Source organism: Bidens hawaiensis, unplaced genomic scaffold (assembly GCF_021521415.1).
Source record: "Bidens hawaiensis isolate Kalapana, Puna unplaced genomic scaffold, B.hawaiensis_p1.1 tig00007139_1, whole genome shotgun sequence".
Taxonomy (NCBI): Eukaryota; Viridiplantae; Streptophyta; class Magnoliopsida; order Asterales; family Asteraceae; genus Bidens; species Bidens hawaiensis.
In genome coordinates, this window is record NW_027491492.1 from 789,905 (window position 1) to 861,814 (window position 71,910).

At 37.4% G+C, this 71,910-nt stretch overlaps 5 protein-coding genes and 1 pseudogene across 6 annotated transcripts in view; 3 read left to right on the forward strand and 3 right to left on the reverse strand.

The window, feature by feature from the left end:
* Window positions 1-21,909: 21,909 nt before the first annotated feature.
* LOC143634641 (axial regulator YABBY 5-like) lies at window positions 21,910-27,421 on the reverse strand. The gene is made up of 7 exons (XM_077102668.1): window positions 26,761-27,421; window positions 25,583-25,741; window positions 23,196-23,319; window positions 22,980-23,028; window positions 22,782-22,857; window positions 22,561-22,632; window positions 21,910-22,157 (listed from the first exon to the last, which is right to left on the reverse strand). The coding sequence occupies exons 1-6, from the start codon at window positions 26,836-26,838 to the stop codon at window positions 22,576-22,578; spliced, it is 543 nt and encodes a 180-aa protein (XP_076958783.1). The 5' UTR covers window positions 26,839-27,421; the 3' UTR covers window positions 21,910-22,157; window positions 22,561-22,575.
* A 9,927-nt stretch (window positions 27,422-37,348) lies between these two features.
* On the forward strand, window positions 37,349-40,394 carry LOC143634692 (SNF1-related protein kinase catalytic subunit alpha KIN10-like). Its single transcript, XM_077102708.1, has 10 exons — window positions 37,349-37,553; window positions 37,651-37,835; window positions 37,913-38,095; window positions 38,181-38,310; window positions 38,378-38,565; window positions 38,730-38,819; window positions 38,899-38,982; window positions 39,182-39,262; window positions 39,400-39,636; window positions 40,271-40,394. The coding sequence occupies exons 1-10, from the start codon at window positions 37,385-37,387 to the stop codon at window positions 40,313-40,315; spliced, it is 1,392 nt and encodes a 463-aa protein (XP_076958823.1). The 5' UTR covers window positions 37,349-37,384; the 3' UTR covers window positions 40,316-40,394.
* A 2,817-nt stretch (window positions 40,395-43,211) lies between these two features.
* LOC143634671 (SNF1-related protein kinase catalytic subunit alpha KIN10-like) lies at window positions 43,212-45,026 on the forward strand. Its single transcript, XM_077102688.1, has 6 exons — window positions 43,212-43,402; window positions 43,500-43,684; window positions 43,762-43,944; window positions 44,030-44,161; window positions 44,229-44,414; window positions 45,000-45,026. The coding sequence occupies exons 1-6, from the start codon at window positions 43,234-43,236 to the stop codon at window positions 45,024-45,026; spliced, it is 882 nt and encodes a 293-aa protein (XP_076958803.1). The 5' UTR covers window positions 43,212-43,233.
* A 744-nt stretch (window positions 45,027-45,770) lies between these two features.
* Window positions 45,771-58,873, reverse strand: LOC143634693 (thylakoid lumenal 16.5 kDa protein, chloroplastic-like). Its single transcript, XM_077102709.1, has 5 exons — window positions 58,473-58,873; window positions 49,627-49,709; window positions 46,603-46,742; window positions 46,409-46,481; window positions 45,771-46,079 (listed from the first exon to the last, which is right to left on the reverse strand). Exons 1-5 carry the CDS (start codon window positions 58,724-58,726, stop codon window positions 45,970-45,972), a joined length of 660 nt encoding a protein of 219 aa, XP_076958824.1. The 5' UTR covers window positions 58,727-58,873; the 3' UTR covers window positions 45,771-45,969.
* Window positions 58,874-65,029: 6,156 nt separating this feature from the next.
* LOC143634642 (early nodulin-like protein 15) lies at window positions 65,030-67,639 on the forward strand (annotated as a pseudogene). The gene is made up of 2 exons (XR_013153897.1): window positions 65,030-65,473; window positions 66,954-67,639. The product of XR_013153897.1 is annotated as an early nodulin-like protein 15 (transcript).
* A 2,359-nt stretch (window positions 67,640-69,998) lies between these two features.
* Window positions 69,999-71,910, reverse strand: part of LOC143634694 (uncharacterized) — a 2,268-nt gene continuing 356 nt past the window's right edge. Inside the window, exons 1-4 of the mRNA XM_077102710.1 lie at window positions 71,678-71,910; window positions 71,484-71,598; window positions 71,285-71,399; window positions 69,999-70,748 (exon numbers count right to left, since the gene is read on the reverse strand). The exon at window positions 71,678-71,910 is cut by the window's right edge and continues 356 nt beyond it. Of these exons, the coding sequence (XP_076958825.1) occupies window positions 70,039-70,748; window positions 71,285-71,399; window positions 71,484-71,598; window positions 71,678-71,778 (1,041 nt within the window). The 5' untranslated portion in view covers window positions 71,779-71,910 and the 3' untranslated portion in view covers window positions 69,999-70,038. The remainder of the gene's footprint in view (window positions 70,749-71,284; window positions 71,400-71,483; window positions 71,599-71,677) is intronic.

Consider the following 71,910-nt stretch of genomic DNA (forward strand, 5'->3'; position numbering starts at 1 on the left):
CCTATAATAATTGAAACACAATATATATTTGGTCTTCACCACTTTGTTCTTAACATCTATAATAAAAAAAAAAACTATGTATTCGTTGACATGCTACATGTTGTGAACTTTCTTTGAACGGCAAACGAAATACGAATTTACATAAACTGGGCGGCAGGAAGCCAAACCCATGAAAGATACAAAACCACCATCACCGTCAGAATATAAAACCTATAAAAACGCCATAACCAAAACAAAATTACAAACCAATATTACATACATCAAATTTGTTTCAATATTCCCAAGATAAGCTAATTCCTCTCGCCTGGTTCTTAACTCACATAACCGCTCATTGATTTTTAACATTGTAGACCAATTGACCAAGCAAGACAGTTTTTCTTTCAAACACCCAAAGAGTGGTATGGTCCTATGGATAATCGTCTTAACCGCCTTAGCAACCTTCTTTATAGCCCTTAAATACTTAATACCAACACATAATTAAACTCCTAACCATCATTTTATTTTCATCCCTTTGAAATAAACTAACTTAACTAAACTAATTAGTCAAGTTAAAAGAAATCAAGATTGACCCGTAAACACTTCATTACAAGAACATGATTCTATGAGAAGCATACATGATTATTGTTCTAAATGTTCCCCACTAATCGAGTCCCAAACACTTGGAATTTGTGGGAATTTATCCATGTTATCATCATGTTTCACAAAGCCTAAGAGCCTCCAAGCATCCAACTTGATGGGACATTTTCTTTTATCTTTTTGGGACCCAACATTCAACATTGTTTGGTGTTTATGAAAGGGAGAAATTCTTTGATAACATGGGTGTTTGTCTTTTAAGATAAATATCAATCATAAGGTTTCCAAATACTTTTCAAAATTTCGACTTTATATTTTTATTCATTAAAGGTTTATTAAATAACAAAAAAATGCACAAGGATTATACATGATGCAACACAACTTCATGATTCATGACTAAATTCGAACTAATTTGTTCAAAAACGAGTCAACAAGTTAAATATAATTGTATAATTCCTTGTAGATCATATGTAAACTTAATTATTATAAGACCATACCACTAGACCATTACTAAATTATATTCTAGGTAAGCCAATCGTGAGGATGAAACAAGTATTATTTAAATATTGATAGCAAAACTCAATACCAAACATATTCCAAAGGTTCACATTTTTTTCCGGTATAATAGTTCTAACATATTCCATCTAGTTTAAGAAAACGCGCTAGTCGTTGTTGCATTTCCTAAGCGAATAAAGTGCATTCGCATGCCAATATTCAAGTTTAAGTCACATAAAAAGCGGGATTCTACGATTGACGGTGTAAATGTTACTTCATTCGATGCCACATCTAGGTTTCATGATGCGTTACTTGAGTTATATTTATCTTTTTCTTCACTTTGAACAAATACTTTTCTTCATACCAAGGGCGGCCCTACGACCAGCTAACCAGACAAGGCCTGATTGTTTGGAGGCTAAAACTTTTATTTCGTTTATATATATAAAATTATATTGAAACAAAAACCTATGAAATTAAAACCCAACAATAATTTACAACCAAAATTATTGTTTAAACTAATTAACAAACTTAAAGAGATGCTCAAAATTTCATTACAAAAACCAGAGTTCAACTTTAAAAATAAATGTCAAAAACTTTCTTCTGATGCCCCCTCACCCTCAATCCCATCTTCACGCTTATATTATGGAGTAAACGATGAGATTCAAATATTAATAAAAAATTTATATGTGGCTTCAAAATCTCATCGTCACAGAAAAATTGCTCTCAAATGATGAGTTTGAGAGCAATTTCAATGCCACCTCAGCACCTCCAATGACCATCTGAGAATCATCACGGATGGTCTAATATACCCTAAACATAAATGTTAAAGCAGCTCAATATATGCATGTGAATATCAAGTTTAGTATGCATAAACCTACAATATTATAACATGTAAACGGAATATATATGCTTATAAGCTAGGGAACGTGGGGTGGGGGTGTCAATAGAGTCCATTAACCACCCGACCACGAGAATTTGTTAGATTTTCATATATAAAACTGAGATTTTATATATAAAAACATATATTAGACCTTATAGTTGCAATTAATATAGAAGAGAGCCTTAGGGAGGAGGGGTGGTGGATGTGGTGGCATCACTCATCACACACCCCATCCAATCAAATTGTGCCACATCACCAACTTCAAATCCATCACATGTGATGATTTTTTACTAGGGGTGTTGGTGTGTGATGGAATTTTTTTTTTGTAACTTAAAAAATTAAAACAATATTTAATAGAACTTAAAAATAAAAACAATAGTTTACTAGAACATAATTCAACTTAAAAATTAGAATTAAAAAATAAAAGTTGACGAATGGCGGATGTGCATTTTTGAAGCGCCGTAAAACTTCGTTTGCCTCTCGCGTCGTAAGATTCTTGAAACCATTCTTCGTTTGCTTCGACGTTGGCTACAATCTTTAAAAATAAAGATTTCGGCAAACGAAAGCGTTCCCTAAACGTCTCGTCATTGTATTTCGGCTCCTCCACAAAATAGTCGTTCATTAGCACGTCGTGGGCATGTATACGATCACGCTCCACCACTTTTTTCTTTGGACGGCTCGGGCCTTCAAGTTCGTTATATAGCAACGGGAACCATTCGAGAATGTCATCGTCCGAAGACGAAGAGCTATCGGTGTCTAAGGGCATCGAGTGTTTCGGAAATGCCATATTTTTTTGTTGTGAATGAAGGGGAAGTTTGAGAGTGTTTTTGAGTTGGATTTGGTTTATGTTTTTGTTTTGGTTTTATATTGTTTTTTTTTATTTAAAACCCCTCCCCCCTCCCAACGGCTTCTTCCCCAACGGTACAATTTTTTGGAAACCACCCCTCCTCAAGCGTGATGGCTATCACGCAAACCACTCTCCTCAAGTGTGACAAAGGAGCGGCGGCGGTGTGCTAAGAGCCACCACGCGTGATGGCTTCCTCACCACGCTGTACCCCGTCCGCACTTATGATAACCCTTTGATAAAAAAAATCATGATTTCACATTTCCCCAACCAATTATATCACCTTAATCATTGTAAACTTTTCCACAAAAAAATGCCAACCATTCACATTAACAACCCTTTTATATTCATACTTACTACATGACATATTTGCATATTAATATGATTAAAAACACCCTAAGCTAATCATACAACTTTTGGCTACAAATTCTCATTCAAAGAATCATTCACTTATTTGGTTCACTAAACAAAATTGCCTACCAAACCTTGTTTGCATCACCTCTAATAAATAATCTTCGGATCACTTAATGAGCTAAGTTTTTTTTGGCGTTTGGAACACTTAGGACAAGGAACACATAGTATCCAAGAACTTCAATATCTTAAGAACCAAACGTGTTTGAGGCACCTAACACATGCAATTTTACAAAGAAAGAATTAGAACTAATTACACTAACACTATAGTAAAGCGGTTTTCCATGTGAACAGATGAATAATTCTCATTGACACATGAACCAACACTTAATACCCTAATGGGAAGGCACAAACGATGATGTTGCATTTGGTGTTACAGTAGAATGCATAGGCTGTGCCACCATTAATTACTGAATAGCCCAAACCAAGTCTTTTATAAACTACATTAAACAATTTAAATTATGTTGAAATCGAAGGCAAGCGGACAACTAGCTTCGCCGCTAGCCCCAATTGGATTGCAAAATCAAGTGTTTTATAAACATCATTGGTTGATCTTAGAGTCATAACATTGCTATGCTTAACGCATCTTAGGCGTGAGAAACCAAAATTATCAAATGTAAAATGAATAAAAACGTGTTGGTTGCCAATGCACGCTTTCTCATGTTTGGTTTGAGTGTTAATCTTCCTTCCAACGGGTCGATCAAGAAATTCACTAATTCACTGGTGCTTCTTTTTTGTCCGATATTCGGCATGCTTAAATACGATAAAAAGAACATCCCGAGCTAAGTCGTGTCGGTACTTGAGCTTGGGAGCTCTTTATGATGTACTGCATGCTCCCTAAAGGAGTCCAAACAGACCTTGCGACAAACAGAGCATATCTCATAAACCGGGAATATAGAAATCATCAGGCGATACTTAAGGATAGTACAGTACTCTACCGGTGATATATGTTGGCATAGGCTATCTATAGGGTGGTTAGTAGAAAATCTTGAGCATGTTATGCTCGTAAAAACTCAAAAACAAAATTTTGTCAAACTGTTATGTCAAAGTGTACTTTTAAGCCATGAACAATTTTACTAAAAAAGGCACTCGCCTATGCATGTTAGGCTTTTGTGGGGAGGGGGCGTCCTTGTTACTGAAATATCGCTGAAGTCAAAGCTTGGATCCGTATCATGAAAACAAGCCAAAACACCACCATAGTAAAAATATATGTCACATATGCCACTATCTCGCAAGATGTGGTCCTGAAACACCTAGTATCGGGCCCTCGAGGCCACAGAAGCATATGATGAAGTCTCTATTGACGAATACAATCCCGACCCTCAAACTTAATAGGCAATGAGGTGAGTTGCCATTGAAGATCTTGAAAGTAAGGACCTCCATTGACCACCATGTCCTCAATCGTTTAGCGTAATCGTTTGTCAAGCTGCCAAGATTTTCTATTAAATGTTAGATGAAGTATATTCGTTAGAATTTTATGAGGTATAATTGTGTATATGAGGTTTGTTTTTATTTTATTTAGATGTTATAATTCAATTGTATAATTTTCCTTATTGTTAAGGTTATGATTTTCGTTAGTATTAAATTATTTATTTAATACTACGTTCTTTTTTGTTTTGTTTTGAAAGTTACATAATAATTGTGGGGTAAGTATTGACGTGACAAGAAATGAAATGAAATAAATGAAATTGCAGACATGAAATGACATTTCAGATTCTGATGCAGCCGTTCGTTCTGCACACACATTCCACCCATCAATAAAGACAAACATACCCCGAGGGCTATCCTGTAATTTCATTTACATTTATGTACTTAAAATTTAATTTTATATGTTTAGTTTTTTTTAAAAGAAATGAAATGTGATCTTCAAACACCATTCCTATGGTATGGCCGTCCAAATCGCTTGCCGCTCTGTTTAGTCAATTTTATAATTCTATTCAAGTTTTTAAAATAATAAAAGTTTGTTTATATGTGCATTATATCTCACTTCAAACGTTTTTCTCATAAATATTTACAAACCATTAAATGTTTGTATAAAAACTATTAATTTGTTCACAAAATATATTATTTACAGTCTTTATATTGTTTTTTATTGAAAATTTTAAATAAAAAAGAAATAATAATGCTCGAAAATCGCTCGATGCTTGGTCGAAAATGCTCGATTCGATTTTGGCTTGTTTTGATTTTCACTCGGTTCGAATTTTAGCATTTTGGTTGTAAATGAGTCAACTAACGAGCAAGACTTTGCTCAGTTCGGCTTGGCTCATGAACAACCCTAACATGTGGTGACTGTATAAGTCTATACGGATCGTATATGGCTATACGGACCATATATGCCACACATGAATAACAAGTGTATGATAAGGACACAAAAAACAGTATTTTTAGCCTACACGGCCTGTATATCCCTATACGAGGCATATACAAAACAAAATTTTCATCCTATACGAGTCGTATAGCGCTATACAAGCCGTATAGACGAAAAGTGGTGTGTGAAGATCCATGATGGTGTATGAAGATCCTATGCCAAAGAAAAAATGCAAATGAATATTTGCTTAAATGGACCTCTTTATTTGAAATGAATAACTGTACCTATAGCAATGTTGATTGGTCGGGTACGGTATCAGTAGCAACAACTATGTTGCTCAATGAATATCCGTTATGTATTTGATACGGCCCCCAAAAATAAATAAACCGTAATGAGTAAAAACAAAAACCAATTAACGTGTTGAGTAAGGTGGTACGGTACCGGTTCAAACTAATAGTGAAAGATACCGAAACTAACTCATACTAATACCTAAAACAATAAAAATGAACATGCCTGCCATCCCTGCTTAGCAACCTTCCGAACACGCTTAACAACCTATTTCAGTTCCTCATTCTCCATCTAACACCCATGTTAAGCGTACTCAGTCCAAAGACAATATTTATGTCCTAAAAGACCTTTTAGTCTCACTCTCAATGCTATGTCTAAGCTCTCATTTACTCCTTACATATACCTCCACTACCTACAGACAAGTCTATCGTAAACCTGATTGGTAGAAATGTGACTTTGACTCTTGTTCCTCGGCCCTCGTGATATCAACTTTGTTATAGGTAAATGGCTCGTCAAGAAAACTTTCAAGGCCGGTGAGTAACTTAATGTGAAAAGGTTTTTCTCTAGGACACCATCATTTAGGGCATTTATTACACCCGACTCTCAGGCTTTGTGGATCCTACTCGACTAAAACATGCATGTAAGCTCAACAAATATCTTTATGGTATCAAATATGCTACTTGTTAATGCTATCAAAGGTTTTCAACCTACATAACCTAAATTAGTTTAAAGTGTTGACACAATAGCACTTCAAATTCACCTCAAAATTCTACCATTACAATTATTATTCTCTATGTTGATGACATCATCATGACTAGATTCACAAAAGCCCTCATCTCCTCCATCATCTTCTCCCTTAGTGTTGAGTCATTTCCGAGGTTTAATATACTATGTTAGATTTTACAAAATGATGTTTAGAAACCATACTTAATGAATTGCCGTTAGTGTCACTCGATATAACGCTTTTGGCTGTAGTATGTAGACGTAGCATCCAGAGTACAAAACAAAGTAAGTTAATAATGTTCAAATCCCTTTTAAATATATTGTGAAGTTGTTGTTCATTACTCTTATAAAACATACTACAATACAAAAGGCTATTTCTTGACATAATTTAGTTAGATGAAGCCCTAACTAATGACATCAAAAGCGAGATGTATATTTTCATGTTGTTTTCCACATAAGAGTAGATTGGAAAGCCAAATGAGATGGTGATATACCATTTATGGACCACTTAATAACCTTTATTTATCAAAGCTTGAAGCCATTGATTGTTTAGACTGCAAAAGTGGTATGGTGGATGAAGAATCATGAGTTATGAAAGTATGTGGTCCAAACCAAAAAGGGTTCTCTTTTTTCAATGAGCTTAGCTTAGCTTAGATTTTGTGTTGCTCAATATCTTTATGGTCGTCTACATATGTGCATTTGGACACAAACTCTTTTAATAGATAGGTATCTTGAGTATAGACTATAGAGGTTACCTTTTCCCATCAATACATATTGGTGTAGAGTAGGTATATTTAGTGTGAAAATGTGAGTTAGCCGGTTCCTTTTTTTTTTAAAACAACAAGGCTTATATAAAACATAAAACAAATAGTACAAGTTAACAGAAACTAAGCAATAAACTGAGGAACAAGACCAAAGGACCAAAGAAACTAAACCAAAACATCTAATACATCATTCCGTCCAAGTTAAAACCGAACCATAAGCTCCACTCCATTATAGATAGTAATATGTGAGTTAGCCGGTTCTAAATAGTAATATATTAGAGGCAAATTTTCAAACTATACATATATTATTGTCGACCACTTAGCCATTGCTAATTCCATATATTATCATCATATTATAATATAATAACAAAACTTTCAGCAATACGCCATTTTAATGTAGGGAGTTGTAGAATAAGTTCAATTTTGAAATCTCTGAATATATGATTGGTTTTGAAATCATGCAAATACAATTTTTTTCCCACAAGAATCTTAGTTTTAGTTATACGTATTTCAAACATATATAATCTTTTACATTAAAATAGAAGACAAATAGGTAACAAGATGTATCACCGTCAACCCCTTTTCAATTGCAAAACTAAGTCTTTTTATAAACTAAATTTTGAAGTCATAATATTATTATGCACAATATTATATGATTTTAGAAAACGAAAAAGGAATCCAAACCTTATGGATTAAAACTATCAATATCTATTTTCTACACATAACATATTTAAAGAGATATTGCTCGATGAATAATGACACCCATCCTTTGCATAGACCAGTAACACAATATACCTACATTATATAAAGCTAAAAGATTTATTATTTTGTATTTAAATAAATCAAAATAACTGTAATCAAAGAACATGTTAATTAAACATAGCATTAGACCATTAGAGGTTTTATGGAAATTGCAATGACCCGTCGATCGATGCTATATAATAACGAAGTGTAATAATTAAGCAGAACTTTACAAGAATAATATAAATTTATATGTATATCCCTTCAACTATATATAATAAAGTAATACTTTTTAAAGACTTTAAATTACAAACGTGTTAGGGGGCTTGAGTTAAGTCTTCCGGATTATAAAATTCGTGTTTAAAAAAATAATTAGCAAAACACTGTGTATAATTATATTATTATAATTCTTATTTCAATTTAGTTTTAATAATTATATGTGCATGTCCGTACTTAAGACCACGTGTAGTGGATGGAGTCTCTTTATGATGTTGTGCGACATGTGACGTCATGTCAATATATGAGTTTTTTTTTTGGCTAAAATGAGTGTAGTTGATTGAGCCCTTTAAATCATTAACCTATTATTATTTTATTATTATATATTTATTATCAAAATAAAGAAAAAACAAACCCACCAGTCACGTTCCACCCTTTCCCCCCCACATTTCCTCACCTGCCGCTGTGTATGAAGCACACCCACCCCCTCCAAAGCGCCCATAGCGTCCCGCGGGGCAGTTTTCCCATCGTTATGGGGCGTTTTCGAGGTGGATGGCGCTCCACTACGTTGGGCCTTAAGAATAACTTATTCTATATTTATTTAAAGAAGTTCAACAAAATTAGAATTTTTCATTTGAAAGTAAGTTTGTTTGAACTTTTCAAATACATTTAATTTATTAAATTGTTAATGTATAAAATGTATTATTTTATATAATAATATGATTATTTTACAAAATACGATTTAGGATTTTGACCTGATTTTTAACTTTGTTTGAATTTTAATTTAAGTTATTATTTTATATAGCAACTATTCAAATGTTAAATAATAAAATATAAACTTAATAACTTCTAAATAAACCAGTTACGTTGTCCTCACTTTTCCAAACAAAGAAAAAAAAGTCCTTGAATCAACGGCTATGACTTCACATACTAAATATAGCAAGGCCATTTAACATGGGTATTAAGGCAAGTACTCTATGGAAAACTGAAGAAACACTAAGTGACCCGGTACAGATTATAGATAATCTGGGGGTTAAGTAATGTTTCCCACGGATGAGGTCTAGCTGAGAAGGCTGTTCTTCAGGAGACCTGCAAAACAAACACCGTAAGCTCGTCACTGAGAAGGGGGGGGGGGTTCCTCCTTGTGACCACCCTCCGGCGTGAGAATCAGACTAGGTTGCTCTGAATATAAGTGTATATTAAGAGATTGCTAGATAACTGGATAGCAGATGATCTTACCATTCCAAGATGTTGGAGTATTTATAGCCGAAGGTAGGTTTCCAAGCAGGTACAGCCGGCTGAATAGTATTCCTGTTCTACCAACAGTGGACTATGCACAGGCCATACTGGTTGGTGGGTAGGTTACGGCCAACAGTGACAAAGTCGGCTGCACTATTCCACCAACTGTAGATTATGCACGTCCCACCTACTGTGGATTGTACGCAGGCCATGCTGGTTGGTGAAAAGGTTACGGCCAATAGTAACACTATTCCACCAACTGTAGGCTGCGCATGTCCCACAGTAAGGGTTGGTGAGTAGGCAGCGGCTAATAGTGACAAACAGTACTAGAGGGTGCTCCTCCTCGCACTGTTGTCGGTGAGCTGTCACCCTGTGATTGGCTCATGGGTTGTTCTGGTCAGATCGTCTGTCCTATCCATACCTTGGTAGGTATAGTACAAAAGATCTTTCAGAATCATACAGACTGGCTCATTTAGGCGGGATTGTTCCCGCCTTGCTCATTCCTTCATGTGACTACTGAAGTATCTATTGTCTTGTGCGTGTAGCCCTGCTGTCTGCGGGTAGCCTTCCCTGATGGCTTGTATCCGCAACTGCGGGAACAGGCGGGGTACTTCACCATTGGGAGGCTTTCCCTGCGTGTACAGCTTGCGTACTGCGCGTAAGGTTCTATGAGCATGGTGGGTCCTGCGGGAGCAGATGGTCTTTGCGCAGACGTCCCTGTTCAAGGTGAGTCTTGCGGGACCAACTGGGCTCTGCTGGGACCTACCTCTTCAAGTCCCCCCAGTCCAATGTTCTTCTCATGAATGTTCAATAAAGTGAGGTGAACTTTTGGACTTTAAGCAAGGGGTTTTGAAAAGGTTTTTAGTTTTAAGGTTCTCCGTGGGGATTCTTCCCGCAGATTTCCTAATGTCACTTGCAAAAATTCCCGATTTTTTTGCTTGATCTTTGGGTATGATGCGGGTAGGTATGTAACCTTCTCGCAAGTCAGGAGCGTTGAGTCTCACTTGTGTGGATTCTCCTTGAGGTTTTAGTGGTTTTGAACATAGTGATCAATTATGTTTAAACCACCAATTCCATCCTGGAGCCTCAAAACAATGTATTTCTCGACGTTCCCGCTATGCGGGGATGTTATTTCCGTTTCCACAAGCATTGCCCAAAAGATCCTTCTTGGTTTCAATTCCCTGCGGAGCGCTAGGTATGTGAAGGGTTTTGCCTTAACACTGTACCCGCGCTCGTCTTACAGTTACTTTACTTTCAAGGTACCCCTGGCGTCAATTCCCTGCGGGTGCTAGGTATGTGAAGGGTTTTGCCCTAACACTGTACCCGCACCCGCCTTATAGTTACTTTGTTGCCGGGGTTTTCTTGGCTTCAATTCCCTGCGGGTGCTAGGTATGTGAAGGGTTTTGCCTGAACACTGTACCCGCATCCGTCTTATGGTTACTTGGTTGCCAAGGTAAGGGGTATTTTCCCGCTTACTTTTGAATCTTTTTGAATTTTGAATTTTGAAATTCGAAAGGTTGGTAAGGATAAGAACAGTCCAGACATCTGAAACGTCGTGCGACGGTTTCTTCTGACTGTGTCAGGTCGTGCAGGAAGTTATGGTGACGTGACAGAACATGGTCATTCCAGTCGCTTTTTCAGGCGCGTGGGCACGATTTTTCGGGCGCGTGGCCGCGAAATTACTGACACGCGTCCTGTCAACAGCTGTTGCCAGCTTGCTTTTTGCCACGTGTCATAGTTTCATTGCACCTTCGATTTCTCTCTCCTCCGCATTAAATTCACCGCATTAATTGCGATTACTATATAAAGGGGGAGAGGGTTATTTGCAATTCACACTTTTCACTCTTCTCTTCATCTTTAAGGCGATTTCCGGCGAATACTCCTTTATTTAATCGAGCATTCTCTCGAAATCGTTTTCTTCTTCCTCTGCAAGATGTCTTCACGTGATGCTGAAGCTGTGGCCGACGACAGGAGTACTGCTGGCGAGTGCCAGTGTGCTCTGCCCGGCGATCAGTACCGGTATGTTGTCAGGAAGTTCATGCTCGATCCCCTCGAGCCTGAGTTTCCTGAATCCCACCAGACCGTGTACGATGCCCCCAGAGGCAAGATCGGGGTTTATGCTGCATTTTTTGTCTATGGGAATCTTAGATTCCCATTGACAAAATTTGTTTACCGTGTCCTTGAGAGGCACGGTGTTCATTTGACCGAGCTGCACCCTATGGCGGTCGCCAAGATTCGCCACTTCGAGTGGGTGTGCCGGATTCTGGGCATCGAGCCCCATGTGGACCGCCTGATGACCTTCTATACCTGGAGGTGCATCCAGGGGTGGTACACCCTGACAACCCGTATCAAGGGTTTAAAGATTTGTGCGACCGAGCGCAGTCTCCGATCGTGGAAGCGGGAGTTCTTCTACATATCCGTCCGCGCCGTCCCCCTTGCCATGAAGTTTAAAAATGGCCAAGCAATTCCGAGCCTCCACGCCCCCAACTACCAGGAGGCGGAATGGTTCTCGAAGATATCCCTGGTCCAATCTCCGGTTTACCGGTTTGCGGAGTCCGGGATGGTGATGCTGGGGATGAGCCGGGTGTGGAAGGAGGCGTCTCAGGTTCCCATCCTTCTCGAATACGGTTTGAACTCTACTCCTTATGGTATGTCTTGTCTTTCTTGCTGATATGAGTTTGTCTTCTAACTGTTTCTTTTCTCTTAGAGGGGAACAATTTGGAGTCGCTCCTGTACCCGCGGGAAGCTGACGATCCTGTGCGGATGGGTACTCGTGCTCTTGATGAGAACGAGTTGCCCATCCTGGAGCAAACAGCGGATCGGTTTGTGGAGGTTTATCCGCTAGGCCACGAGATCCTGAGCCACCGGCGGCCAGGTAAGGCGTTATTCTCCCCTCCACCCCTCAGTGCTGTACCCGCTGCTGGAATTCCTTACACCCTGTCTTCTTCTGAGGAATCCGCAGATGGTCCTTCGTTAGTGCGGAAGAAGCGGGCTGCCGGCGGGAAAGGGAAGGAGAAGGCGGCCTCCACAGCCGATCCAGTGCTCCTATCTGACACTGAGTCAGATAGTGAAGAGGCGGGGGGGAAGCCCGGTGGTGAGAAGACCACTGTTCCGGAGGCTACGACTGTTACCTCTGGAGAACCAATGACAACCACGGTGACCGGCATCAAGAGACCGGCTCCATCGGGTTCGTCCCCGCCCGTCCGTACGTTCAAGCGGAAGAAACCCTGTAAGTACAACTCTTAGCTTTTATTTTCATAGTTTAATCTTCAAGTCTTTTTAACACTTTTCTTCTTTACGCAGGTGTGGATGTTGGCGCATTCCAGGGTGAGGGGCCGAGTACAACCTCTCCGCCAATGACGGTAGGCTTGGTCAGCCTACCTGAGGCGTCGACCCAGGCGCCTGCGCCTGCTTCCGCTGGTTCAGTTGCTCATTCTGAGCCGACTGTTCCAGCCGAGATGACGTCACCGCCGGCGGTGAGTGCAATTTTTACAGCATCGTTCACCGAGCCGGCGGTTACTGTTGCTGCTGACTCTTCGGCGGCGTCCGCGACGGACACCATGCCTCCGCCATCGACTGCGGCGGAAACCATGCCGCCTCCGCCATCGGCCTCGACGGCTGGACCTTCAGGTACGCGCGGGGCTTCTCGCCGATCTTTGCTACCTTCCCATCTGCCTGACCTTTTGGATGGATTTCCCTTAGGTTCAGGTGATGGGTTCGGTGGCTATCGGCCTGTGATCGACCCTACAGGTGCGTAGGGTTCTTTTGTCCTTTATGTAATTTTTATCATCTTTTCCTAACTGCTTTGTTTCTTTTGCAGTGTCGGATTCCAATGAAGTGTATGTTCCAAGATGGAACATACGCCGAGGAACAACCCTTCGTACACCTGTGGAGTGCGTGGACTGGGCTCGCCACGCTGCTCCCCATGGTGCGTTGGGGGAAGCCATGGTTAGCTACCAGGAGGGTAGGCTAACCAACGAGCTTCGGGTTCTCCTGGCCCGGATGCAGCCACGCGTCGAGCTGCTTTGTCGTGAAAACGACAAGTTGAAAGCAGCTCGTGTTAAAGAAATATCTCAGGCGCGTGCTCTCCGGGAGGAGAACCAAAAACTGACCGCGGTATCTGCGGAGAAGGAGAAGGCCTTCAAGGCCCTCGAGGTTGAGGTTCAAGCGCGACTCGAGGCCCGCTCCAAGGCTGCCCAAGCTGTTAACGAACAGCTTCGGCTAGCTAAGGAGACTGCGAGGAACGCGACCGAGAGGGCCACCAAGGCTGAAGCTGTTGCTGAGCCTCTCCGCCTGGAGAATGAAGAACTTAAAGCTAAGTTAGAGGCTCTTCAACAGGCTCATGATGCCTTGGCTATGGAGGATGCGAAGAAGCTTCAAGAGATCCTGGACCAGAGGGGTGTGCTTGCGCAGACCGAGCGGAAGCTTAAGGGCGTTGAAGAGGCCGCCGCAAAGGATGTGCTTCTCGCCAATCTTAATAAGAACGAAGCTGAACGCGCCTGCACCCAAGCTCTGGCTGCCAAGGAATGGCTTCTTCGAGAAGCGTTGCCTCAGGTATTTTAGCTTTATGTCGTCACGCTTTCCTTTGTAGAATAGTTCTTATACTTGTACATTTTTTGTAGGTTGTGCATCGGGTCTTTTCAGAGACATCTTACGACGATGCTATGAGCGCAGCTCTCAACGCTTCTCATGAGGATGGGGAACGGACCGGCTTCCTGCTTGGTCTAGGGTTTGCTGAGAAAGGCGTCCCGCCTTCCAACTTCCCTCTGTATAATGCGGATACCGAAACTATTTATGACCAAGCGGTGAACCATTATGCTGCCTTCCCGCATCCGGTGGTGGAGAAGGTAAATGAAATTGCTGCTGCTGATGATGGGCTTGCTGTCCTTAGAGCTTTCCTTGAACCGTCACACTCTGCTGATGGTGCGGGTCCAAGTGGGAGTGGTCCTGAAGCATGATCCAAAAGATCCCTTTCCACCACTAGCGTAGATATTTGCTCTTACTTCTTTTGTATGCGGGTATATACCCAGCAATGTTTGTAATATTCAAGTTGAAATAAAGAATGTGTTTGTCCTTTTCTTTATTTAACGCATGTTTACACTTGGCAATTTCTTTAGTACTTAGATAAGTTAACTTTTTGACATGGTAAATTATAAGTTTATTTTTTCTTCCTCTTTCATGATTGTGCGGGTAAGACCGTCACTTGCACTTAGTAGGATGGCTAAACTTACATTTATCCTGCGTGGAAGTTTTCCTTATCTTTTCCTTGAAATTTTCTAAGTGTTCAGAATAAGTTAACCCTTGAACGTGGTAGATGATAGGTTGAAGTTTTGCTTCCTTGTTTGTGATTGTGCGGGTAAGACCGTCACTTGCACTTACAAGGATGACTAAACTTGACTTACATCTGACCTGCGTGTAGGCTTTCCTTATTATTTAGTATAAGTTAACCTTTGAACGTGGTAGATGATAGGTTGAAGTTTTGCTTCCTTGTTCGTGATTGTGCGGGTAAGACCGTCACTTGCACTCACAAGGATGGCTAAACTTAACTTACGTCTGACCTGCGTGTAGGCTTTCCTTATTATTTAGTATAAGTTAACCTTTGAACGTGGTAGATGATAGGTTGAAGTTTTGCTTCCTTGTTCGTGATTGTGCGGGTAAGACCGTCACTTGCACTCACAAGGATGGCTAAACTTAACTTACGTCTGACCTGCGTGTAGGTTTTTCTTAGAACTTTTTAACATTTTTAGCGTTGTGTTTATGCGGGTTTTGTCCACGCATCTCAAGAGTGGGCCAAGAAAGTTACGTCTGTAAAGGATGTCATTGACGAGTTGATAATTCAGTGCTTTACAGCGTAGTTTTCTTGCCTGTGTTTTTGACTCTGGTAGTATTCCTGCTGCAAGGTAATTTATTATTGGTGTCATCCACGTTTCTGTACTGGTTTGGATGACACAAATTTCCTTGTGCGGGACTGATGGTGCTTCGAGGAGTTCAATGCGGATGTCCTTTCCCAAGTGGGTGAAGGCTAGTGATGCAAGCTTGCTTAACGCATCCGCAGATTTGTTTTCGCTGCGCTTGACGTGTATGACTTTACAATCACTAAAATTACGCATAAGGGTTTTTGCCTTGGCGAGGTACAGGGCCATGGTGTCGTTCACAGCCGTGTACGTCCCATTTATTTGGTTGGCCACCAGCATGGAATCCACGTGGGCTTCCAAGTTTTTCACTCCCATCTTACGCGCAATTCTCAAACCGGCCAAGAATGCTTCATATTCGGCTTCATTATTCGTACTTGGAAAATCCAACCAAATAGCGTAAGTATATTCTTGGCCTGCTGGGTTGGTTAATTTTAACCCTGCGCCTGAACCCTCGTTACTGGCTGCTCCATCAGTGTAGAGTCGCCAGACATCATTGACGTCCTGTGCTGGGGAGGGTTGAGCCTCCTCCTGGCACTCTTTTTCCCGCGAAGCGGGGACTTCTGCAATAAAATCGGCCAGGACCTGGCCTTTTATGGCTGGTCTTGGCTTGTACTTAATTGCATATTCTCCCAATTCAATTGCCCATTTGGCTAGACGTCCCGATAATTCGGGTTTGCCTAGAACGTTTGAGAGTTTGAAGTTGGTGAGAATGGTGATTGGGTGGCCCTGGAAATATCGTCTTAACCTGCGTGAAGCGTGTATAAGTGCTAAGACTAATTTTTCGAGGGTAGAGTACTGGGTTTCTACGTCTGTTAGTACACGGCTAACATAATAGATTGGCATCTGGATGCCCTTTCGTTCTACTAGCAGGACTGCCCCGGTTGCTCTATCTGTTCCGGAAAGGTATAGGATTAACTCCTCTCCCGCTTGTGGTGCTGTAAGTGTTGGGAGTTCGATTAGGCGTGACCGAATCTCCTGAAAAGCTGCTTCCGCTTCTGGTGTCCAGCGGAAGTGCGTTTTCTTCAAGCAGTTTCTCAATGTTGACACGAAAGGAAACGACTTATCCGCATGGTTTGCCAAGAAGCGATTAAGTGCGACTAGTCGTCCATTCAGTGTCTGAGCCTGTTTGATGGTGGTAGGTGATTCCATTTTAACAATGGCTTCGACCTTTTCAGGGTTCGCTTTAAAGCCATCTTTAGTAACAATGACTCCTAAGAACTTCCCTTCTTCCATCCCAAATGAACACTTGCTCGGGTTGAGCTTCATGTTTATCTTTCGGAGCGTGTTGAAAGTTTCTTCAATGTCTTTCAACATCGCCTCTGGCTCGAGGCTTTTGATGAACAAATCATCCATATAGACTTCCAAGTTTCTCCCGATTTGGGCATGAAACTCTTTGTCCATTAGTCGTTGGTACGTGGACCCTGCATTCTTAAGTCCGAATGGCATCATTTTATAACAAAATGTACCATCGGGCGTCCGAAATGCGGTTTTGTCCTGGTCATCAATGGCCATGTGGATTTGGTGGTACCCCTTATACGCATCCAAGAAGCATTTAAGGCGAAATGGTGCCAACGAATCCACTTTGAGATCAATTTCTGGTAACGGATAACAATCTTTGGGGCATGCTTTGTTCAAATCTTTGAAATCTATGCACATGCGCCATTGTTTGTCATTCTTCGGTACCATTACGGGATTTGCAACCCATGTTTGATATCTACTAACGCGTACGATGCCTGCGTCAAGGAGTTCCTTAACTTGGGTTCTACACGCGTTAGTTTGTTCAGGCCCCATTACTCTGCGCTTTTGTACGACTGGCGTAACAGCCGGATCGCACTTGAGCTTATGCTCCGCCTTACTTCGGGGTACACCAGTCATGTCAGCTGGTGCCCACGCAAAGATGTCAGCGTTTTTCTGCAGTAAGCGTTTGAGTAAGGTGCGGGTGGGATCAACGATTGTTGGTCCAATGGTAACGACCTGGTCGGGGTATTTGCCATTGAAGGCCCATTTTTCTGGTTCAGTGATGGTTGGTTTAGCCTTTTTCGGTTTGGGTTTAGATGAAACAGATGCAATGCATACCTGGGGAATGCCAGAGATCATCGCTACACCCTCAGCTGTTGGCCATCCCATCATGCCGTGGACTGAAGATACCACGGCGTTGAATCTTGCCATCCCGTCTCTTCCGAATAGGATGTCGTACGTGTGATGTGGCTTTTTCATCACGACAAAATCCACGTCTTCTGTGCGTGAATGATTCCCATCAGTAAGAGTAACGGGGAAAGATAGGATACCCAGGGGTGTTTCTGTACTTCCGTCAAACCCTTCCATTGAAGCGTAGACCGTTTCCAAGCGTTCTTTGTCTTCATCATCCAGCTTATCAAAGAACTGCCTGTACATCACTGTCGACGAAGCGCCGTTGTCAGCAAGAGTGCGTGAAGTGATGTAGTGCCCCAGCTGGCTTCTGATGACGATGGGGCCTTCTTTGCTGGGGCCTCCTGGCACTCGCGGGAAGCGCACCTCAGCTTCCTTCCACGCGCATGGTTCTGCCACCCGTCTTTTTCTTCCTCTGACCTTGCCATGAACCATGTTGATGCTGATATCGACGGGCTTTCGTCCGTTACCTCTGTACCGGTTGTCATTCCTTCCTCCCTTCCTGATCGATGCCACAAGATGTGCAAGTCTTCCATCCTTGACAAATGTCTCAATAATATCCTTCAAGGATGTGCACTCTTCAGTACCATGACCCTTTGTCCCGTGGAAATCACAGGATTTGCTTTGATCCGCATTAGGTTTCTGCCGGATCAATGGGGCTTTAGGCCATGGCAATTTTTCCGTGGCAAATATCTCCGTGACGCTCTTCGTGAGTGGCGTCCACCGGTGTTTTCGGTTTGAAGGGTGTGTGTTGTCCCTTCCGCCAACAAGAGGGCGAGAGCTGGATGAGGTGTCAAAGTTTACCCTTGACTGCCAAATACCTAGCCTCCTCTTTTTGTTCTGCCGGGCGATCCGGACATTGTTCTCTCTGGTCCTCTGCGTGTAGAGGTGTGTACTCTGGGGAAGATCCCTTCCCAGTTGCTTTTCCGTCTCGGCAAAGCGCTTTGCCGCCGTCATGATGGCATCCCAAGTTGATGGCATGCCATCCTTACCCGTCAATGTGCGGATAAGTTCTGGGTATTCGGCGCCTTGGATGAAGGCGGCGCGAACCAGATCCTCACTTATGTTGCCGAGACTAAGCTTTTTGGAATTGAAGCGAGTGATGAAGTCTAGTAAAGATTCATCCTCCTCTCTCACGCAGTTGAGGATCGTCCACTGCTCTTCAGTGTACTTCCTCTGTTGGCTGAAATGCTGGCTGAACTTGTTCTGAAAGTCCGCCCAGTCATATATGTGGTGGATCGGTAAACGATCGAACCATGCCCTGGCCGCTCCGACCAGAGTCATCTGGAACATGTAGCACCACGTGGGTTACGTCCAGTTGCTGACGGTAGCCCCCGCAATGAACCTGTTCAAATGGTCGTCTGGGTCGGATAGACCATCATAAGTGCCAATGTTGGACATTTGTTTGGCACTTCTCGGGGCGATTGCTTCCGCAATGTCCCTTGCGAACTTTGACTTCCCTGCATTTGTAGCAGTTGGTCTAAAGGTTTTGGAAAAGTCACGCGGGTTTCTCTCCGCGATTGGTTTAAAGGCTTCCCCAAAATTCCTTTTTGGTTGGACGTCCGTTTCCTTACGCTTCCCTTTCGCCTTATGGCGAGGGTTCGCGTCGGTGTCGGACTCCAACTCGTCGTCTGAGTACTCGCAGTCACTGCTCATATTGAGGTGTTGGCGAGTACTGGCGAATTCGTCAGCCTGTTGAACTGAACGCAAGCGTTCGTCCAATTCGGCTTGGAATTCTCTTTGCCGTGCTTCGGCCCACGCCTTCACTTGATCTAGTGTTTGGCGAGGGACCTTCGTTCGTTTTTCCAGTTGGGTATCGGAGAATCCCAATGGAATATTTACTCCACTTGCCCCGGCTTGGGTAGTCGGGGTAGTGTTCGTAAGGATTGTATAACCGCCGGTGTTCCCTCCAGTTGCTGGGGTTGTTACCGGGGTTTCTTGGTCGGTTACTGGCCTTTGAACCGGAGTAACGTTAACCATTTCTTCAGAAATTGTGAAAAAACTAAAATAGTTCTAGCTTTTATGCACGGATGGCGCCAATGAAGAAACACTAAGTGACCCGGTACAGATTATAGATAATCTGGGGGTTAAGTAATGTTTCCCACGGATGAGGTCTAGCTGAGAAGGCTGTTCTTCAGGAGACCTGCAAAACAAACACCGTAAGCTCGTCACTGAGAAGGGGGGGGGGTTCCTCCTTGTGACCCCCCTCCGGCGTGAGAATCAGACTAGGTTGTTCTGAATATAAGTGTATATTAAGAGATTGCTAGATAACTGGATAGCAGATGATCTTACCATTCCAAGATGTTGGAGTATTTATAGCCGAAGGTAGGTTTCCAAGCAGGTACAGCCGGCTGAATAGTATTCCTGTTCTACCAACAGTGGACTATGCACAGGCCATACTGGTTGGTGGGTAGGTTACGGCCAACAGTGACAAAGTCGGCTGCACTATTCCACCAACTGTAGATTATGCACGTCCCACCTACTGTGGATTGTACGCAGGCCATGCTGGTTGGTGAAAAGGTTACGGCCAATAGTAACACTATTCCACCAACTGTAGGCTGCGCATGTCCCACAGTAAGGGTTGGTGAGTAGGCAGCGGCTAATAGTGACAAACAGTACTAGAGGGTGCTCCTCCTCGCACTGTTGTCGGTGAGCTGTCACCCTGTGATTGGCTCATGGGTTGTTCTGGTCAGATCGTCTGTCCTATCTATACCTTGGTAGGTATAGTACAAAAGATCTTTCAGAATCATACAGACTGGCTCATTTAGGCGGGATTGTTCCCGCCTTGCTCATTCCTTCATGTGACTACTGAAGTATCTATTGTCTTGTGCGTGTAGCCCTGCTGTCTGCGGGTAGCCTTCCCTGATGGCTTGTATCCGCAACTGCGGGAACAGGCGTGGTACTTCACCATTGGGAGGCTTTCCCTGCGTGTACAGCTTGCGTACTGCGCGTAAGGTTCTATGAGCATGGTGGGTCCTGCGGGAGCAGATGGTCTTTGCGCAGACGTCCCTGTTCAAGGTGAGTCTTGCGGGACCAACTGGGCTCTGCTGGGACCTACCTCTTCAAAAACCTTACAAGAAGTTGACAACTGATATATGAATAAAACAAGTAATTTATACCTTCTAAATTCATACAGGTTAGTGTACTCCCCCCCCCTTTATTCTAAAGGACACATTAAACTTCCATCTATATTTAAAAAAAAATATATAAATGTATACATATAAGTACGTTGGTTGGCTTTTATTAGTTTTTGTCTTGCTACAAGAATATCTTACCAGGAAATTCACATTATCAAGTAAAACGCAATTTGTGCTATTCATATTACCTTAAATATGATAAGAAACCAGTGATACAAAATTCAAATATAAATCTTCTCCTAGAGGAAAATGACATGCTTACAACCACACTACCCATTGAAGGCTACCTATTAACCAAGAGGATAAAGTAAATTGCAGTTTGTGATTGCCGAATTATTTTTAATTCGTGCGAAAATAGCATAGACTTCATTTCAATACGCATTAGCCAGATAAAAATCGAAAACTAAATTAACTTTCTATATGTTTTAGTGTATGAGTAAAGATGCTAACTAGGACACCTAAAATCCAAACTTATAATCCAGCATAGCCTTATATACATGTTTTATTTTTCTTTTATATTTAAAGGACACATGCTTTAGCTCACACATGGAATAACAGACCTCAAATTGAACACCTATGTACTATTTTATGTGTATATGATTCACTTTTCCGATATTATATTTGTTTTACAAAAGTTTCAAAAACAATTTTTCAAATGCAAACACTTTTGAATTTTTGTCTAATGTTCCCTTTATTAATTTATAAATGTCAGTAAAATATAAAAAAAACATATATTCTTTTAAATATATTGTTTATTTGTAATTATGCATACATCAATATTGCCAATTATAGCTCAAATACAAAGTTTGATGTTTATTTTTCAATTACTTATTTTAAACAACTTATGACTTATTAACTTTTAAAAAAGTTAGAATGTGTTTGGTATTGTGTGCTATTATAAGGGGATAAGTTATCAAAAAAGTTATAAGAAGGTAAAATAAAAATCCCAAATACCCCCTTATTAAAAGTGTAAGAAAACCTTACAATTATTACTACTAGTATACTACTACTAGTAGTACGGTTGATGTGATACAAATGGAAAATGAACGGTCTACCGATCACTATCTTGTTTTACGTATTTCTAAAGTTATTTAGTATGTATACGAAAACATACATGTATGTCTTTATTTTTCATTATTGTCATCGATAATTAAGTGATTAGGTACCTACACATGAATACAACTGAATAATTTTTGGATTTTTATAAAGGCAAGCCAACTAGCTTACTTTTTGACAACAAACAAAAGTACACAAATAACATCACTCATATGATTGTAAAATACAATTTGAAATTACCCAAATACTAATTCATATATGTCTTTAAAACATGTTACGGTCACGGCTTTCTTGAGCTCAAAATATAAATATATATGAGGGTTTGCTTTGATTTTCCTCTTTAAATCAAACTTTACTCATTTCTTGAACAAGGCAGCCCTCGATCTTGGTCACTTCTCAGATCCTTGCACGCAACTAAACTGCATACAATATTTCAACAAATTGAAGTTTATGATGAGAACACGCAAACAAAATAAGTCGTTCATTTTTTTCATTTTCAAAAACTTTTAAAACAAAACAAAACGATATAAATGTAATGCTAATTCGTCTCTTCTGAAATTAAGAAAACGTGTGAACAAATTTTGTTTATGTATATAAGTTACACATGTATAGGCAAACTATTACGGAGTAAAATATTAAAAACACATGAAAAAATTGGTTTAGTAGTTTTCAACATTTAAAAAATATGGATTACTAGATAAAATTCTTGTTCTTTTTGTATGAATATACACAAAAGATTTGTTTAAATAAATTCGTTAGAATAATTATGATATATTCAACAATAAGGTAAAACTTTGAGAAATTAAGCATGAATTAACATACCTCATCAAGTTTAGCTTAGTGATTATTTGTTTCCAGCATCAATCCAAAATGAATGTGAGGGAAATGTGCCCACTATATCACAAGAGAATTTACAGACTCAATATAATAAATCAATAGATGGTGTGTACAGTCACAAAACACAACACAAGTACTTGACATTGTGAAAGCCACCAAACAGAGAAAAAGAAAGTATGCAGAAAATTTATGTCATGCCCACTTACATTTTTTGCAGCTGTACTAAAAGCTTCCCTATGGCTAATATCTGGATTATTTGTTTTGATCCTCTGGATTTCCTCTCTACAAATACCCATATCTCATTTAATTGATTTGAATAATAATTAAAAAAAAATGATGAAACTTTTATAAAAGATTTAGGGTAATTTAAACTAAAAGCAAAATTTAAATGTGACTGTTCTTACTTTATGAACTGGTTGTATGCAGACGGAACTCGTTGCCTCTTTTCCGGAGCTGAAAAATGCAAACATATGGTGTTAAACTTGAAGTACCGCGAATCTTGTGATGAAAATTGTTTCCGGATTTTAAAACCAATTTATGTAGGTGTCATTAAATGATCTTAAAGTTATACTAAGCTTTTGTATATTTAATGTAACAAGGATGTATATGAATAAACTTACGATGATTGATCTTTTGATCAGTGGTTATGGAAACCGGAGATGGCCTAACTGGCATCCTGCTATTGTACTTTGAAGAGGAACCCATATCAACCCTATAATTTGGAGGAGTGTGGGTTGGAGCTCTCTGAAATATCAAGAAAATAATGTAGTCTTAGTTAATTATTATGAGTTAATTAATATCAACAATATTGTGTGTGACAAGAAAACTAGTTTTTTTATATTGCAAAATGTATATATTGGTAGATTACTGAATTATCACTTGACAATATTACTATTATTGTGAAAACAATTAACGATTGTATTATGATAACTTATGACAAAAAGAAAAAACAAAATCATATAAAAATAAAGTTATCATTTTGCAGCAAACACTAGAAATAATCATTATATTATGAAGATGGTGAACATTTTGAAATCCTTTACTGTATTTAGAAAATTTATAAAATGTGGCAATGTGCTACACATTGATAGATGTATATTCAAGACAAAAGGATTGTCTAATTACTTATCATCAATTATACTACCATACAAAAGAAACTTTAGATTTAACATGAAAATTTTCTGTGAGCTTTCAACGATAAATAGACGAGTTATTCGTCGATATTTTCACTCGATAAATAAACTTAGTTATTACACTAAAATTAGAAAGTGTTAAACTAAAGATAGACGGTTATCTCCAACTACAAACCCTCCTATTTAAACTGCTACGTTTTTTTTTTAACGGCCAACTTAGTTGATGAAAAATAGAAATCTAGCCAAGCAAGAAGCTAGACTGGTATAATTTCAAGTTCTGGAAGAGAAGAAAGTGAAATAATTTTTTTAAAAGGACAAAAATTATATTAAAACTGGCATGCCAAAAGCATTTTACAAGGAAAGTGAACTAATAACATTGAAGTGACTGAATTAGTTTGAGCTGGTGCAAAAGTAAAAGTAAATAAAAAAAACCTCAGAATTGAATGACACTTGCTGTCAACTGTGTCCCAAACATATCCACCACCTCTTTAATCTCGGAAGGGAGAGAAAGAGGTTGCAGAGGAAAACAACAAAATATTGATGCAAAGAAAATAAAAAGAAACATATAATAAAAAAACACTAATAATAATATAATAATAACACTTTTGACCATAAAACAAGATTAAGAAATATATAATAAGAATAGGGTTTTTTTAAAAAACAATATCATTGAATAAAGAGAGAATCACTGACTCATTTTACACAGATGTTGGCCGCAAAAATGAAACCTATGGAAAACGGCGGTTAGGGTTCTTGAAAGCCATGGTTATTCATACACCCTTTTTGATTATTCACACATCCTTTTAACACACATCTAAACTCTATATACACCCTATAAAGGGTGTATGAATAACACATCCGTTCTTGAATCTATGATGTAACAGCAAAAAAAAAGATGTTGAAAAGAAGAAAAACAGTCTGATTTGTGTGGTCTTTAAGATTATCCTATGTATGACCTAGAGTTACTAGATCCCTATCTACTTATAAATTTCTTCTAAAAGTAACAACATTCAATGATCTGGTTCTGAAAATCTGATACCTAACCCTGCTTAGATTAGGGTTTGCATTTACCAATATGCATTTGAGTTTTTGACTTCTGATAGTCTCATGTCAAATAATTAATGTTATTTTTCCTTCAGGCATATACATATTGTGCTGTCAATGGTGTCTTTTTCAAAGGGTAATCGAAATATTTGTCATTCTTTTTGCTCGAGTTTGAACCCTCTTACTGTGGTGCTATGCATAGTTCAAAGCGTACACATAAGCCGGGATTCAAACATCAAAAACTCTTAGAAAGAAACCCTATGGAAAAACTCCTAACCACCCCACGACCAAAGTTGTGATGACTAAATAATTACTCCTCTCATGTGTACATGTTAGCAAGATAGAGAAAACCATTAGGACATCAAATTTCAGTTTCTTACCCTTGTATTTAACAAAATATTAAAAATAAAAAAGGTATTAAATTGTATACATAAATTGGTTTTACTTTCATTCTCATCTTTATTTTCCTTAAGTTTTGTAGAGAGTTTTATTTTTGTACTTTCCAAAAAAGACAATTCTATTTAACAAAAAGAACTAAGTTTAAATGTTTCGAATTACACATTTAACAAAAATTGGTGTCAATTGGTGTCAATTTTGAAGCGGTCGTTCCATATCTTTTAACACAGAGAAAATGTTTGTCCGTGTCTCACCTACTCAGACTTTATCATGAGAAGAATCTTAGTAAGTTTGTTTGTTATTAGTTTTGAAGTTAAAATTAACAATTTTGAAAAAGAAAGTTGCGATTATATAATGATTATATAAGAAATTGATCAAAATTAACTAGGGTTAATTAAGTACTTATGTTATAATGTAATTAACTTAAAAGTCACCTGATCATGGTGAGGAGAAGTTGAATCTTGGGAGGTGAGATTGGAATTTGGGAGAGTCTGAAAGGCAGGAGCCATACCCATATTCACTGACCACAGATTGGTGCAGTGTCCACATCTTACCGTCACTATGTCATACAAGCTGCTGCATGGTACACTCACCTACATTTTAACAAAACATCAATTATTACCTCCAAATCAAGAACACCCATTTTAGAAGCACAATCAACAGCACAAATTAGACATCCAATTTGGTCATAACTCAGAAAATCTAAAACAACACTTTTAGGGTTCCAAGATCACAACTTTATCATCAAGAACCCTTATTGTAATCATTTATAGTAGGATTGGTTTTGCTATTCAAAATTCAAAAGAGGGTTGCAGCGAAGTTTGTTGTCCGTTTCCCTGCCACTTTATTGTAATCGTTTTATACTTAGTATTCTGTAGAAGTAATATATTAGAACCCTTAAAGATTGAATCTTGAATAATATGAGGTGTGTGTGAACTACTAAATATCAAATTTTTAAGACTAGCTAATTAAAGCCAATTACAAGAGGCAAAACTCTTAGAAACACATAAAGATCAAATAAAGGAACCAAGAAACAATGGAGGAAGAATCTTTAGAGATAAGATCTTAAAATTTTTCTTGAAGATGCATATAATCTTGATTAAGAGCTAGAAAGAAAACCCTAGTCTTTTAAGGAGCACTCACATGCAATGATACTTAAGGATGCTAATTATGAACCTTTTAATTTGGTCAAGATTTGAATCAATTGTATAAGATAATGGAAAATCTCCAAAGGGAAAGAAAAGAATAGAATGGTTTTTCATTTTTGTCCTTGATATTAGCCACTCAAGTACCGTACTCCTTAGTTCTTGTGTGTGTGTATGTATGTGTATGTGTGAGAGAGAGGTAGAGATTTCAGATATTTAAAGTTGAAGAAGACTTGACTGAATAAGTTTGTGTGTGCATCCAAAGTGAAAAATAAAACTTGATTTCATATGGATCAAATTATGCAAGAACTCATCATCATCATGAATCTTTGTTTTATCATTTTAGAGCCCTCAAATTATGCAAGAACTCATCATCATCTTCTTCTTCTTCTTTTTCACAACTCTTTAAACATAACACAAACCATATATAAAAAAAAAAGATTAATATAATATAGATAAGTGTGTACCGCAAGAACAATATTGCAAAAGTTACAAGGTATATAACGGAGTTGCTCAGATACATCTATGCAGCTGCTGCTTGACATCTTTCTAAAACAAACACACACACACTCTTGGATCCAAAGGTTACAAAAGCTTTGTGGGTGAGTGTTGAAGTTGGGTGATGACTACAGTGGTTTCTTGTTTCAAGATGTTTCTATTTATAGATGGAGAAAGAGATGAAGAAACATATATAGATATATAATGTGTATATATATCTTAGGGAGAGAGAAAGGGGAAATTAGTAATAGAGAAAATGGGATAGGATCCAAAGAGCTAAGGGGCAAAGGCATTATAGCAAAAGGTAGGTTCAGATAGTGCCTGCGGGCCCTGATCCATGCACCTAATTAACCGGCACAAACTCTCTAGGCAAGTCATTAACTTGATGAATTTTATATTTACCAACAAACTTACTCAAAATATTATAAAAATGATGCTTCTTGATGGAGTTAAGAGCATCTCCGATGCATCCCACGTGGAGACTGTCTGGATTATGTGGCAAGACTAGGACGAGCCGGAGGCACGAAGCCGCATTGTGGCGTGGTGTCTGGCTCTGTAGACGAGCTTCGTATGAGATTGTGAGGGTGAAGGCGGGAGAGAGCACTCTAAGATGAGTTGTAAAAGTGTTTATGCTCACGTGATTAAAGATTTGATCTAGTCCCGTAATAAACATATGTAGATTAAGTAGTTTCAGAGAGTATGTAAATTGGCGTTTAAAGAAAAAGCTCAAATTCCAAAAAGCCAATTGGTCCAATGCTAGTCCCAGTTGTGAATTTTCTCTTCGATGGGTAGGCCAGGTTATCACATTTTGTTCTTTGGACGGAAGGGTAATATATTGCCAAGTGATTCCGAATGTTCATGTCTTTGCTGTTAAAAAGAAAAAAATAAGCCTAAAAAATATTAAATTTTAAAATTTATTGCAATGGCCATTTGAATAAAAATGTACAATGGATTTACACGGGAAACAACAAACGATACGTCTAATAAATTTTAACGTTTCTCGTTGTTATCTACAACATCACCCATTAATACAAATTCTCCAATTTTTTTCAGAAACAACACACTTGTAATTATACATCCCCCTTATCCCATTTTCAGAAACAAATCTAACATATTAGGATATGTTTGTGAACCAAACATGAAAACTAAAAATCTCACTCTATTATACTCCCCCCTTATCTCTCTACAATTTATTCTCATTCTCCCACCACTTTACCTCTTTGGACAACATCGATAGCAACTAGTTTTTGCCACGCTTCCCTTTTGATAGAGGACCAAATCACCTACTTAACACTAACCCAATAGAACCAGGAAAACATATCTCCAACCAGCCGGTTTGTAGTTGGATTGAATCAACTTCGTCTTCTTTCCAACAATGAATCTTGTTCAAGTTGTGATAAGAGGACGTTTTCAAACCCCCTCATACTCAATAAAGAAAGTCATGCTAATCAATAGTAGTGTCTAAGGGGCTGTTTGGTTCATTCAGATATGAATGAGTCAGATCTGAATGAACCTATGTCCCATTCAGCAACAACAACAAGTCTGAATGATTTAGACTTAATTTTAACCATTCAGATATTTTTTCTGTTTAGAACCAAACAGTCTGAATGAATCAGATGTTTGCATCTGAATGGTTCCATTCAGATGTAAACAAACAGTCCCTAAGCTTGAAATGGGAAATAAAGTATACTTTGTATAATATGAATAATAGCTCTTCCTAACAAATGAGCTTTACATTGTCATGACAATCGACTTGCGGTCTTTCCAAACTTCTCATGAGATAAATAAAGCAATAGAACCGTGTAAAAATAATACTATGAGCAAAGAGTATCAGTCCACCAAGGCTCAAGACTGTTCTCGAGAGACTAAGCTAGGGAATTTGTGTCGTTGATCACCACTTCAAGTTGACATTGATACGGAGCAACAAAAGGTGACTGTGAAGGGTAATGTGCCACCGAATGCTAAAATAATTGCAACTGGATGCAGTTCTACAGACAGTGTTTGAGGAAACAAAACTGAGTTTTAGCCAGCTGAAGGAGTGTAACTCTTGTATCTTCCTAACTAAAATTCCACTCTTCCATATCTTCTATCTTGTATCCCTGAATTCCATCAAGTATTTTACTCGCTCTTTCTATCTAAGTGGCATGTTCTGGTTCAAGTTGAGCTTTGGCTGCTTGTTATTAGTTATGTGACTTGGATCTAGATTATGTGTTTTTATATGGATTTTGTTAATATTGTAAACTTCATTTTAGGTCATTTAGGTATTGTGATTGATTGAATTTTTGAAAGTCAAACTTGCATTTAACAGGAGTTAACGGGTCAACGTATTTGACTAAATTTTGCACAAGGCCATTAGGGAAAAAGTTTAAAAATTGTGGAGTAAGGAAATCTTTTACAAGTAACAAACAGTTGAAGGACCCAAAGATGTGAATACTTTTATCTTAGATTTTATTTGTTTATTACACAGTTTTAGGATAATTATTACACGGAACACATAAATTGTCAAAGATTTGCCAATTTGATTTTGAAAATTTTTTATATATCAATGCCACATAACATTTGGGAAAAGTTATTTATATCTTTTATTTCCAATCTAAACCAGGAGGGCCACTTCAAAGCCTAGCAAAGTAAATGTGAAAACGAGTCTTTAAATGGACGGACCTCATAAGAGAAAATGTTGCAAACATCATCATTATACTCAATATGTTATTTGACGACGAACATTTAGTAAAAGTGTAAAATTGTAAACTACTAAACCCGTAAAACTCATGTAAAATAGTAAACCCAAAAGTAGCGCGGACATGTTTAACACTTGCATCAAAACTATACCGAATACAAATTTTACTATAGCAAAAGTCAGTACAGAACAAGCTACTACTGACCGAATCACAGTTATGTTTCCGCCGCAACGCAGAACAAGCTACTACTGACCGAATCACAGTTGTGTTCCTACCGCAACGCGCAAGCTCATTTATAGTATGCATATATTTGTTTCCACTTCCAAAAGTCCTTGAAAAACAATAATTGAAAGAATCCACCGTTATTAACTTTTCCAAAAGTTAATAAACATTGTATTAATCCATATATAATTTTTCCAACATTAATTATATATTGTCCATCCATAGATCAACAAGGTTTCATAAACCAAAACATTTTGAAGCCTTCTCCATTTATAAATAGGAGAAAACATATAGGAAAAAAGTTTTAGTGATGGTAATACACATTTGACTACACTCAAAAGCCTTGTGAATACTAGGACCGGGTCTTGACTTTGACATATCATATCATCTCATCTCATCACATCACAAACACAACTCCCACTTTATAACCATCATGATGTCCTCGATCTACCTTATGCAGTTTCTCAATTTTGTGGTTGAAGTGGTGATCATGATTGTATAATAGAGAACCAAGTAGAAATAGCTGCCAAAGGCATCAATCATATCTCTAATTGCAAGATGGTTTGAAGAGTTATTATGAAATGTTAGAGATAGATGACGACACGAATTAAGGGAGGCTATCGCAGATTGCTCGCCGACTAAGGGAAAGTGTTCTTGATTGAGATAACCAGAATTTGTAAAATGTTGGTAATCTTGAAAGAGAGTGATATGGAGAGTGGATATGGATATTATATGATTTACGTAGCTAGAGTCTTCATGGTGTGATTCATAAAATAATATATATAAAGAAGATGAGGAAGAGAGTGACATTAGCTAGGGTAGAGAAAGAGCTGGTTGGTAAAAACCCATTATATATGCATAACATATTAAACACTAATAATATTATTGTTATATATGATATTTTGAGTTCAATAGTCATCTCTCTTACGTGTCTCTATGTATAATAACTAGAATTAAAAGCATTATGTAAAAAAGTTACGATATTATTAGTGGCCGGGACCATGTACAGCGTACTAGGGGGCGATATTTTTGTCCATTTCTTACACATTTATAATCTAAAGCTTTAAATATGAACAATAACTTATTAACTTATTAGCATACTTGTGTTTTGGATTATCTTTCACTAAATGCTTTGTATATATGCACATGGGCATAAATATTTGTGTATCATATATGTAATAAATATTTTTACTTGGGGGTATATATATGTCTTTAAGCAACTTAATAGCTTCAATCAGTTTCTTTTTAGCATCCACGACAACAAACTTTCACAAAGCGTCACATCATATTCCAATTTTTTTTTCAAAAACCCTCATTTTAACATTTCATAACAAAAAACCTCTACAAACCTCATTAAAATAACTAAATTTGTATATTTATATATGTGTGTGTAATAGGAGGGACCCACTCTCTCGTCCGCTTTCCTGTCCACATAAGCAGAAGCGGGCTTCACCTCCCCAACAAGGAGGTTGTTTCCTCAAAGTCCACTGCAATGCTACCTTACCCGGACCTAAGGCATTGCACCGCGTTATGGATGCTCTTAACATGATTACCAACTAATATTTAATTTTGTAAAAAGGACGAGCAAATATATAAGACTGACCATCACAATAAATGTCATAAAGTTTGTATAAATATACTATTGCAATAGAACTCCCAAACAACATAACAATAACAAAAAGAGCTGTTTCAGATGCATCACAATAACAAGTAAATGTTTTTTTGCAGTGTGTTGAAGTGAGAAAAAGTAAAATGATAGTTCAAAACTGTGAAAATGACAAAGGTTGTCTAAGGGAAAGGGGTTATTGTTTGGCCCAAGTCCTTTTCAATGTCTCTGGAGTAATAAATGGCTAGTGTTTTTTGGAATTATTGGTGCTTCAGTGACCACATGCACCACCTATCCATGTGATTGTGCTAACTTATTAAGATGGCAAGATTTTTATAAACTGTTCTATATATATTGAACTCCGAATTTAACTCTATATTAAACTCTGATTACAACTCTTACATACTTAGAAATCTTTGATGCTCCTAGTATACTTGAAACCTTAGGGCTGACAATTCGTGTTTTAACATGTTAGAAACGACGCTCTTAACACAATTGACAACCCTATGAAAAAGGAAACCACATTATAACCCCAATTTTCAACTCAGGGGGTCATCTAGGTCTAATACATCTACCAACAAGGATGAACTCATGACCAATCACGATTCACGAACATTTTACCTATAAAACCGAACCCATGATAGAATTTAAAAGAACGGGAAAACTATTGGTAAATAATATTTCCAGTGTATATCCGATAAACTAAAACATCTTTTTATACAGAAAGATTACAATGAAATAATAAACATACTAACTAGCAACTACTCTTTACGATATGAGCCTTACAAGTTTAGTTTCGGGTTCATTAGTACAAAGCAGGAGGATAAACTTGAAATGGGAAACTAAAACTTCAAGATGGTACATATATAGGGTACAATGTTAGACATATAAAATATATGTATGGTCCTCTTTGACGTGTAAATAAAGGACATTTGACTTGTTTATTATGTTTTTGTTTCTTGTAATTATCACATCAATGTCATGTCAAGTTGTTATGGTCACAAGTTGGTTGATTCAAGGTCGAAAAGGAGTGAGAGATATCGGGGCTAAGTGGGGCGAGATCAAAAAGATATGGATGATGGTGATATGAAGACATACTATACAAGTTGCAGGTGTGTGAAGCACTCATGTTGGCCGTTTTTTAGTTAGGTGGATCGACATAAAGAAACGATGACTACATCTAAACAGTGTGCATAAAGCTCATTACAAAACATTAGAAAATTGGTCAATTAGAAGAGCTTAAACTATTAGAAAAGGCCAAAATAGATCTATACTTGAAGTCACTTTTGATTCAAATAGAATATTAAAACATGAACTTTAACACACTCAGTCCTATTTTTGTTCCAGAACAGATAGGGTAATATAAATCATATAAAAATCAACATCAAATGGATGTTGCATAATCATAACAGCAGAGAATACTTCGTACTAGTAAGATGAGAATAATGTCTTTTATCAAAATTTTGATAAAAGAAGTTAGAAAATAATAATAATATGTGACATCTAGTGTATAATTATTCATCCGGTGTGGGACATAATGGTGTAATAATTCATTGGATGGGTTAGTTCACACACAAGCCCTTCAATTCTATGGCACTCTCCAATTGTTATTGATCACTTTTGTTAATCAAATTTGAAAAGAAAAAAAAGTAACAACTTTTGGACATATATTTTTTCTTCAAGTAATTCTTCTTTGGAAAACGTAAACTCTAAATAAATTATATTTAAATAAGTGGCGCAGCTTGTTGCCCGTTTATCTTCTGTATTGATATAAACACTATGTTCCTAAGAAAACTATCTATAGCAATATAGTTTTTTCCTATAGTAACGAGTATTCATTAGTTAGGTTGGAGGAGACATGCATGATTTTCATTTTTGTACCCATAAGAGCTAGATTTCCTAATAGATTGCATCATGTAATTTGCATAAATACTAAATTATATTGCATGTGCCTGAAAGACTCCAAGAGCATCTTTAGCATGATGATATAGAAGAGATTTGAAGAATTTTAGCATGACAAGTATGATATTTGAGGTAATATGGCCTACCAAAAACAATGGGGGAAAGCTACAACAAAGATAGAAAAAGTAGTGGCCAAGGCAATGAACATAATAGTTGGGTCTTTCTAGTAGCACTAATGCCCCATTTCCATTACTTGAAAGCCACCTCAACTATGTTTTCAAACCCATTTTTTTTCTTAAACTTTCTTCATTCTTCATACTTGTTAGTTCAATCATGTTGTCATCTCATAAAACAAAGACTAAATTAGTTGACCTACAAACTAAATAAAAGTTAATGTACAAAACCGCACAAATAATGTCCTTAATTAAATAGTTTAGACCCATCTTTATGATTATGAACAAATCTACCTTTTTGTCTCATCTTTATTCTAAATACCAGCTTAGCATGTCTATTAACACTAATCAAGAAAGTCCTAAATAAATGTTATTGATTATGTCTATTAACACAAATCAAGAAAGTCCAATCAACTTTATTTTATTTAGATTATACAAATGGATACACTACAACACAAGGCTAGCGCGACAGTTGTCGCAACATAACCTATTTGTTGTCTCTAGAGGCTATCTGGACAACATGTCGTGGAGATAGCCTTCGCTGCAACCTTTGTCGTTAAATTGAAAAATGCCTTCGCGGCGGATGGTGTCGCTATTTGCTTGCCCATCTCGACAACATATCTTAAACCCATGTCTTATTAAATGGACGTTGACAAATAAAACTTGATATTTTTCACTAAAATGAATGATTAAAGTATTCCAGATATTTGATACCGGAAATTTATGATGTTCCAATGTGAAAACAAATGTTGTATATGGCGACGACGATAAGCACACCCTAAAATGAATCGACAACTAAGAAGACCAAAACCTACCATGAGAGGCTCTAATCATATTCTATGTGTTTCGTTGAGTAAAAGAAAGATTCGATAGTGAGATTGTTATAGATATACATTATGGTTCTCCATAGTTGTGTAGAAAAATTTAAAAACATAAAATGTCATTTCCATCATAAGTATACTTAAACCAACATTACAAGAAAATCATAGTTTAGACATTAGAAAAAAAGTGTGACTAAAGTTCTTTTTTAAAAAGTTGCAATTGAAAATCATATGGTGACACTCATAGTTTAGTTGACTTCTTTGGTATAAATTTCGTGTGTATATGTGTATATGCTTACGACTTACGAGTGTATGCGTTTGTAAAAGGACAATCATGCCCTTGAAAAAAAAATAGTGTGAAGATGTGAAATGATATAACCTTAAAAGTAAGTGGCCAAGACGAAGAGACATACTCACATGTTAGGTACCTTGTTCCCTTCAAGTAGCCTCTAAAAGTTATTCACATATCTTTGTAATTTTTTATTCAACATTCAATCATGAATCATCTTCCATTCTTGATTATGGAATAGAGGATAAAATAAAACTTTGCATGCACAATTTATAAGGCTACCCGTAACGGGCGATGGAATGATTTTTAAAAGGAACACCTCCACCCCTGGCGACAATAGGGGCGGTGGGGGGAGGGGGGATGAGTTTTTGTTGTCGGCTTGTGCTTTGTTTTTATTATTATTATGTTGTGTGTGAGAGAGAGAGAGTGAGATATATATATACACACACATATGGCTACAACACAATTACACCCTTAAAACAAAAACTTACTATTTGTTGGTTGGACGTCACATGACGCAAAACGCCACATTTTATAGCCCCTCTACTAAACATCGCATAACGAATTGACTACCATTGAATTAATTAGTTCACTTGTTTAGTTCACCTTAGGCTTGATTAGCTCACTTAAGGCTAAAATTTCGCTACACTTATATTTGACTTTTTTTTTTCTTTAAACTAAGTTTTTGTTTCACACGTTTGTTTAGTTTAGATGATATAGTCAGACAAATTAATTAGATGTGGTTCAATAGTAGAGTACTCATTTTACTAGTGAGAGGTACGGGTCCAAACCCACTATCACTATTTTATATGGGAGATATGCGGGAAGACCCTGGCTTGCCAGGGTTCGAGTCCTGATCTTACCCGGTTTTACTGACTCCTCGTTTCCGTACCCTTTGGCGGGCGTGGAGGTCGAGTTTTATTCGGGGAATCTCTCAATAGGTGGACCGCTAAGGGCTCCGTCCGTCCGGACTCGCGGTCGGCTCGGGTTACCTTTAGCCAATGGGGGCTGCACACGGAGCACCTGACGTTACTTAGTTGGTCGTTCAAAAAAAAAGAGATAATATAGTCAGACTCATTTATAAATGTTTGTAATAACTAAAACGCCACACATAAAATTCTAATCTTATTTTAGCGTGTTAGAATTATCGGCAAAACCATGGAAGTGTCCAGAGGGTGCGTATACCCTAAAATAATTTAATATATATATATATCCTACAAATTTATGCACATCTAGAATATGCTCCTCCCATTTGTAAAAACAAATTGTGAAAGTCATGGCGTATAATATCAATATTTCAGCTTCTAACAGAAGACAAATAATATATAACAATAATGGATTATGACAAGTATCTTTTTTCTACATATGGCAAACATCTTTTTATGCGTTATATTTGTAACTTTAATTTAAAAGCATTGTTTGTGTTTTATTTTTATCATTTCGTTTTGTTTAGTAGTGCATCTAATAATATAATGATTTATTTTTCTGTCTAAATAGGGTCTGTTTAATATGGGGTAATGGAATGAACGAGAAAAATGAAATGTGCAAAGGAATGAAATTAACAAAGGAATAAAATGAATCATTACTATACCATTGTCTTGTTTGATTACACATATAAATGAAATGAATGATCACTTTATTATTATTATTTTATTAAATAGTAAACGTAAATCCTAATATTTTTTTGTCAATTAATAAAACGGTAATAAGATAATGCGATATAGTAATAAAAATATAATAACAATTATAATTTAATAATAGTTATACTATAATAAAATAATGGTGAAGATAAAATAACAATAATAAAAGTAGGAGTAATAATAATAATAATAATAATAATAATAATAATTATTATTATTGAACATTTTCCACTTCATTCCTAAAAGGAATGAAAGTAAAACCACATTTTACTAAAAAATGAAAAGTGTTTTATATGAAAGTAATTGTATTCTTTAGGAATGATTAATTTCACTGTGAATGACAACCAAACATGTTTTATTTCATTAATTTGGAATGATCTATTTCATTCCGCTTATCATTATTTCATACCAAAAACTACCTAAACTTCCATCCAATGCTCCATCTAATAGGGGATTTAAACTAAACCCTATACATAATAATAAAAAAAAGAAGGAAATAATATAACAAAATATTTTTCTTTCAATATCTCCTCTTTAAGTTGGAGCGTAAAGGTACCTGTACTTTAACTATCTTTTGAAAGCCGATCGAACAATCACTCGTTCAAGTTTGTGTTTTAAAAGGAAAACCCAAATTGAGCGACTATGGTTGTCTACGATGGTTAAAAAGTAATTTCCTTGTGTAATTGACGGAGTTTGTCATCTTCTCCATGTGTCACGATGCAAGAGTTCAAAGTAATATTTAGTGTTAATAAAACTAATAGAAAAAGGTAATCTAGATTCTAGTGTGTTTAGCTTTGTTACATGAATCACATACTGTTGATATTGCTCAATCTTAAGGCCAGACTAAGTTATAATAATAATAATAATAATAATAATAATAATAATAATAATAATAATAATAATAATAATAATAATAATGGAAACACACAAAAAAAGGACACAAAATAACACAAAATTTTTGTTCCAGTAATAATAATAATAATAATATATATCACACCCTTAAATAAACTTTCATGCAATGGAGGGTTTTTGATGTTGCCTTTTTCAATATTCATACCTCATAATATATAATCAGTCATCTTAAACATCTCATAATAATCTTCTCTTAATTAATTCATACTCTCTGTATCTTCCGACCCACAGGTAACGTTGTTTTATTATTTATTTTACTTTCAATATAGTGAACAATGTATATATATACGACATAAATTTATCAAATATAAACTGTTGTGTTATTATGTAGAAATAACATAATCTAAGCTATGATGGATGAAACTAATGGATTAAGCTTACCACCTCTATCAAATTATAAAGTTGGCGAAACCTTAGGCATTGGAGCTTTTGGTAAAGTTAAAGTGGCTACACATATTTTAACTGGGATCAGAGTTGCCATTAAGATTCTTGTTCGGCAATCGATCGATGAAGAAAAAGGTATCATATATGATTGTTTTTTGTTCATTAACTTGAGTCTTAATATTTATTATTATATCATGCATGCATTCAAATATGTTGGTGATTGTGTTTTCAGCGAGAAGAGAGATCAATATAATGAGGATTTTATCGCATCCGCATATCGTTAGGCTTTTTGAAGTCATAGAGACGGGAAAAAAGTTATATCTGGTTATGGAGTATATGAACGGCGGTGAATTGTTTGATTATATAACCGAGCACTGCTGGCTTGAGGAGGTTCATGCTCGTCGTTTCTTTCAACAAGTGAGTAATTAACATATGTTGCAGCGTTGTACTGTTTTTATGAAAACTGATATGATTGTTGTTGTTACTTTTTGTAGATTATTTCAGGTGTTGAGAGTTGTCATCTTCACAAGGTGGCTCATCGTGATATAAAACCGGAAAACCTGCTTCTAGACTCGAAAGGGAACGTTAAAGTTGCTGATTTTGGTTTGGCTAATGTTATGCGGGACGGGCATCTTTTGAAAACATGGTGTGGTAGCTTTCATTATGCTGCACCAGAGGTAAAGATTTTTAGTCCACGTGACGTGTGTTTACAACTAGGATGCCACGTCAGCAAACCGACTCTTTTTTCTTTTTTTTATGTAGGTCGTCTCAATGCGACCTTATGTTGGTCCTGAAGTTGATGTTTGGAGTTGTGGAGTTGTATTGTATGCTCTTCTGCCCGGTTCTCTTCCTTTTGATCATGGGATGATGCCTGTTTTGCTTGAAAAGATTAAGGTTTTTTTTTTTTTTTTTGATATATGGAAATAAAACTAATATTGAAATGATGTTTGTTACTTGTTAAAATAGAATAATTACGTTTCCAAAATGCTTTTCTCCGGGAGCGTGTGACTTGATCAAACGGATGCTTACTGTTGATCCGGTTAAGCGTATAACTATTCCTGAAATATACAAGCATCCATGGTTTCGAGTAGATCTCCCGCTGTACATTGCAGACCACTCCCTTAATACTTCATGCAATGCAACAAAGGTATTAAAATGATCCAACTCGCAGTTAAAATTATTACAAACGGGCCGGATTGAGTCTGCAAACAGCCTTAGACAAATATTTGTTCTGCCATCATATGCATATGCATAAGTTGTCTATAATAAGTTACAAAATGCACAAAATGATTTGTTTATCTACATTTCGAGGTTGATGTTCGAGTTTCAGTAGAATTGAATAACTTGGGATTTAGCGTTCAAGAAGTGATCGCGTCTTTGAATAACAAGTGGCAAAATCAGGTGTTAAAATTTCTCAACTGTTGAACTTTAGTTAATATCTTAACAGTAAAATTGTGACCGTCTTTTATTTTTCTTTCAGGCAACAGTTTCATACCGTATGTTATTGCATACGCGCTTGAAGAATAACCGTACTTCCCATGAAGCCAATCTTCTAGGATCCTTGGTAACTTGGACCCATTTCTTTTGCAATTATGAATTACAAATTTTAACTAGTTCTTGGAACTGATAAATAAATTTCATGTTCTTTTTTTTATTTTTTTACAAGATTCTCTGTTTTGGTAATTTTATGTATTAATTTCTTAAGTAGTCAAAATTTACTAAACACTGAAACAACTGGATATCTTTCTTTTTTATTCTCTTAGCCATCGGAAGGCACAGATCGTCGAGATATTTATGTAAGACCGGTCATTCCTGATCAAGGCAAGTGGGTACTTGGATTTGAGGTGATTCTCTTCTTTATGCATTTATGAACAATTATGGTGTCAAATATGTTTACGAAAACTAAATCGTGCCATTGATAATCCAACGTCTTGAATACAATATTAGAAGGTTACGATTATACATTGTTACGTGAATGCAGTCTTGTTCTTCGCCACAAGAAACTATGAGAGATATTTTAACCGTCTTCGAGAGATTAAACGTACAATGGAAGAAGATCAGAGCCTACAACTTGGAATGTTTGTGGACGCCATCAGTTCAACGTTATTCTTTGCCAAACGGTATGAATAGTATAACTCTGAGAGAAGACAAGTGTGTGAATGTGGCATTTAAGACTTCAAACAATGAAACATTTGATGCTGTCAAATTTGAAATTCAGGTAAGTAATGGGTCATGATATTGGTACGCCATCTCTAAAAACTCATACACCTTAAATACGATCGCATAGGAGTTTACGATCGTATGGAATCTCACATGATAAAAGTACAACAGAAGTACACTAAGCGTGCAGGTGTACGGAGTTGATAGTATGACTCCCATACGATCTTATGGAAAAAAAACCAAAAACATAATTCATTGAGTTGAGCCGTGTGTGTTAAAAATGTGATAGTATACGGATATAGTTGCTATATGAATTATGATATAATATTCCGTACATGCTTACCCTTGTTTTACGTAACGACACGATACGATATTCCGGGTGTGATATAATATTCAGTGTATTATTTGACACGACACAATGTTCCGGACTTGATATAATATTCTACCGGTTTTAATATATATAAAACTCACAAACCCAAATTTCATACGGTCTTCAAAGTTGCTAGTAAAACAAATCTCATATGATCGTATGGTTGTCATACTATCATATGACAAATTCTGCAGTCGTATACGATCGTATAGAATCCAAGGGTGTGTGGATAACCGGAGCCTAAGTGATAATGTGAATATACACATATACAATCTGACGTGTATATTATTAAAATCTGACGTGTATATTTTGGTTGTATCAGCTTTACAAGGGCAGTGCAGAGTCTTCTTATGTTTTAGATTGGTAGAGAGTTTACGGGGCTCCGTTTCTTTTTATTGAAGTTTGTGCGGCATTTCGTGCTTGTGTGGTTGCATAACCATCATGTTTGCTTTGATTAACATCTACTTGTGACGTGATTAAAGACTTCTTTTGATATAATACATTACAAGATAAGACTTCTTATATAAGACTTTTGGTATAAGACTTCTTATATTAAAGACTTCTTTATGCATTAACACATTACAAGAAAAGAATAATACCATTCGCTCTCGGATATCCTTATGATTAAAAACCAGATCGTCGATGAAGCTAATGTAGATAATCATATGTTTTCACTTTTCATGTTTAGACAAAATAAATAATTTTGAAAAGAAGAGTAAGTTAGCTAGCTACTCTAATAATTCTAGCAAACTATATTAATTTCTACTATAAAAAGTAACTTTTAGTTAGTTTTTGTATATTGAAGTTCTATGTTTAAAGTTGTTTTGTAGGCGTGTATAGATGTTAAACTTCCATTTCATTCTTCATTAAATAAATTGCACGTTTAATAAAAAGCTGTCAGGAACTTATATAATACAAAAAAATAAATTCATGACTATTTGTACAAGAACTAGATCATCCAAACGAGCCCAGGACAACAACAAATCCTCACAACAAAACGTCCGAAATCTCTACATCAAATCAAACCTACAACCGATGGTGCATTGGTGCGCGCGTTTTTATTCAAGCTTCACCACTGCCAACAACTGAACACGAAGAACACGAATCAAGGACAAGAATTTAGCGAAATGCTATGAATAGTTAGCATTTGAGTAAGTGGGGGTTGTCGGGTTGGTGAAATAAAATATAAGTAAACATGTCATAAAATCAAAGAAAATAGATGTGAGTATATCTCATATTTTAAAGTTTAATAAAGAAGATAAAAGTTTAAAGGTTTTGTATGTTGGTTTTCACTATTTGAAAATGCATCATTGGTAAATATCTTTAGTGGGTTTTTGTATAGCCGCACAAATCGGGTTTTCCGAATACTTTGTTTCTGGTATGGAATCGTGTTCGGGTATAACCGGGTATTGGCAATAACCGGAGTCGGATTCGTCCGGGTATTGTCTCAAAAAACCATACCCTATGCATCGGATTCATGTCAGGTATAGAATAGAGTATTCTAAAACCAGGTATTTGAATACCCTATTTTTAGGTATTGAAAAAAACCTATTTTCAGGTTTTTCGGGCTGGTTTCCGAGTATTTTCCGGGTATAGATTGAGTTTTTTTAAAGAGTTGCACTTTTTAGGGGTATTTATGGGTCTTTTTCAGACATTTTTCGTGTATAGATGGGTATTTGACAAACCCGGTTCCGGTTTTTGGGTATTACCGGGTACAAATCGGTTCCGGTTCCGGGTCCGGGTTTTGGTACTAAAATGCATACCCTATCTGTACCCTAGGGGTATGGTCGGGTTCGGGTATTAAAAACCCGGGAATAAAAAAACCGGTTCCAGGTTTTTTTCGATTCCAGTTCCGTGTTCGGTTTTTTTTTTTTGCACCTCTAGGTATTTGTCTATTTGGATAAACAAATATAAGATTGAATGGGCTGGGCCCTTCTATCAAGATTTAGAAAACAAATTAAAAGGCTGAATGGGCCTTTTGAAAGAATGGTCTGTGCAGGGTCAAATAAGTGGATACTCGGATTGAATGGCTATATTCATTTATGGGCTTAACATGATTTATAGTTTAAGTCCAACAAGCACACTTTTTTGTTTTGTTTTTTCTTTAACGTTATAAAACCGCGAAAACAACTAAGAACTAACCCGCTTCGATTGATTCTTATTTGAAGTTTTTCCTTTTCACTCTTTCCATAAGCCCGTTAATACTTAAAAAGGTGACGCTTTCAGTGATTTTTAAACGTACAATTTTGTGAATAAATTGGCTCCAACCATCAAAAACGAACCATTTTGGCTGGTTTCGCCAACCTAGCCAACCTTGCGGGTTTAGTTTAGTTTCTCCAAAACATTTATTCAAGATCATACTTCTGAAAAGTTGATATCTGGAAAACATTTTTGTACTCTTTGAGCCCAAAACCAACTCATGCACGCCCCTATTATATTAGTATACTCATGTGCGAAAACATGTTAGGACGATTATCCTATTGACAAAATGAGTTGGTATAATTTTTTGTTCTTAATTTATATCGTTTTTCTGTTTCTACACAAGTTTATGTTATGTATAAAAGTTGTTAATATGCATGTTTGTCATTGTTTAACTGAACCAAATCTCAAAACCATTTTCTTATCGGTTAAATCAGTTTAAAAACACATGACATTAAACTTATAAAAAAAAAATAAGACAAGACACCATCCTAATATTTAATCAAGACGCTAAATAAACTTAATAAATTAAAAAAATTTAATTACACGGATGGTTCCTATCATCCAAATTTGAGAATTACAATCTTGGACCAACTGTTTGAGCGAATGTAACACCATTGATCTCTAAAATGGATGGATGTTAACTTTTTCGTTAAGAGCACTTAGAAATAATAATAATATATCACACCCTTAATAATAATAATAATAATAATAATAATAATAATAATAATGGAAACGACACACACACACAAAAAAGGAAACAAAATAACAAAATATTTTTGTTCCAATAATAATATATCACACCCTTAAATAAACTTTCATGCAATGGAGGGTTTTTGATGCTGCTTTTGTTAATAATAAATATTACCTTAATACTTCATAACCATCATCTTAAATATCTTATATATTGATAATAATCTTCTCTTAACTAATTCATACTCTCTGTATCTTCTGACCACCACAGGTAACGTTGTTTTATTATTTACTTTACTTTCAATATAGTGAACAATGTATATATATATACGACATGCAAATTTATCAAATTAAACTGTTGTGTTATTATGTAGAAATAACATAATCTAAGCTATGATGGATGAAACTAATGGATTAAGCTTACCACCTCTATCAAATTATAAAGTTGGCGAAACCTTAGGCATTGGAGCTTTTGGTAAAGTTAAAGTGGCTACACATATTTTAACTGGGATCAGAGTTGCCATTAAGATTCTTGTTCGGCAATCGATCGATGAAGAAAAAGGTATCATATATGATTGTTTTTTGTTCATTAACTTGAGTCTTAATATTTATTATTATATCATGCATGCATTCAAATATGTTGGTGATTGTGTTTTCAGCGAGAAGAGAGATCAATATAATGAGGATTTTATCGCATCCGCATATCGTTAGGCTTTTTGAAGTCATAGAGACGGGAAAAAAGTTATATCTGGTTATGGAGTATATGAACGGCGGTGAATTGTTTGATTATATAACCGAGCACTGCTGGCTTGAGGAGGTTCATGCTCGTCGTTTCTTTCAACAAGTGAGTAATTAACATATGTTGCAGCGTTGTACTGTTTTTATGAAAACTGATATGATTGTTGTTGTTACTATTTGTAGATTATTTCAGGTGTTGAGAGTTGTCATCTTCACAAGGTGGTTCATCGTGATATAAAACCGGAAAACCTGCTTCTAGACTCGAAAGGGAACGTTAAAGTTGCTGACTTTGGTTTGGCTAATGTTATGCGGGACGGGCATCTTTTGAAAACATGGTGTGGTAGCCTTCATTATGCTGCACCAGAGGTAAATATTTTTAGTCCACGTGACGTGTGTTTACAACTAGGATGCTACGTCAGCAAACCGACTATTTTTTCTTTTTTTTATGTAGGTCGTCTCAATGCGACCTTATGTTGGTCCTGAAGTTGATGTTTGGAGTTGTGGAGTTGTATTGTATGCTCTTCTGCCCGGTTCTCTTCCTTTTGATCATGGGATGATGCCTGTTTTGCTTGAAAAGATTAAGGTTTTTTTTTTTTTTTTTGATATATGGAAATAAAACTAATATTGAAATGATGTTTGTTACTTGTTAGAATGGAATAATTACGTTTCCAAAATGCTTTTCTCCGGGAGCGTGTGACTTGATCAAACGGATGCTTACTGTTGATCCGGTTAAGCGTATAACTATTACTGAAATATACAAGCATTCATGGTTTCGAGTAGATCTCCCACGGTACATTGCAGACCGCTCCCTTAATACTTCATGCAATGCAACAAAGGTATTAAAATTATCCAACTCGCAGTTGCTTTAACATCTACTTGTAACGTGATTAAAGACTTCTTTTGGTATAACACATTACAAGAAAACAATGACACCATCCACCCTCGGATATCCTTATGAATAAAAACTAGATCGTCGACATAATTTTTACAGGTAGCACAATATTTACAAGTATAACTATGGAGAATTAAAACTCCAACCTCATAACTCTCAAATAAATGTTTGCAAAAACATAAAAAAAATGTCTACACTTAAAAAATAGAGGTTGGAGTAAATTCTCTCTGGAGTTGAAACAGGCGAAGAAACACCATGATTACTGTTATATTATCATTATTGTCATAATACTTAAAGAGGGACGGAGAGAGTGTAAGTAAATGTCATAAAATAAAAGAAAATAAAATTTTAAAGGTTTTGTATGTTGGTTTTTCACTATTTGAAAATGCATCATAATTGGTAAATATCTTTTGTGGGTATTTGTCTATTTGGATAAAACAAATATAAGATTGTGAGTGGGCTGGGCCTTTCTATCAAGATTTAGAAAACAATTTTTTTAATGGGTCTTTTGAGAGAATGGTCTGTTCAGGGTCAAGAAAGTGGATACTTGGATTGAATGTCTATATTCATTCATGGGCTTAACATAATTTGTAGTTAAGTACTAATTAAGTCCAACAAGCACGTTTCTTTTTTTTTTCTTTTTTGTGTGTGTGTGTTTTCTTAACGTTTTAAAACCGTGGAAACAACTAAGAACTAACCCGTTTCGATTGATTCTTAAAAAGTTTTTCCTTTTCACTCTTTCCATAAGCCCGTTAATACTTAAAAGGTAACGCTTTCAGTGATTTTGTAAACGTACAATTTTACTAAACTTTCAAAAATCTAAAGCTGGTTTCTCTGACCCAGCCAACCATGCGGGTTTAGTTTAGTTTCTCCAAAACATTCATTCAGGATCATACTTCTGAAAAGTTGATATGTTTAAAACATTTTTGTACTCTCTGAGCCCAAAACCAACTCATGCACGCCTTTATTATATTAGTATAGTCATGTCCGAAAACATGTTAGGACCATGAGTTGGTATAATATTTGGTTCTTAAATTATATGGTTTTTCTGTTTCTATACAAGTTTATGTTATGTATATAAGTTGTTAAAACCATTACCCCCGATGCTGCTACGTTTTTAAAAAGAGTTCACCGGGTCGTGCACAGTAACTCAAAGACGCCAAAGAACGATAACTTTGTTTTCAGTAGGATCTGTTTTGTCATTCAAAAGGGGGTGGCAGCGGAGCTTGTTGCCCGTTTACCAGCCTCTCTATTGTAATTGAATCTTTTTTTTAGTGAAAACATTATTTAAAAAAAAATAAGATATAAACGGTATCTTTAATAACCAAAAAGATACAAGAACTGATGAGTACGATACAACTTTAGTTTTTTGTTACACACGGATCGAATATAAGCAAATTATTTGTAAAAAAAAATGGTAATTTGGGTTAATGCAAGCAAATTGCTTGTCATATAAACCTTAAATTGTAAAATAAAAATAACTCAAAATTACACTTTGCTCAAAGCCCTTTAAGTTGACCAGTTAAACCAGTCAACGTTGTCCACTTCTCAAATGCACTGGCTGAGTCCACAAAGGCTGATTTTGATCCTTCTATATCATTCTTTGTTACTGCATAAAATATAAATTCAATAATGTATATATATAAGTTTATGCGTCAATCAGTGTTGTAAAAATCGTTTCTAGGCAGCACTGATCGATTACTAGAAATAAAAATCGGTCATCAGTCAAAATCAGTCAAAGCCGCACAAAATTGGTCAAACCTTATTTAAAAATTTATTCTTATCTTGAAAAATTATATGTAAAACTTTAAATAAATATATCTGAAAAGTTACATATAAAATTCCAATCTAATTAATCCCGGCCCCCACCGGCCAACTAGCACGTAACGAGTTCTACAACACTGGCATTGATCACACAAGTCAAATAGTCAAATGTACCTGATGAATACAAAGAAGTCAATGAAGAGTTGAATGTATCCACTTCCTCCTTTTCCTCGGGGCTTGAACTCAGCTGTGGAAATACAAATCGTCAAGTACGATTGTCTTGCTTCAAGGGTTGTACGTTGTGGAAACACAACGTACAACACTGTGAAGCATAAACGACACAAAATATAGGAAAAACGATATCCGACCTGTGAGAGGGCTGCATTAGCCTTCTTGAGCCAGTCAGCGTCAGGGGTTTGACCGAGGATGGAACTAGCTGATGGGAGATCATTGTTCTCTATGGCTTGGCCTACTTTGCTAAGTGTGTAAATAACATCTTGTAGATATTCTGTACTAGATTTAAAAATATTGTTTTAGCTTTACAAGATTAGTTAAAAAATTTATATACATTAGTTACATGAATCAACCTCTTAAATATATATTACTTTGTTCCAAAGAGTCCCTCAACACAATTTTGATATATGTTATATAGTCTCTGAGCTTAGAGGTGTTAATAAAATAATCGGCTTAGGCCCACCAACCCAGTTTAAAACCCAACCCGCTACACCAAAAAAAAACTAGTTCGGCTCAAACCCGTTTAGGAACGGACCCAACCCGCCGGGTGGTATACTGGTTCGTAGCCTCATTCCCTTAAAACAGTTTGGACCCGACCCAATTTGAAAAACGTGCGTAAAAAACGGCTTTTTTTTTGTTCCAAACTGGTTTCAACCTGATCCAAACCGGTTTGATCAAGCTGAACATTCTTGCCTTCAAATTGGTTTCCAACTCGACCCAACTTTATTATAAATTAAAGTCGTTGCGTTTGTTTAAAATAGGGGCCTGCTAATAAGACACCCTGCTTCAATATTCATACACCCTCTATACGACTCGTATAGATATCCATACAATGACAACTACCAGCTTTTTGAAAAAGGTGTTTGACCAAATTATTATACGAGTCGTATGGCTTATACGAGACATTGTTGGTATCCATACGAATAGTATAGCCTATACTACTCGTATAATCCTCATACACCCTCTTTACGACTAGTATAGCCTATACGAGTCGTTTTGGATCACCACACACCCTTCTCAGACCGTACGTACCAGCTTTTCAGATGTACGTGTACGCATCTTTTTAGATAATGTTAGACTAGACTTAAGGCTTATACGAGTAGCATAGTCTATACGACTCGTTAGTTCAGTGTACCATGTCTAGGAAGACCTGTGAATGACCAGTTTTATACGAGTAGTATAGTTTATACGACTCGTACAGGCAGGGTAATAATTTGACACGATATAATATTATTCCAGTTATTTGACACGATATGATATCGGTAAATTATTTGACGCGAAACAAGATTCCACTGTTAATTAAATGACACGACATAATATTCTAACCAATCAAATATATATAGAGCTTATATAGTTTCACTGCATAGTATTCTAACATATCAAAAAATTTAATAATAAAAAAAACGAGTTAGATATGTCATTTTCTGATGATGACAATCAAGACGTATAGTTCGTGTAACTCGTATGGGACATGGTCGTATAGGCAGTCTCAAAAAATGTGTCATGGCAGAAAGTAGGAAGCTGTCATGCCATATGAAAATTCAAATAATCTCGTATGGCCCATACTACTCGTATAGGGGGTTACTCGTATAGACCTTCTCGTATTATACGGTCAACGGGTTCTGACATAAAGCTGACATCTATACTACTCGTATAAGTTATGCGAGTAGTATAGGTAGGGCGGGGTGTCTAAATAGCAAATTGGGTGTCTGAATGGAGAGAGGCTTTAAAATACACTTGTAAAATTTTCTAAAATGTAACTTTTAACTCTTTAAACGAGTCAACATTTTATAAAGTGACGTGACAAATGTTCAAAATGTTGGCGTGGATTGTTTTTATTTATGATATAGGATGATATACCTCTCTATCTAAAGTGACTAAAACTGATAAATAAATGTTACACTCCAACATAACAAAATGTTGTCTACATAATCTTCAAATAAGCAATGATTGTGTTAATGGCCATTTTCGTACATGTGGTTTGCTACTTTCGCCACTTCAGTCCAAAATTTGTATTTTTGTCAATTTAGTCCTCATAGTTTTAAATATTAGCCATTTACATCCTATCCGTCTAACGGCATCCAGCTATGCCGTTAGTTTAAGGGTATTTTTGTCTTTCTCCTTTTTATTTTGAGTTATTGGTCATTTTCGTCCCTGTGGTTTGATACTTTTGCCAATTCAGTCCAAAGTTTGAAATTTTGTCAATTTAAGTCAGTTTTTTTCTATAACCCTAGAGAGCATTATCCAAGCCCAAAACAAGTCTGCATTTACTCTGTCGACAGCAGTAATCATACCCCCTCCTCTCGTATTTAGTTTCTAGACGGTTCCTAAACTCTCCCCCATGGTGGAATTCAATGGTAAAGTGGTCAAAGCAATTCCGTGAAACCGAATTGTACGGAAAAAACTAAAAATCGTTTCTTTGATGAATGCATAATATTTAGGGTTTAGAGATTAACATATCATAACGAAAATCTGGGTCGTAATCAACTATTATACATTAATCAACAAAACAATTTTTAGTTTTTTGTGTATAATTCGATTTCAGGGAATTACCTTGACCACTTTACCATTGAATTCCACCATGGAGAAGATTTTAGGAAATGTCTAGAAACTAAATATAAGGGGGGGTATGATTATTGTTGTCAACAGAGTAAATGCATACCAGTATTTGAGGTTGCTCGATGGTTTTGGGCTTGAATTATGCTCTTTAGGGTTATAAACAAAAAACATAAAAAATAAAAAAAACTGAATTAAACTGAACATTAAATTGACAAATTTTCAAACTTTGAACTGAATTGGCAAAGATATCAAACCACAGGGACTAAAATGACCATTAACTCAAAATTAAAAGGAGAAAGACAAAAATACCCTTAAACTAACGGCATAGCTGGATGCCGTTAGACGGATGGGACGTAATTGGCTAAAATTTAAAACTATGAGGACTAAATTGACAAAATTAAAAATTTTGGACTGAAGTGGCGAAAGTAGCAAACCACAGGGACGAAAATGGCTATTAACTCTTTCACAACTACATGTAGTTTCAGGACATTAATAAAATAATAAAAATGGGTTACATATGTAATTTTTAGTAATAATGTATAATGTTACATAAACACAAATAATTAAAGGTTAACGGGATGATAAATGACGAAACTAACCTTTATCTTTATTGGCTGAATTAAGAACAGTTTGTTTTTCAATTCTTTTCTTTCTATCTTGCTTGACTTTCTCCAAGAGTTCCTGAAGAAACACTAATCGAGCCCGGCAGATTACGGATAATCTGGGGGTTAAATAGATGTTTCCCACGATGGTTAGGTCCGGAAAGATGGTTATTCTTCTGATGACCTGCAAAACAGACACCGTGAGCTCGTCACTGAGAAGGGGGGGTACCTCCTTGTAACCACCCTCCGGCGTGAAAATCAGACTAGATTGCTCTTGAATATAAGTGTATATTAAGAGAAATAGCTAGAGAGAAGATGATGATACCGTTCCAAGGTGTTGGAGTATTTATAGCCGAAGGTAGGTGTCCAAGAAGGTACAGCCGGCTGTATAATATTCCTTTTCTACCAACTGTGGGCTACGCACGTGCCGTGCTGGTGGTTGGTGGGTAGGCAGCGGCTGATAGTGACATGGCCGGCTGTGTACTATTCCTTTTCCACCAACTGCAGGCTATGTACATGCCACGACAAAGGTTGGTGAGTAGGCAGCGGCTGATAGTGACATTAAGTACCAGAGCGTGCTGCTCGTCGTACTGTTGTCAGTGAGCTGTCGCAGCTTTGGTCAGATATTTTGTCCATACCTTGGCAGGTATAGTACAAAAGATCCTCCAGTAGCGTACGGACTGGCTCATTTGGGCGGGAGTTTTCCCGGCTTTGGGCGGGAGTATTCCCGGCTTGCTCATTCCCTCTTCAGGTGACATTACTGAATTATTTGAGAGTTAGTGCCTTGTGCGTGTAGCCTTGCTGTGCGGGTAGCCTTCCCTGATGGCTAGTATCCGTAGCTGCGGGAACAGGCGGAGTACGTCACCATTGGGAGACTTTTCCTGCGGGAACAGCTTGCGTACTGCGCGTAAGGACGTCGCGTCTCTGAGCATGGTTGGTCCTGCGGATCCAGTTGGTCTTTGCGCAGACGTCCCTCTTTAAGGAGTCTTGCGAGTTCAACTGCGCAGACGTCCCTCTTCGAGGTGAGTCTTGCGGGTCCAACTGCGCAGACGTCCCTGTTTAAGGTGAGTCTTACGGGTCCAACCGCGCAGACGTCCCTGTTGAAGGTGAGTCTTGCGGGTCCAACTGGGCTCTGCTGGGACCTACCTCTTCAAGTCCCCCCAGTCCAATGTTCTTCTCATGAATTGTTAATAAGTGAGGTGAACTTTTGGACTTAAGCAAGAGGTTTTGAAAAGGGTTTAGTTTTAAGGTTTTCCATGGGGATTCTTCCCGCGGAAGTCCTAATGTCACGTGCAGAAATTCCCGAATTTTCTGCTTGATCTTTGGGTATGATGCGGGTAGGTCTGTAACCTCCTCGCAAGTCAGGAGCGTTGAGTCCCACTTGTGTAGATTCTCCATGAGGTTTTGGTAGTTTTAAACATAGTGATCAATTATGTTAAACAACCAATTCCATCTTGGAGCTTCAAACAATCTAGTTCTCAACGTTCCCGCTATGCGGGGATGTTATTTCCGTTTCCGCAAGCATGGCCCAGAAGATCCTTCTTGGTTTCAATTCCCTGCGAGTGCTAAGTATGTGAAGGGTTTTGCCTTGACACTGTACCCGCACTCGTCTTATAGTTACTTTACTTCCAAGGTATTGTTGGCTTCAATTCCCTGCAGGTGCTAAGTATGTGAAGGGTTTTGCCTTGACACTGTACCCGCACCTGTCTTATAGTTACTTGGTTGCCAAGGTATTCTTGGCTTCAATTCCCTGCAGGTGCTAAGTATGTGAAGGGTTTTGCCTTGACACTGTACCCGCACCTGTCTTATAGTTACTTGGTTGCCAAGGTAAGGGGGTGTATTCCCGCTTACTTTTGAATCTTTTTGACTTGCGTTGTAAACGTTATATGACTTGCTCATGCATATTTTAGTTTAACTTAGCAATTTTCCAAGTGTTTTAAGTTAACCTTTCGACGCGCGGTTGTCAATAGGTTAATGTTCAGTTTCCTCTATCATGGTTGTGCGGGTAGGACCGTCACTTTCATTTAGTGGGATGACCAAACTTTACCTATAACTGACCTGCGTGAAGGTTTTCCTCATCTTTTCCTTATAAACTTTTGCCGTTTTTTGTTTATGCTGGTTTTGCCGCCGTCCACACGCAACGACTTCTTTCCATATTTATGCGGTGAATACCGGCATATCCGTCCGGAAAGTTCATAAGTATAAATGTAAAGCGATCAACACAATGTGATAAAGGAGAATCATTTCCATTAGAAGTGGCTCTAGGCCGTTTCTTTATAAGTTTGGAATTGATCTACATATAACATTTGCGTAATTGAGCTCCATTCCATGTTCTTGGGATGGGGGTGCCATCGAGCCTTTCGAGCCGGTATGCGCCATTTCCCAAAACTTCTTTGATAATGTATGGCCCTTCCCAGACCGGGGCCAGCTTTCCTGGGCGTTCTTGGTTCGAAGCCTCGTTGTTACGCAGTATGTAGTCTCCGACATTGAAGTTGCAGAGTTTTACCCGCGTGTTGTAGTACTTTTGCATTTGTCGCTTGTAGTTCTCTTCACGCGCTGCGGCTAAGTCTCTGCGTTCCTCGGTTAGCATAAGGTCTAACCGTCTTTCCGCATCATTGTCCTTTGGTTGAATCAAGACCCTTGGTGAGGGTAGACCAATTTCGACCGGGACCATGGCTTCAGTGCCATAAGTGAGGCTGAACGGGGTTTCTCCCGTACTTGCCTTTTTCATCGTTCTGTGTGCCCAAAGGACGTGTGGAACTTCGTCCACCCAGCCGGATCTGTGTTCCAGGAGTCTTTTCTTGATGCCGTTGACGATGCTCTTATTTGCTCTTTCCACCTCACCATTACCCTGCGGGTGCGCCACTGAGGTAAATGTGTGGATGATTTGAAGTTCTTTCAGCCACTGTTGTAGCTTCTTGTCAGCAAAGTTGGTGCCGTTATCGCTCACCAGATTCTGTGGAAGTCCAAAACGACAAATAATAAATTCCCAAATAAATTTTTTGATATGTTTTGCGGTTGTTTGGGCTAAGGGTTTTGCTTCTATCCACTTGGTGAAGTAGTCGATGGCTACCACTAGATACTGAACGTTCCCTGCTGCTGTGGGAAATGGGCCTGTCACATCGATGGCCCACTTCTGAAATGGCCATGAAGAGGTGACTGGAACAAGTTCATTCTTCGGGCGATGCGTGTTTGGTGCGTAGAGTTGGCAAGACCTACACTTTCTGATGTATGCCAGTGCATCCGTATGCATCCCCGGCCAAAAGTATCCCGCGTTGTTTAGCTTAGCTACAACTGCGCGTGGACCTGTGTGTATGTAAAAGATGCCTTTGTGTACTTCCCCTAGGAGGTAGTCGGCATCTTGGTCGTCAACGCATCTGAGGAGTGGGCCAAGAAAGTTACGTCTGTAAAGAATGTCATCGATGAGTTGATAGTTCAGTGCTTTACAGCGTAGTTTTCTTGCCTGTGTTTTTGACTCTGGTAGTATACCCGTCGCAAGGTAATTTATTATTTTCTGTGCCGGTTTGGATGACACAGATTTCCTTGTGCGGGACTGATGGTGCGCCAAGGAGTTCAATGCGGATATCCTTTCCCAAGTGGGTGAAGGCCAATGACGCAAGCTTGCTTAACGCATCCGCAGATTTGTTTTCGCTATGCTTGACGTGTATGACCTTACAATCGTTAATATCGCGCATGAGGGTTTTTGCTTGTGCGAGGTACAGCGCCATTGTGTCGTTCACGGCCGTGTACGTCCCGTTTATTTGGTTGGCTACTAACATGGAATCCACGTGGGCTTCCAAGTTCTTCACTCCCATCTTACGCGCAATTCTCAGCCCGGCCAAGAATGCTTCATACTCTACTTCGTTATTTGTGCTTGGAAAATCCAGTCGAATAGCATAAGTGTATTCTTGGCCCGCTGGGTTGATTAGTTTCAATCATGCGCCTGAGCCCTCGTTGCTGGCTGCTCCATCAGTGTAGAGTCGCCAGACATCATCGATGTCCTGTGCTGGAGAGGGTTGAGCCTCTTCCTGGCACTCTTTCTCCCGTGAGGCGGGGACTTCTGCAATAAAGTCGGCCAAGACCTGGCCTTTTATGGCTGGTCGCGGCTTGTACTTTATCGCGTATTTTCCAATTCTATTGCCCATTTGGCTAGGCGTCCCGACAATTCGGGTTTGCCTAGAACGTTTGCGAGTTTGAATTTGGTGAGAACGGTGATTGGGTGACCTTGGAAGTATCGTCTTAGCCTGCGTGAAGCCTGTACAAGTGCTAAGACTAATTTTTCCAGGGTAGAGTACCGGGTTTCTACGTCTGTTAGGACACAGCTAACATAGTAGATTGGCATCTGGATGCCTTTTCGCTCGACTAGCAGGACGGCCCCGGTTGCTCTATCTGTGGCGGAGAGGTATAGGATTAATTCCTCCCCCGCTTCTGGTGCTGTGAGCGTTGGGAGTTCGATCAAGCGTGACCGAATTTCCTGAAAAGCTGCTTCCGCTTCTGGTGTCCAGCGGAAGTGCGTTTTCTTTAAACAGTTTCTCAGCGTCGACACGAATGGGAACGACCTATCCGCATGGTTTGCCAAGAAGCGGTTAAGTGCAACTAGGCGTCCATTCAGTGTCTGAGCTTGCTTGATGGTAGTAGGTGATTCCATTTTGATAATGGCTTCGACCTTTTCAGGGTTCGCTCTGAAGCCATCTTTAGTAACAATGACTCCTAAGAACTTCCCTTCTTCCATCCCAAAGGAACACTTGCTCTGGTTGAGCTTCATGTTTATCTTTCTGAGCGTGTTGAAAGTTTCTTCGATGTCTTTCAACATTGTTTCTGGGTCAAGGCTTTTGATGACCAAGTCATCCATGTAGACTTCCAAGTTCCTCCCAATTTGGGTATGAAACTCTTTGTCGATCAGGCGTTGGTATGTGGACCCGGCATTCTTAAGTCCGAATGGCATCATTTGATAACAAAATGTGCCATCGGGCGTCCGAAATGCGGTTTTGTCCTGATCGTCAACGGCCATGTGGATTTGATGGTACCCTTTATACGCATCAAGGAATCATTTAAGGCGAAACGGTACTAACGAATCTACCTTAAGATCTATTTCGGGTAACGGGTAACAATCTTTGGGGCATGCTTTGTTTAAGTCTTTGAAATCTATGCACATGCGCCATTGCTTGTTAGACTTCGGTACCATGACGGGATTTGCAACCCATGTTTGATATCTGCTAACGCGTACGATGCCCGCGTCAAGGAGTTTCTTGACTTGGGTTCTACACGCGTTAGCTTGTTCCGCCCTCATTACTCTGCACTTTTGTATGACTGGCGTGAAAGCCGGGTCACACTTGAGCTTATGCTCTGCCTTACTTCGAGGTACACCAGTCATGTTAGTTGGTGTCCACGCGAAGATGTCCGCGTTTTTTTGTAGTAAGCGTTTGAGTAAGGTGCGCGTAGGATCAGTGACTGTTGGGCCAATGGTAACCGCCTGGTCGGGGTATTTGCCATTGAAGGCTCATTCTTCTGGTTCGGTGATGGTTGGTTTAGCCATCTTTGGTTTGGGTGTTGATGAGACAGATGCGATGCATACCTGGGGAATACCGGTGACCATCGCTACGCCCTCAGCTGTTGGCCATCCCATCATGCCGTGGACGAAAGATACCACGGCATTGAATCTTGCCATCCCGTCTCTCCCGAAGAGAATGTCGTATGTGTGGTGTGGCTTCCTCATTACGACAAAGTCCACATCTTCTGTGCGGGAGTGTTTCCCATCTGTGAGAATGACGGGGAAGGAGAGGATACCCAGGGGGGTGTTTGTGCTGCCGTCAAACCCTTCCATCGAGGCGTAGACCGTTTCCAGGCGTTCCTTGTCTTCGTCGTCTAGCTTGTCGAAGAACTGCCTGTACATAACCGTTGACGAGGCGCCGTTGTCAACAAGAATGCGGGAAGTGATGTAATGCCCCAGCTGGCTTTTGATGACGATAGGGCCCTCTTTGCTGGGTCCTCCTGGCACTCGCGGGAAGCGCACCTCAGCTTCCTTCCATGCGCATGGTTCTGTCGTCCGTCTTTTTCTTCCTCTGATGTTACTATGAACCATGTGGATGCTGATGTCAACGGGCTTTCGTCCGTTGTTTTTGTATCGGTTGTCATTCTTCCCTCCATTCTTGATTGATGCCACAAGGTGTGTAAGTTTTCCATCCTTGACGAATGTTTCAACAATATCCCTCAAGGATATACACTTCTCAGTGGTGTGACCCTTTGTCCCGTGGAAGTCACAGGATTTGCTCTGATCCGCGTCAGGTCGGTGCCGGACCGTTGGAGCTTTTGGCCATGGGAGTTTCTCAGTGGCAAATATCTCCGTGACGCTTTTGGTGAGCGGCGTCCACCGGGGGTATCGGCTTGATGGGTGCGTGTTATCCCTTCCGCCTACTAAAGAGCGAGAGCTGGATGAGGTGTCAAAGTTTACCCTTGACTGCCAAATGCCTAGCTTCCTCTGTTTTTTTTGCCGGGCGGTCCGGTCGTTGTTTTCTCTAATCCTTTGCTCGTAGAGGTTTGTACTCTGGGGTAGATCCCCACCCAGTTGCTTCTCTGTTTCGGCAAAGCGCTTGGCCGCCGTCATGATGGCATCCCATGTGGATGGCATGCCGTCTTTACCCGTCAATGTGCGGATAAGCTCTGGGTATTCGGCGCCCTGGATGAAAGCGGCGCGAACAAGATCTTTGCTTATAGTGCCCAGACTCAGCTTTTTCGAGTTGAAGCGAGTGATGAAGTCTAGTAAAGATTCATTCTCCTCTCTAACGCAGTTGAGGATCGTCCACTGCTCTTCAGTATATTTCCTCTGTTGACTGAAGTGTTGGCTGAACTTATGTTGAAAGTCCGCCCAATCGTAGATGTGGTGGACCGTAGACGGTCAAACCACGCTCTAGCCGCTCCAACCAACGTCATCTGGAACATATAACACCACGTGGGTTCCGTCCAGTTGCTGACGGTTGCCCCCGCTATGAATCTGTTCAAGTGATCGTCTGGGTCGGATATACCATCATAAGTGCCGATGTTGGGCATCTGCTTGGCACTCTTCGGGGCGATTGCTTCCTCAATGTCCCTTGCAAACTTGGATGTTCCCGCATTTGCAGCAGTTGGTCTAAAGGTTTTGGAGAAGTCACGTGGGTTTCCCCCCGCGTTCCTTTGTTTGAAGGTTTCTCCAAAATTCCTTCTCGGTTGGAAGTCCGTTTCGTTACGCTTCCCTTTCGCCCTATGGCGAGGGTTTGCGTCACTGTCGGATTCCTCCCGATCATCGTCCGAGGACTCGTACTCATTGCTCATGTTGAGCCGTTGTCGAGTGCTTCCGAATTCGTCAGCCTGTTGGAGTGAACGTAAGCGTTCGTCCAACTCAGCTTGGAATTCCTTCTGACGTGCTTCCGCCCACGCTTTAACTTGATCAAGTGTTTGGCGGGGGAGCCTCGTCTGTTGTCTTTCCGCCTGGGTATTAATGAATCCCAAGGGATGATTGTTTACTGCACTTGCCCCCGCTTGGGTAACCGGGGTAGTGTTCGTAAAATTTACTGCACTTGCCCCGGCTTGAGTAACCGGGGTAGTGTTCGTAAAATCTGTGTACTCGCCGGTGTTCCTCCCAGTAGCTGGGGTTGTGATTACCGGGATTTCTTGGTCACTCGCTGGCCTTGGGACCGGAGTAACGTTAACCATCTTTCCAGAAGTTTTGAAAAAACTGAAAAAGAATAAGTTCTAGCTTTTATGCACGGATGGCGCCAATGAAGAAGTTTTGAAGATGTAGGTCCCAGCAGAGCCCAGTTGGACCCGCAAGACTCACCTTCAACAGGGACGTCTGCGCGGTTGGACCCATAAGACTCACCTTAAACAGGGACGTCTGCGCAGTTGGACCCGCAAGACTCACCTCGAAGAGGGACGTCTGCGCAGTTGAACTCGCAAGACTCCTTAAAGAGGGATGTCTGCGCAAAGACCAACTGGATCCGCAGGTTCAACCATGCTCAGAGACGCGACGTCCTTACGCGCAGTACGCAAGCTGTTCCCGCAGGAAAAGCCTCCCAATGGTGACGTACTCCGCCTGTTCCCGCAGCTACGGATACTAGCCATCAGGGAAGGCTACCCGCACAGCAAGGCTACACGCACAAGGCACTAACTCTCAAATAATTCAGTAATGTCACCTGAAGAGGGAATGAGCAAGCCGGGAATACTCCCACCCAAAGCCGGGAAAACTCCCGCCCAAATGAGCCAGTCCGTACGCTACTGGAGGATCTTTTGTACTATACCTGCCAAGGTATGTACAAAAGATCTGACCAAAGCTGCGACAGCTCACTGACAACAGTACGACGAGCAGCACGCTCTGGTACTTAATGTCACTATCAGCCGATGCCTACTCACCAACCCTTGTCGTGGCATGTACATAGCCTGCAGTTGGTGAAAAAGGAATAGTACACAGCCGGCCATGTCACTATCAGCCGCTGCCTACCCACCAACCACCAGCACGGCACGTGCGTAGCCCACAGTTGGTAGAAAAGGAATATTATACAGCCGGCTGTACCTTCTTGGACACCTACCTTCGGCTATAAGTACTCCAACACCTTGGAACGGTATCATCATCTTCTCTCTAGCTATTTCTCTTAATATACACTTATATTCAAGAGCAATCTAGTCTGATTCTCACGCCGGAGGGTGGTCACAAGGAGGTACCCCCCTTCTCAGTGACGAGCTCACGGTGTCTGTTTTGCAGGTCATCAGAAGAATAACCATCTTGCCGGACCTAACCCTCGTGGGAAACATCTATTTAACCCCCAGATTATCCGTAATCTGCCGGGGTCGATTAGTGTTTCTTCAGTTCCAAATCATCATCAGCCTCTAGAATGGCAGCATTGGCATTTCCAGTTAAGGACAATAAGAAAAGAGAAGTAAGGTTTATGGATAGGCTTCTCTTGGAGATTTGTGGAGGGTAGTTTGGTAATCTACACACTGGTTTGCACTTGCACTTGCACTTGCACTTGCATACACTAGTTCTCTTGAATGTGTGTTTGTGAGAGGTTAAGGAAGATGATGATGGGAGGAAGGTGGTTGGATTGGAGAGAAAATTGGCTGCCATTTTTTTATATTTTTTTTACCCTCTTTTTTTCATAAGTTTTTGTTTTGTTTTTAGATGATGTTTAAGGTGGGGTGGAGAGAGCCATAGAACTAGGAAAAGGATAAGATATTGGATTTCTTGATATCCTCCATTTGGTTCTCCACTTTATTAAATATTTTTTAGAATGGTTCTTCTATATCAAGTACCAACACTCATAGTTGTACAAATCTCAATTAGGCTTTGATTAATTGCCTTTTAATCCCAGTTAATCCGACTAATTTTGATTAATCTGATTAAATTTCAGTTAATTCTGATTAAACGCTAGTCTCCATCCCGCCCGATTAGCAACTACTGCAACACAGCTACACCAACTCATACATCACATGTCGTGTGACGTATGCATGATATACAATTTTCACATTAACTAGATTTAGTCATATTATATAGACCATATAACGTTTTTTAATGAGTTTTGGCTTAATGATAAGAAGTTATACCTCTTTGATGGAAACTCATGTTAAATAACTGGGAGGTGTATTTTATTGGAGTATAGGAACAACATTATTGTACAAAAGTTTGACATTCAAAAAAAAACTTTTTATATATTATAAGGTTCGTAACCTTATTTTTTATATAAAGTATAAACATGTAAAACATCTATTTTTTTCAATAGCATACGAGTTGTATAAAGTTATATGGGTCATTGATGTGTGAAAAAGTGTTAAACAGATCATATAACACGTCGTTGAAGTATCAATAGTATGTCGGTAGTGTTCGTATAACTGTCTAGTTCAGAAGAGTGTGCTACATATGAATATGATGTAATATAATTTATGTAACTTTAATAAACTAATACTGTATTAACACAACGATAATATTTTAGTTTCAAAAATCACGAAAATTCATCTTCAGCAATTGATCAATGATTCTTACTCGATAAAAAAATTAAGAGTAGCTTCAACCCATGAGTTTATGAAAACCAATGAGTCATGTGATGTTTATGTGGAAGAGAGACGAGGAGGTTTTGTTTATTCGTCCCCATGAACTTAAACCCTCAACCTTACGGGAGGAATACATTACATTACATATATGTATCATTAGGTTACAAGCCTTTTAGAAAAATAACAAAATATGTGAATGAGAGTTTAAAGAGAAACGGTTGAAAAGATATACATGTGTCAATTATAACTATGATATCAATAACAACTACGTAATCAACAATAGCTGACTACAGAGTACAGAGTACAGACTATCAAGAACAGTTGGCCATTCAAGATTATCCACAGTCATTACAATCTACATAACCTACACATGTCTCACAAGTCGAACCGCAAGTTAACAACAATATTATACAAGTCACGAATAACACAATCAAGCTTATTATCTTGGAAACTAATACAAATCAATGAAAGAGCTAGTTCATATTGTATATTTGTATTATTTAAGTGAGAGAACAAAGACTCGTACTTGACGAAGAAATACAAGCTAAATAACTTTAGCTAAACCAAGTTACTAATAAGTTACCAACCAATCTAACACGTAAGTCACGAATCATACAATAATACATGACGAGTCTATGAAAATTGGATGTGACTACTTCTATTTGTTCAATTTACCCGGTCAATTTTGTAATGTGTAACAATAACCACCTACCATAGCATATTAACGTCTTTGTCAATTATCAATTATTTTATTCTTATCATAAAAACTGTTTTTTCACTTTCATCTATTTCAAACTGATATATTTTTTATTCTTAAATATTCGTGTCAAATAACATATGGAAAAATGTTAATCTCACCAATATCTTATATTTATTTTTCAATAGAATTTGATGAATCTTTGAAAAACATATCATGTCTTCGTGAGAACCAAAATAGAAAGTTAACAATATTTTATATGAAATTATTACTTTGCAGGGATGTGAAGTTAAAGAGGATTTTTATAATTAATAATCACATATCTTTTAATGAAATAAGTTGTTTAACATACTAAATAATCTTATTTTATTTTATTTTGCTAAAAAATGAGAAATTCTGCAATATAGTTATTTTACGTGATTTCCTTCCAAAATATTATTATTATTATTATTATTATTATTATTATTATTATTATTATTGAACGGCCAATCTGGATCACATACAGTTAAGCTATCCACCTTGATGGATCTATAACCTAATTTTTACTGTTAAAAAAAAACTATTATATATTTTAGATCGTAAACCTGTATTTCAAAATGTTATTCTATGACACTTTTAATAAATAACTTTAGCTTCAAATAACTCGTTCAATAACTAAGTTTAATTGCTGCTCAAAAAAAATAACTAAGTTTAATTAAACGTTTAATTGTCTAAATTTTAAAAGAAAACAAGCCAAGCGAATTTTTTAGTCTTAGGCATATAAGAGTATGAGTTGTTCGTCCAATAAAAACTCTCTAAATTGAATAGTAATTCTCTTTCACAATGTAAATCCTCTTTTTAATATATATATTAACTGGTGATAGAAAATCAAAATGATTATTTTCTAAAAGAATATAACTTTTAACTTTCCAATGAAAAAGGTAGAGTTGAAGTAGTTGGAGACTAAACCTCGGGTTAGTCTACCTGCTTAACTACATTCATCTACGAACTAAATTTATATATGTGTTCGAATCCATGTGTTCATGTAAAGAGAGAATAAAATATTATTATCTTAACATAGTTACATGTCTCCTCTTTTTAGTAAATTAGTAATAACACTAAAATTACTACTATTTGATTTGATCCTAATTGTTGTTAAACACATTATATAACGATTTTAGAGGTCTAAATCGATATGAAATTTTCTGACCCCTTCATGACAATTGTTAAAAAATATACTGATTATTACAAGTCTCGAACTCATGACATATAACTTAACAAAAACAAAGTTTAACAACAAACAAATACATAATTTTTAGTATACTTTGTCCATTATAATATATTTGTATATAATATTTCTTCTTGGATTTGAAGGCCTTAATTAAGTGTGAGCCTAAAGCTTTTGCATGATTTTGTTGGTCCACGAGCCGGCCCTGAGAAGATTATAACGTTTACAAAGGTTAATTATAAAGTTTACAAGATAAAAGTTTAGACGGTGTTGTGATTTTTCAAGTTAAAGTACCATGTAGACGTTTACATAGGCAAAAACCATTAAACTAAAACCACATTTAATTTAGGTGGAATGGTTTTAACTTTTAACTAAACACCAAAAAAAAAGGTTTGATTGGTTCATACTGCCTTGGGCGGTGGGCCCAACCTATTTTTCCTTGGCACTTGGCCAGTTGCCGTTAAATTCACGCTCTCTGTAACAGTGGGCAACGTCTAATTTAAGTTACATAATAGTAGGTTATTGCTCATCACACATGGTCTTATAATGTTTAAAAAATTAAAAGAATTATAAATTTACCCCGCAAGAAAATGATGTTTACTCAATTATAAACAAGTCATGTTAAAAAAGATTAACATATATTATATAATTTGAAAATTATAATTTAATAAAGTAAAATATTCAACATTAGTCTTTCAAAGAAAATTAGTCAAGGTTATTTATTAAGTCAAAATTAATACACAATCGAATTAGTTTACGTTAGCACCAGCTTGTTCACGCGGCAAATTTGTAGTTTAACCAGAACATAACATTTAACTTGTTCCAATATTCGGAAATCCGTGTTGTTACTTTGTTATTATCTTATTTTGTCGTCTATATATTTTCTAGATAACAATAAAATATAAAATGTTGCATAACTACGATATAAAATTACAAACCATTACACAAAATTTTACATGTTCACCCAAAATATTATTAAGAGGCATGGAATATTTTCCTTACATATGAACATATTTTATAATATATTCTTTTATATATTTACAAGATTATATTAAAAATATGATAAAGAAAATCATCGTTTATACAGAGGGTATAAGAAAAGTGTTTGTAAATAGAGTTGTAATTTGTAAACAAAGCTAACGTTTGGGAAACTGTTTGGTAGGATTTACGTTTGCTCATTTAATAAACGAACAAATTTGAACAGAGATTTTCTTTTGATTAACTAAATGAACAAACACGAAAACAGGCCATGTCATTCGATTGTGTGTATAAATGATTATGCGTTCATTTACGTCCATTTATGCTTGTTATTATTTGTTTGTTCATACAATGTTCTAATATTTTTTAATGACTTTTTAGATCTTATCATATATAGAGTTAAGCAAACTATTAACTATAAAGCAAAAATATACATGAGTATTATGTGATAACCTATATGTGAATTTAATATATGAATATAATTCAGTAATCGGACTAAATTGTTGACACTAATCATTCTCGGTTAGTCAAATCAAATAAAACATTATTTGTTATATTCATTTATATCAGAAACAAATTAATTTCGTTGATAAATGACAACTATCCTTAATTGTATGGTACCGTTCGTTTGTTTGATAAAAGGTTGGCGGACGAACCTACTTCCAACGGTGAACTCATCCCAAGTATAAAATCTAGAAACATTCAACAATGAAACAAGCCACCTAATCTCACAAAGATGAGACGCCAGGGCCCGCCACGACCCATGGCTACAGATTCCAATTCATTCACATTTGATTAATATATTCTAGACTACTCTTCACACTTGGATGATATTCATATTGATGGGTCAACGTCATATTGCACCTCACTTTTCAACTTTTCGGTCACCTTCCACCTCCCACCCTGTCTCCACCTTACATCTTTCCTTTGCATTTACTATGTAACCATGTATCACATTTTTAAAAAGCATATATATTTTTATACTATACTAATATTAAAAATAACCATTAGTTTTTTTTAACGACGATTTTTTTGTGTATTAGGTCACCGTCAGTGCTTAAGAATTATTTTCTCGGGTGACGACATCAGGATTTAATACTAATTTTACGGGGAGGCGATCGGGATTTTCACATACAAATAACACTAAAAAAATTTAGGTGGGCGGCCGCCCCAACCTAATACACAGGTCCGCCCCTGGTCACCGCATTCCCTAAATTTGAATAGTCATGTTGCCTTATTATGGCCAGACTATGTTGCCTTAACGGAGCTCACGCCGGCTCTAGAGTTCAGCTTGGATGTTCCCTCGAGAAATCATCTCTCCGATTGCCACTTGACAGTTGTTGTGTCATCACAAGAGCAGGACTCTCAGAAATAACACATAGTGGGACGAAACCTGGGTAGGCTCGGGATCGAACTGATAACCTCGTAAAGCTCAGCTTAAATCTTTCATTGTCATAATCCATCAAAAATGATACTATTTGGAATTGAATGGGTCTAAAGAACCTTAGCCTCCTATCACTAGGTTACAATTAAAGATTAAAATTAATCATTATGTAATATGAGACTAATCAATAAAGAAACAAAATTATTTAAATTATTTAGTAGATGTTATTATTATCACAAGATGACTTAATGCTAAAACATTTGAACGATATCGAAAAGGTCCAATGTTCAAACTTTTTCTAGGTAAATTTCTTATATGGCCATCACCATGGGTTTGGTTATTCAAAATTGGTTATACATGTGCGTCACCGATGGTCGGTTAAACCGGCGGTTATGGCTCAGTTTTTCGGTGATTATTTTTATTTGTTTTATTTCGAGTTTATGATGCATATTAAACCCAAGTTTTTCAATTGTTTTATCATTAGTCAGAATTGCTTTGCCCACTCTACCACGTATAACCTACACATGTGTATATAATTGGTTAAAGTTTAGTTAGTTTGATATTGAATCATGTATCGTGTATATAAGTTATAACATAAACATTTGTAGAGAAATGATAGAAAAAAGATAACTGCTTAACGTACATTAGGTACAATAATACTTATATCCATGAAATCGATACATGAAATCACATCACAATATCTCGAAATCGTCAATACATATCCTATTAATCATTGGTTCACCGAAATAAACAGTTTTGAATTGTTAATCGATCAATTTTTTTACTTTTCTTCACGAAAACCGTTTTGAGCGTTTTATTATTTTGGCTGAGTGTTTTTTTTTTTTTTTTTTTTTGCATTTGAGCGTTTTTTTACCTTTGAGCGTGATTCGCGTACCTATCGTGTGTTAAACAATTATTGTACAATAACGTCACCCAACATTTGTATTAGATAAGTATAAAGCTTTAAAATAAAAATCAATAAAAAAAATCCATGAGTTAGAATTATTGAATGAATATAATAGCAAATCTATTTTCGTCCAAAATGCTATAAAATTTGCAATATGTCATATAAAATAATATTATAAATCTTCGTTGTTAACACGATTTTAATTAAAATCAATAAATCATCTACATAAATAGATTTGACCCTGTTAACACGGAGAGGCTTCCTAATTTTTTTCTTTTTCTTTTTTGTTTTTATTTCCAAATATTTCCCTATAAATACTAATTAAAACCCGTGTCCATAACACATTAACACGAATCTTGTTACCTATACGTATAGAGAGAGAAACTTAATAATATTCTAGAGAGAGAGACAAGGGGCGACCTGAGAATAATATTACTTTACAAGAACACAAAAACATTATGGCTAGATTAATGAAGTCAAGTATGATGGTGGTCATGATGATGATCATGGTTGCATCCATGCATATGCAAAGCGCAACCGCTCAGACCAGACATGTCGTTGGAGACGCCTTGGGTTGGACCATTCCGCCGAATGGTGCCGCCACTTACATCACTTGGGCTACTGGAAAGACTTTTAGAGTTGGCGACACTCTCTGTAAGTTGTTTAAAGTTTGAACCATTATTTTATATATTTTTTACAAAGTTTTTTATGATCATGCAAACCAAAACCAATATGATTACCCTTGATGGTTGTTAAGTTAAATATTTAAGTTATTTAGTTATTTTTACCCAAGATTTAAAATTCTGAAAAAAATAGGAATAGATAGAAGACATCATAAATTAGGAATACAGGAGACATCATTTGACTAATGATAAAGTAATTTTAAAAGCTCGATTAAATTTTTTTATTTGGTTTTGAAACTATTTACAAAACAAAAGTCGGTTAGCTATTCATTGGTAACACATATAGTTATTTATGATGGGAAATTATCGTTGCAACGAAACTCAAATCTAGTAGAACATTCATGTTTCATCCTTCATCGTTGAGTCTATAAACAAATAAACAAATTTAAAGGATTGGATTGTTTTCCTATAAAAGTTAAGGGGATTTCGTGTTTTATATATTTCTTGGTTATTTTTCTTTGAATTTAAGAATATGGTTATATTTGGGGATGATATGTCAATGCCTTTAGTCACGATGCAATTGTGAATTATTATTTAGAACTAGCTTTAGAAACCCGTGTATTACATAGGATACGTTAATGTATAAATTACAACGAATAATTTAATACAAATAAATAAGAAAAATTTAAGACTTATTAAACATTGAATATTTGTAAAAAATTAAAATAAAAAATATATATTATAGTTTTCTTAGATGTCTCAAAAATTAAATGTTAGTGTACTATTTAAACATAAACTCTTTTATATACATTTTAATTTTAAACAAAATATCTTTTATGACAAGTAATTATTATATTAATATATTTTTATATTAAGTATGTTTATAATATAACTTATGGCATTAATAATTCAATTAATAGTGATTGACCAATTAATACGGTATATTGAATTTATAATCAATACTATATACTGAAAGATATTTTTTTTTCTTTTCCATCAATAGAAGAAAAGTTATTTGGGCGGGAATTTAATAATGATAATTAATCTTTGAATGTCATGTGTTCAGGACTATTTTCTTTTATTAGTATAGATAGATAGATTTGATATAATTTGGATGATTATTTACAATCAAAGTTTTAGATATTTATACATGATTGAATGATTTGGTCTCTTTTTAATATAATTTACCATTTAATCGTAGATTTAAAATAAAGATTGATAATGCCACCATAAAAGATTAAAAGTGCGTTAAACTTTGGAATAATTTATATAATTTTTAACTTATTAGATTAAAGTTAGGTTCGAGAAACACATGGCACGTGCAAACAAACCTACCACATTAATTAATTTTAAAAAAATTAATAGAATTGTTACTTTTTCTATGTCATGTGGTTTGTTTTTCAATTATGTTTAGTGGTCTTAATTTGACTAAAGAATTTCATAATTATCAACTTTTGATTAATTAATAATTATTAATCAAGTAACTAATGATTCATTATTATTTTTTACAGTTTTTAACTTCACCACCGGTATGCATAACGTGGCCGAAGTATCACAAGCCGCGTACGGCCCGTGCACCACCACCAACCCCTCTCAGTTGACCCCTACTGGGCCCGCGACCATTACGTTGACAGCCGCGGGCACACATTACTACATTTGCACCGTGGGAACGCATTGCCAAATTGGTCAAAAGTTGACCGTCAACGTCACCGCCCCGGCCACCGCCCCCACACCGCCACCGGCCGTCGCCCCCACCACTCCACCACCGGCCGCCACCCCCCACCACCTCACCTCCGGCCTCCACCCCCACCCCCACCCCCACACCAACTCCGACGCCAGTAACTCCTCCGGCCGCCACCCCCCGCCCCCGCCACCGCCCCGACCACCCCCCCGGCAGCCACCCCAACCGCAACCGGAGCCAGCCCACCGTCCCCAACCGCCACCGGCCCATCTCCTGACGGTGACACGACTCCTTCGCCGCCATTACCAAGCGCCGCCACAACCGTGGTGGTTCCGGCAACTTTGTTGGCTTTTGGTTTAGCTTTATTTTTCTAAATTAATGTTGTTAAATTATTCTTCTTGATTATTATTTAGAGTTTGTGTGTGATTAGTCTTATGGATTTTTCTAATGTTTGTAAGGACGGATTTATTCTCTTTTTTTTTTTACATGATTCGTATGAATAAATTACACTCTTTTGTTATTTTATTCTCTAGAGGACCGATTCTAAAGTGGTAATATTCGTATAACCAAGTGGTTACAATATATGGGTTTCACTTTTTTCGTTTGTCACAATAAAAATAAACAATTATAAAGTAGACAAATATCCAAAAGCCAAAGTGGCAATGTGGAATGTGTCTAGTAGGGGAAAGCTTTAATTTTTAATGTATTTAGATGACTAGATCGATGGTGCATCTGTCAAGTCACCGGTTTGTGCGATCGAGTACATCCACTTCTAGAACTTTTAGCACTTAAGTTACTATTTAATCTTTAAAAATAAATAGAATATTGGATTTAAAACAATCACCTCTATTACCAAAATCACAACTCATGAATTGTGTGTCATTCCTACATTTTAACATGTTTCTTGCAACGATTTCATTATAACATAATAATAACATGGCTAGTCAATTTGATGATGTGGCATGCGTGCGTGCCATAAAACGTGTGGCAAATACATGGTGAACTCACTTTGTCCCCCTTTTCTCACCACCATGGCAACCATCACCGCCATCACCAAACACCCCCCCCCCCCCCACCACCACACAAACTACCACCATCACCCTCTTCCTTCGACGTTCAGCCGTATAACCACTTTTTGTTGTGACGGTTAGACGATAGACATAATAGAGAGGGGGGGTGTGGAGATGGGTCGCTTTCTCAGGCAAGGTTAAACGACGAAGGGGATCCGGGGGGGGGGGGGTGTTTCTGAGCTTGCAAGAGAAGGGAGATCGGAAAACCGGTGCCACTACCAATGATGAAACTCATTTTTTAGATATAGGTTTCTCAACCACTTTTTAAAGATCTATGGTGGTGGTTGTGGCGAGAAAAGGGGGAGATAGTCTTTTTGCCACTTAAGCAAGTTATTGACATGCAAGCATTACACGTCATCAAAAGACTAATGACATCAGGTTCCGTTACTATGGGATGGTTTAGAATAAAAAAAAGTTTAAAGGTGGGACTATCACAAAACATATTGTTAATTAGGACTGTTATCGGCCAATATATAATACTGGGATTGTTTAAATCCAATATTCCTTACCAAATAACACCAATTTATTATTTTCATATTACAAATGCTCCACATATGATATTCATATTCATGTTTTGATACACAAGTAATCTCGTGACTGAATGCGTCCATCAAAAATAAATTCAGTGTCTCACTTTTTTATGTTAAGATTGTACTTTTATATTATACAATGCAAAATATAATATATGTTGGACATATCTTACGTATGACAAATGAGAATCACATGAGGAGATATTACCAAACTCATTTAAGTTAGGCCAGTTTAACACAGGATATCTTATTTAGTTTATGTTGGGCTGGGTTGTGTCGAGTATGCCATGGTATTTACCTACACGGAAATTTGTGGGTGATGCGTGTTAATCGAGGATCTATATTTTTGGCAGTCACTATCAAGCCGGTCACACCATTTTGCGGCACAGTTGTCTTTCACAATGAAAGATAACAATACATAGTATATATGTCAAAGATACCGGGAATTCATGTCATGTACTCACAGTACTCAATAATCTTCTCACAATATTATTCCTTTACACACATAATAAATTCTCAAGTTAGTTATGATGATATTATCATATTAGAGTCTAAATTACTTTTTAAAAACTTGAGTAGTTGATAAAAAAAAATTAAATGATATACGTTTGTTATTCTTTTAGCAACAATTAATTATGTTGTAATGAATCTAAAATGTGTGTGTATGTGCGTATAAAGTATAGGTAACACGAGGATCATAGAAAAATGTTTAAAGAAAATAAAGTTATTTAATTCTATAATATACAAAGAAAAAAAAGCAAATATATTAAATTCTTAAACGTTTAAACTTGTTATAAAAAAACTGATAGAGATTTAAGAACAATATTAAAAGCGGGAACAAGTTATGGAAGTATTGATCCAAACAAAAACATACATTAAGAAATTAATGATGATATAAGAAGCGAAATAATGTAACAACGTTTAGAGACGAAACGTTTACACAAACATACGTATATTTAAAGAAAAAAAGTTGAAGAAACATGTCAAAATATGATGCTACTCGGTGGACACCATACACTGATACACCCACGATCGCAGTTAGTGTTGGGTAGCCGAAATCATATCCTGGAGGGAAAACCGGCGTCTGAAGGTCAACTACGATAAGCATCACAGACAGTCATAGTTTTCGAACTTAATTAAGACCTTGCGGCCTCCATTCCAAATCTACCCAACCAAAAGAAAACGACACCGTTTGACCATTTCCTATGAACTACCTTAGCAACTAACAAAATCCAACTTAAAAAAAAAAAAAAAAAAAAAAAAAAAACTTCTCATTTCAAAGAATTTCACAACACAAAACACAAAGGTGTCATATCTACAAACCACGTCTTTTCATCCGTTCGTTAATCGAGTCAAAACCGCTCTCCAAACACAACCCTCGTTTCCTAAACTCCGTCACCGAATGCTCAACTTCTTCGGTATCCGAATTCAAAGGAAAGAAAGAAAACTCCTTGCTTCTCGGACCCGGACCTGAGTCAACATTACCTACATTAGTCAACCCTCGTTCATTACTCGAAACAAGACCCAACCTTAAAGACAAATCACACTCCACCAATTCAGGTCTCGATTCGTTCTTCGAACCCAAACCCGAACCCATTTCATCTTTGTCAAATACTAACACTCTTCCGGGACAACCCGTTTGAGAAGACGACGGTAGCGACTCGTGGGTGGTTTGAAAAACCGAAGTTCCGATGATAATATTATTTGGGTTCGGTTGAGAGGTACGAAATCCCATTTGGGGCATCCGAGGTTGAAACTGGAAGCCATGATATAAGGGATAAACTGAAGGCGGTTTATTCTCGAAAGACATCATTTGTCCAGGAATATTTTGAGGATAAAAAGGCTTGAAAACGGGTCTTGAATCTTTATTAAGTTCCGAAACAGTGTGTGCTTGATTCAAACATTCTGGTCTTTGAACATTTGTTGGACCGGAATCTTGGTTTCTTGGACTTAAGTAGCTTCTGGTGTTACTGTTTCTTTGACTTCTTGATGATCTTACAGGCACACAGCCTAAATTAAGAGCAGCTGAAATCCATAATAATAATAATTAAAATACTTACCAATTATTCATCTTTTGATAATGTAAAATTTCAAGATTGTGAAAACTAGGTGTGTGCATGAAACCGAAAAAACCGACCCAAAATCGAAAAACCAAACCGAAACAAAAACCGACGATTTCCTTTCTGTATTCGTAAAAACCAAACTTTCGGTTAGGTTTTACATGCGAATAAAAACGAACTGAACTTAATAGATTTTTATATTTTTTTTTGAATTTTAAGTTGTTTATAATAATTTAATATAAAGTTTAACCTAAATATTTTAGCCAAAATGTATAATAATAAATTTAATTATTAACTAACAAAAAAATTTAAACCTAAACTATTTACTTTTTCGCGACTTTTTTTCGGCTCAAAATTTCCAAGCCCAAATGGCAAAACCGAAAAAACTAGCTCTGAAACCGAAACCGAACAGTTTTCAAAAGCTAAAAACTGAAATTTCGGTTTCTGGTTCGGTTTTTCCCCAAAACCGACCTATGCACACCGACAGTGAAAACGGTGTACCTTCAACACAAGGGGGCAAGAATTCACCAGTTTCCAAGGTCTCATCTTTTCTGATTATGGTATCAATAGCATCATTCAACCGGTCCCACAATTTTTCAGGATCTGTATACTCAGCCTAATTACAGTACAACAATAATAACAAAAGATTCAATCTTTATAATATTATTAACAAAACCATCAAATTTCAAGATTAAATTACCTCAGAATTAGCTTTGGAATACATGATTTCTTCACATTTAAACACAACAACAGGCAACTTCTCTTGCCATTCTCTGTTCTTCTTAGTATCTTGACCATGATTCTCATGCACAACTCTGTGAAACATTTCATCAAACACCTGGTGTGCATTACTAAAAACCCAATAAAAATTGAACCTTTAATGACCAAAATTACCTGAAAATCTGTTGAATGATTGAGCCTCTAATGGGTTGGTGTCTATCACTGTGCCAAGATCTTCTAACGCATTCAAATGGTCTTGGTCCAGGCCTAGGCATCTTCAAATTGGTTACAAAATTGGGGGTTTTTTTAGGGTTTAATAATAATCAAATTGAGTAAAGTGGGTAGTGAATAATTGGATTGAATTTGAAAAATGTTGAAGAAACTAGAAACCAAGAGAGAAGAAGAAG

Bases quoted from the DNA above. Each gene is read 5' to 3' on its own strand.
- LOC143634641 (XM_077102668.1), bottom strand. From the start codon at position 26,838: ATGTCAAGCAGCAGCTGCATAGATGTATCTGAGCAACTCCGTTATATA. The intron at 23,029-23,195 runs GTAAGTTTATTC...TGCATTTTTCAG, and splicing joins TGATCAAAAGATCAATCATC to CTCCGGAAAAGAGGCAACGA. The intron at 22,633-22,781 runs GTAAGTGGGCAT...CTTGTGATATAG, and splicing joins TTAGTACAGCTGCAAAAAAT to TGGGCACATTTCCCTCACAT.
- LOC143634692 (XM_077102708.1), top strand. From the start codon at position 37,385: ATGATGGATGAAACTAATGGATTAAGCTTACCACCTCTATCAAATTAT. The intron at 38,311-38,377 runs AGGTTTTTTTTT...TTGTTACTTGTT, and splicing joins TGTTTTGCTTGAAAAGATTA to AAAATAGAATAATTACGTTT. The intron at 39,263-39,399 runs GTGATTCTCTTC...ACGTGAATGCAG, and splicing joins AGTGGGTACTTGGATTTGAG to TCTTGTTCTTCGCCACAAGA.
- LOC143634671 (XM_077102688.1), top strand. From the start codon at position 43,234: ATGATGGATGAAACTAATGGATTAAGCTTACCACCTCTATCAAATTAT. The intron at 43,945-44,029 runs GTAAATATTTTT...TTTTTTATGTAG, and splicing joins TTCATTATGCTGCACCAGAG to GTCGTCTCAATGCGACCTTA. The intron at 44,162-44,228 runs GTTTTTTTTTTT...GTTACTTGTTAG, and splicing joins TTTTGCTTGAAAAGATTAAG to AATGGAATAATTACGTTTCC.
- LOC143634693 (XM_077102709.1), bottom strand. From the start codon at position 58,726: ATGGCAGCCAATTTTCTCTCCAATCCAACCACCTTCCTCCCATCATCA. The intron at 46,743-49,626 runs GTTAGTTTCGTC...AATCTAGTACAG, and splicing joins TTCAGCCAATAAAGATAAAG to AATATCTACAAGATGTTATT. The intron at 46,482-46,602 runs GTCGGATATCGT...GTATTTCCACAG, and splicing joins CTAATGCAGCCCTCTCACAG to CTGAGTTCAAGCCCCGAGGA.